Raw genomic sequence first — 72,089 nt, 5'->3', positions numbered from 1 at the left:
ATGGTAAATAATTTTATCTTTGACTTAAGAGTGAGAGAATGCCACCTAAGAGCTTTAAACCAAGTTGTCCATATCTTTAAAAAATGACCATTCTATTCAGTGGAGGATGGATTATAGGTAGGCAAGAATTCACCTAGAGTTCAAAATATTACCTTAGGACAGGTGAGAGGCAATGTTGCTTGGACTAGTATGGCGGCCATAGAGTTGGAAAAAATAGATGGATTCAAGATACACATGGTTTTATGTGAGGGGTGAGAAGAAAAAGTTTTAAGAATAATTACCAGTGTCCTGGCTTGTCATGGTGGTGGTTGGATATGACATTATAGAAATAGAAGAAGACTAACGAGTTGCAGCTTTATGGAAGTAGTTTAGAGCTGAATAGATATAGCAAGAGTTTGGGACATGCTAAGTTTGACTTATTTATGAAACACAAAATAGATCCCTCAAGTAGACAGCTACATATGAAGTGTAAAGTTCAGATGGGAGTCTGGGTTGGATGGATGTAGGGCGCGGTCAGCCAACTGCCACGCAGCAGGAAGCTGAAGTAAGCTGAATCATCCTTCCTGTGGCCACTGCGCTTGCGCTAAGTATACTAATGAGGTTTTAAAGTAGCGACCTATCCGATGCTGGCTCACAAGTCGCACCATCGGCGAAAGCCAATCACAGAGCGACACATGTTCTTAATCCCTATATAAGCAGACTGCTATAGGATTGCGGTGTCTTCCTTCCATCTTTTCTTTAACCAAGCTGTGCTCCAATAAAGTGTGATACGAGAAGAATCTTGCGTGTGGCGACTCGTCATTCTGCTGGTCGGAGGCGGCTCGCCGCAGATGGATACAAAAACTTGTGAGTTTTCTTATATGGATGGTGATGATGATGATGACAATGATAGCAAACGCAAAGCATGCTTTTTGCCAATGACATTTGAAGCACTTCCTCTATACTATCTCATTTAATGCTCAAAATGACTTTATGAAGTACTTACTATTATCCTCCTTTTAAAGGTAGAAAAACTGAGGCTCAAAGATCACCAGCTAGTAAGTGCAAAACCAGCATTAGAAGCATGGCACCCTGGATCCAGATTCCATGCTCCCATTTACTACCATTTGCTGTTCTAAACAAAACAAAACAAAACAAAACAAAACCTAGATATATATTCACTTTGCCCTTTATACCAAGGATATAGCTTTGATTTTCTCTCAGAGAAAGATTATGTGTTTATCAAATGATAAAAAGTAGAAATTGTTCAGTATCCTCTTCTGATCTTAGAATATGAGTTTAATCGCAATCCTCATGCTCACATGTGATGATAATCAATACGAAATTGATCCCAATAAAGTACATAGCGAGAAGACACCCCAAAACTGATCTTTGGGGAATTCCAAACTACAGTTTGCAAGAGAGGAGAACCTGGCCATGAGATTGAAAAGACAGCCAGAGACATAAGAAGAAAACCAGGAGAATGTGGAATCATACAAGCCAAGAGCCAAAGGAAAAGAGAATTTCAAAAGAATGGTAGAAGTCAACTGTGTCCACAGCTGCTAAGATATCTAAGCAGGTTTATTATAAAATACACATTCCTAAAAAAAGAAAAAAAGAAAAAAAAATACACATTCCTCATAAATCAATACTAATTTGAAGGAAAGAATGTTGGAATAGCTATGGACCGTTAAGATCTTACTCTAATTCTAGCCCTGACTTTACCTAGACGAGTATCACTGGGCAAATTCCCTAATCTCTCCAGATTTCAGATTCCTAATCTACAAAATAAATATGGAAAGATAATTTCCATGGGTTCTTGCATCCCCAGAATGCTGTTTTATTATTTATGGTTTATCAGTGTTTCACGGTAATGATTTTTTGTTGTTGTTGCTGTTGTTAAAATGCCTCTTTCTGAGCAAACAATATATTGTTGCTCACATTCACAAAATGACTTGCAATGGACAGCACATTCCTAATGTGGGAAGGCAGCTTACACACAGATGTCATGCAAAAAGTCTTTTTTTTAATTAGTGGTAGAATTTATGTGAAGATTAGATTATAATAGGATAGTTTCAAATTTCTGCACGGAACATTACTTTCTTTTTATCCTAATATATAGTCTCCACTATCAACACAAAATATATTTGTATCCAACAAATCTTAGAAGGTCCTCAAATCTCTGGCCTTCACCCTTCAAAAGCTGTTCAATTTGGCAAGTTCCTCAGGTACTTGTGTGCTGGACATTGGCATGTGTGTAGACATGTAAACGTTGCATTTGCTGAACAATGTTCACTTATCTGCAATTCCAAATGGCACTCACATTTAATTGTACCCTTCTGTCTTCATGAATCTGCATTTAGTCTTTTATTAATATACTGTAATGATGAAAACAAAAGATCATTACTCTTTACAGGTATGTGGGGGGTTGCTTACCATCTGAGTAAATGAGGACAAATTATATGACCCAATAAAACTGAAGGGTACCATCTTCTTCTGGTGCAGACAATTGTTCTGCCTGAATGATAAGTGAGTTCAATATCTTGAGTTATGAGTAGTGAGTGAGTTTGATATACCCAGTCATGAAGATTCTGACTTAGAGGGCAATACAGTGCTATGCTAGAGGACTAGCTGGATACAATGATAAAGGTAGCCATTAAGGTCTCTGCTGACACATCAAAACAGGTTTGTTAATTTTACCTGCAGATATAAATCAGTGTAGGGATTATGAGTCAGATGGATTTAGGCTTAACTTCCTGGATCTACCAAATGTGGTCTTTGGCAGGTTATTTGGCTTCTTGAATTATCAGTAATGTCATCATTAAAAGGGTAATCACATTGATACCCACCTCATAGACCTGTTGAGAGAACTAAATGGGGCATTGTACATAAAATTCTAAATGTAGTGCTGGGCACATAGTAAGTAGTTTGTTATTGGTAGCTGTTTTCATTATCATTTTACTATTACTATTGTTAGAGTTGTCCCAACATTGTAGAGTGATACTGTGAGGAATGAGCAACTAGAATATGGAAGTGACACAAGAGCAGGGGATGACTGATTGACATCTTGTCACACTGTTCTTTCATTTTCATAAGACTTTTTACTTTGTGAAAGTTATCATATAAAAAAAGATATTTAATGGATTTGTTACTGTATTATGAAAAATAAAGAAAGACTTGTAAAATAAAAATTGTTTTCAATAAATGATAGCCTGAAATCAAGGACAATTTTGTAGAGTTTCCATTGCTTTGGCAACAAGATGTAAGTAGAAATTCAGTTCATAAAACTGCTTGTAGTTCCTATGGTCAACGAACACTTGTTGAGTGATTGACTGCTTCAACGGCATTTAGAATTTTTTCTTTTGTTTTTCAGAAACCTCAAAGCCTTATTTAGAAAAGTTAGACAACAAATTAGATGCTAACATCTCTTTTATCATAAATTGTTATCTTCCATTGTAGTTTATTTATTAATTTATGTCTTTCCTATTTATCATGAACTCTGAATATCAGAAAGAATATTATTAAATCTTTTTTAATCTCTAGAATGTTAAGCATGCTAATTAGTTAATTAATTAACTGGCACATTCATTTATTTATTCATTAAATAAAAGCTTATTGAACACCTACTTATTGCCAGGCATTGAATAAAGCATAGCGGACTTAAGAATTGAAAGATAAAAAAGTCATAGCCTCTACCTGCAAGAATTTCTACATATGTATGCAGTACATATGTTTGTATACAATATGTATGTAGTACATTTGTACTACATGTGCATACAAATCTATATATGTATGCAAACAACACTAGTATCCTCAGCATAAGCAGTAGGTAAGCATACATTGTGGGAGAGGTGACTAAACCTTTCCAACAGAACTGATGAAGCTTTTTCAGAAAAGGTGGCATCCAGCTAGTGCCAGAAAGATGAGAAGGATTTTTTCTAGTTGGAGAAAAGGGAAGAGAAGGGTGGGGTGATAGGAAGGCTATTCCTGAAAGATAAATTCAATACACACACACACACACACACACACACACACACACACACACACACACACACACATACACACCATAAAATAAAGATCATGGAGACAAAGGAGTGAGTGGGAATAAAGAATTTTGACTGCATGGAGGTCATACAGAGTTCTTCCCCAGAATTGCTAGTGATTTACTTAAAGCGATCACAACAGTTACCCAATTTTTAGTTATATAGGTTATTAAGAGCAAATGGGATAGGAAGTCTTCTAAGACACATAACACAAATGAATAATGTTCAGCTTTACAGGAGAAGGGTTTGGGATTTGCTACTAATAAACAACTTACTCTTTAACTTGTCTATAGTTTTAAATCTAGTGCCTCTGGGACCATCTGTTGGCAACATTCATGTCGATTTAATAGTTTCTCCAGGTTAACTCTTCTTGTTTTAAAAATACTGAATATACAAGTATGTGACATCCAGATCTAGGAAATATTTCAGTCTATTTTTCACATTTAAATGCTTCAGATAGGGCTTTTCTCTCTTGGAGTTTGAATTACTTAGATGATGCCATGCTTTTAAATATCCTTATTTTGATGTCTTGTTTTTCAGGGGTGTGGCTATCTAGTATACTTAAATTGTGCTGCCTTTCCGTATTCCCATATGATAAACTAGTAAATATACACTTATCTTTCTCACAGAGATGTTGTGATAATCAAGAAGAATGGGAATGAATGAATGAAGCAGTCCTTGAGTGGCCTGTAAGAAATCCAGGCACAAGTTCAGGCTGTTGTCCATTAGCCTTGTTGATTAAATTTAAAGTGCTAGAATACGTAAACATCCCCAAATGTTGATAATTTGTAGTCTATTATTTTTAAGCTTTTTGGACACTTCCAAGGACAGAAATAACTGAAGTAGCCACTTAAAACCAGTTGTAATTTTTAACCAGTATGTCTGTGGTAATGTCTAGGGAAATTGACTCCTATATCTTAATAATGCTGACCTGGCTCAAAGTGTAATTTTACAAATTATTTCTCATGTAGATAGGTGTATGCTTCACCTTCTTCAGTGTGTTCACCATGATTTATCTCAGTCTGAGTAGTTTAATCTTTGATGTGTATTTGGATCAAAAGTTGTATACTTTTAAAAGCTAAATATCATTTTTAAATTTTTATCTTTTCTTCCTGAATGCCCAACTAATTAAAATAATATTTCCACGGGCTACATATTTTTAGGATGTGACTGTAATCTAATGACACATTTTTCTTTGTGACTTGAGGATTCAATTGCAGTGCTTTATTGTCATTATTGTTATAAAATTTTAGTCAAAACTCAGCTACTTGTGTAACTCACATAAACTTTTTATGGCAAAAGAAAAAAGATCTTCTCCAGGAGTGGTAAAGTGAAGGTGACTGATGCAAATTTTTCTATATTTCTTTCAACTCTAAGAACTTTTAAAATTAAATTTAAATGGTTATTCTGTTTGTAGGGATGTGATAGAATGGAAGTATAGAGTGAACACAAATATCAAAGGACAGAGATTTTAAAGAAAGGAGTGTCAGTGCTGTAACTGTAGGAAGACAAAAAGCAGAGCCATTTATATGAAGGAAAGCAGAGAAATAATCATGTAAAGGGTCAAGGCAGGTGAAGTAAAGGGGTGAAAAGTATTGTAATGAGTGGAAATAGAAAAGAATGTCATCATTAAATTCAATGCAGTCTTATGGTTAGTGATTTTTTTTCTGTGTTGAGGAAGATGAAGCATCCTTTAAACTCACAAGATATAGTTTGAATTAAAGGACTGTTCTTGACATATTTGATTATGTAAAATGCATTTATGGAAAAGAGATTTATTTGCTTTTTGTTCTTATTAACTATTGACAGAAAACAAACAGTGACATTAGACAACTCCATTTAGGGATTAAAAAATACTTCTACACTTCTTGGCACCTTAATTTCCTAACCCTTCAACAGAAGTCTAGATGCACTAGACAATGGGGTAAATGACAGAAAAGAAGAAAGACTGAGTGCTATATTTGTAATACTAACACATAACCTGAACAGTGTTGCAGAGATGTGCCAATCAACTTGAAACCTAGAGTAGCTAAGGTGAGCAAAAATTTTCTAGAAAGAGTGTAAGAGCACGGAGCTGTAGATATGCAATGCTTGGCTAGGAAATGGCAAGTAATCTAATGTAGCATGAAAAGTCCATTAACCAAACAGTTATGTTCATCATATTCTTACACATGTAAAACAAAGAGGGAAATACATTTGAAAGAGTTACTTCAAAAACAATTTTTTTTAAATCTTTGGTATCAAAGGGTGAATCCTTAGCTCTCATGAAAATGATGCTTTGTGTTTTATGAAGCACTTTTACATACTTGTTTTTTGTTATGTTATGCTTTGGTGCATAAAATGGTTCATGTGCTAAAGGTTCAAGATAACTGGAGGTTTGTTCTTTTTGTTTTTTTTTCTGTAAATGAAAACAGAAGACTCTGGATCTGTAGTAAATACTTCGCATTGAATATTTGTTTGATTCCCATACTATCTGTATGGCCGCAGAGGATAGGATACGATAGGCCCGTTTAACATCAGGAAAGACATTTGACGGAACTGCATTACATCATCATATCTCTGCTGTATGTAGTTTGTGATAGCTAACAGAATTTAAATGAAAGAAACTGAATGTTATCATTTTGTTTGGAAGGGTAACTTGCAAGTGCTCTGAGGGAACATGTTAAAAAATTTAAAGGCTTGTTTATTAAAAGGAAATATAGCTTGATTTTAGAAAACCTTTAACATTTAAAAATTGTATTAGTAACATACATACAGTCATATATTTTTGTAGCATTAATATTAATATTGTAATAATATTATACTAACATTAATAATGAAGTGATTTAATATTAAAGAAGGTGTTTCTATTACAATATGTAAAAAGCTTGGCATTCCATGCAAATATGAAAATCGGTGAGAAAAGTCTATTTATAATATCACTCGAATGAATATGAAATAGAAGAGCAATATATTGATTAATAAAATGTATGTTTTCCCTCAAATTTTAAAATATTAATGAGAAAAATATTGCACTCTGCAAAGGGCATATTATCTACTATATTAATGTGATGATCAGAATGTACTATTAAAAAAGTTATTATAACTTGTCCTCTGTTATAACAGCAATGAAGGCAGAAATCTAGTCACATATATATTTGAGAAATTCTTTTGCATTCCTTCTTTAGTATCTTCTTCACAATTAAACACAAGTCCTATGTTACCCACCATTATTATTCTCTTAACCATTAAAACAACTGCTTAAGAGTTTGCTCTGTCTTGCGTATCGCCAGGAAGATGGGGCAGCAAAAATAAATGCCCTGACACAGGAATGAGCTCAGTAGATAGAGAAACAGGAGAAAGGAAAGAGTGAATGTGGGAATGAATGGATGAATAACAGAATGTGTGTATGTTTTGGAAATTCAGGAAAAAACTTAAAAAAAATCAAGACATTTATGTCAAATTGAACATAAAAATCATATAAAATTTGAGCAATCTGCACTCAAACTCTGTCTCACTTTTACACTTTAATCACATTCCCAATATTACCAGCTACATACCTGATACTCAATCTAGCAGATGTTTTAATTCTTATCTAATTTGTTTTCATAGAAGCATTTGATACTGCTGATCCCTCCTCCCTTCTTGAAAAATTCTCTGTCCATGATTCTATTAGTGGTTGTATGGATTTCTCCTTTCTTTTCTGGCTTCTGCTTTGAAGTTCCTTTTTCTTCTCTTGTCAATGTTGATGGTCCTCAGCGTTCTCACCTCAGCTTTCCTCCCTCATGGCACACAGTCCTTGAACACTCTCATACAATCCCACGGACTTAATTACTCTCAATGTGTTGCCCTAAAGACTAAACTCAGACCACTTTCTTGAAATCTAGGTAGATTTACCCAGTTGTCTAGTAAATAGTTCCACTTAAGATATGTAGAAGGCATTTCAGGCTAAACGTACCCAAAATTGTACAAATAACTATCCTCTCAATCAACTAGTTTTTCTCATGTATTTCAGACACCATCATTTTTCCCTTTCTTTGCATCATTCCCCGTATCTAATCAATTATGAATTCCCGTCCCCTACCTACAAAATCTATCCTTTATTTAGTCTCTCTAACCCCATTCTTAACATCCTAGCTCAGGTGATTATCATCAAGTCCGGTGTTACGAACTGAACGTTTGTGTCCCCTTCACAATTAATATGTTGAAGCCTTAACTCCAATGTGACGTTATTAGGAAGTGTGGCATTTGGGAGGTAATTACGTAATTAGGTTCAGATGAGGTTATAAGGTTGAGGCCTCCATGATAGGATTAGTGCCCTTGTAAAATGAGGAAGAGACACCAGAGCTTTTGATCTCTCTGTCATGCGAGGACACAGCAATAAACTGGGTATCATTTGTGAGCCAGGAAGTGGCTCCTCACCAGAATCCAAACATGCAGGTGCCCTGATCTTGGACTTCCCAGCCTCCTGAACTTTGAGAAATAAATGTCTATAGTTTAAGTTATCCAGTCTATGGTATTTTGTTATAGCAGCCTAAGCAGACTAAGATATCTTGGATTCTTGCAAAAATCATCTAACTGCTTTACATTTAAATACAAAATGATACTTAAAAGTGCTTAACTGATTTTTAACTCTTCTGTCTAAAACCTCAATGGGTTTCTATTGTCCTTGTAAGAAAACTACAATTCAATTCTTTCAACTGGCCCTGGCCTTTTCATTTGCCATTGTCATCTTTGCATTTTTATAGTTCTGTCAGTAGAGGCAATATATTTTTAAGGTTTAATAAAAAGAAAACAATAGCAAACACTTTCATTGTGCTTATATGTACCACATATTATTTTAAGCACCTTCAATATATTAACTCATTTAATCCTCACAACAATCCTACAGGCAGGTGCTATTACAAATGCTGTTTACTAATGGGAAAAATTGAGACATGTAGAGACTGAGAAATTCGTCCAAGGTCATGCAGTGAAAAATTCGCTCAGGCAGTGTCTCCACATTTGTGCTTTAAACCACTTCTGAGCTTTGAAGTCACCCAGACCAAGTTTAAATGCCAAATCATCCTCTTTACTAGATGGCAACATTGGGAAAATTATTAATAACTCGTCTCCATTTTCCTCAACTGAGAAATCAGTATAATAATCTTCTTCAGAGGGCTGTTGTGAGGAGAACTTGAGATAATGCTCTTTAAGTACAAACCACAGGACTTAGCACTTAATGAATATTCATAAATACTAAGTATCATTATTACTGTTATTAGGATAGTAACTATCACTATCCTTTTCATTACCCTGGTTGAGTATGCTATATAATATCTATCGAATTTACAACAGTTATTCCCCTTGCCAATAATATTTTATCTTTCAATTTCTCTTCTTTTGCTTGGATAACTCCTTCAGGTCTCAGTGTGGATACCACTACTTCCATAAAACTGTCCATGATTCCTTACGTCAGGAATAGGAACCCTCTTAAGTTAATAGAATCCTATATTATTCACATTGACTCTCCTTTACTATAATTATATATATATATATATATTTGGCCTGAGTCCCCAATAACTAAAAAGTTTGTAATAGGTTTGCTTCTTGTTCATTGTTGGTATCTCCAGTTTCTGAACACTGGTTGAAATATAGTAGGTCTGGTAAATATTTACTTGTGGTATAAATGGGGAATGTGGAATAAATGAATGATCTGGAAAGATATACCTTAGAGACTATATTTATACACTCCTGCATTTTATATTAGGGCTACAAATAGTCTAATAGAATCTAATAGAATCTAAAATGGATCTGAGAAATTTCAGAGAAAGTTAGCAATAAATTAAAAAACACACTCTTTGACTTTTATATCATTGTTTCCACAGGTGATCAGAGAGCACAGACAAGCTGACCGTTAGCCATCAGGAAAATTTGATTAATCTACATGAAGAAAGAAAAATGAAATGGAGGTCAGCTAAGAAATGAAAAAGAAGAAAGAGATAACAGTATCAAAAAGTCACTCTATTTTTATAAAAAGAAGACATACTTTCAAAGAAGTTATATTTCCCAAACACAGATACTACCATGGCCCACATACTTGCAAGCTTTTAGTTCAGTATCTTTGGTGTTTTCTTCTAATCTCACTGATTAAACTTAGTAAATTCGAATGTGCAATAGAATATTTAAGAAGCACATTTTAAATGTCACAATTTATTTTTCAGTTCCTTAGGCCCTCATTAGTTTTGGTTTCCAAAACCTTGTTCTTTGTTCACAAGCTATAAAATTTCCTTTAAGACTCGTTTAATGGTCGCGTCAAATGAATTCACCATTTAATGGGATTGCCTGTTCTCCTAAGTGCAAAGGACTTCCTTCCACCCTCTCATCCAGCTGCCTGGCCTTGTGCAGTTCTCATTTCCACTGTCTATTGCCTCAGTTCCTCAAGGGAAAAAATATCTGCCTACCTCCTAGAGGTGTTGCAAGGATTAATAAATTGCAAAGCACACTGAAAAATTTGGATAAAATATACTCTGACAGACTGAAGTATTACCATGACCACAAGTATCATTTCCAGATGCTGTAGATCCAAGGACAAGAGAGCAGGTCTGGGAATCTCATCCAAGCCTCCCACATGGAGGGTTATTGCTAGGCCAAAGAGTTATATTTTGATATTTAAATATCAGTGGTTTTATATCAAAGCCATTTGCTGAGAGAGATTTTGTCTGGACACATAAAGCGCCTGAATTGGCACAAGAAGGCAATGGCCCTGAATCATTGAGCCTTTAAAACCACAAGCAACACTATTCCCAGGAAAGAGTTTATCTCTATTAGAAATCAAAGACAACTTCCCTTTCCGTTTAAACAGATAACTCAAAATTATAAATGGCCTGCTTCAGTAGACTGGCCCTTTATGTAGTCAAGAGGGTCACAAATTCCTTGAAATTTGAGAAGTCTCACTGAAAGGGAGATTGAAGTTGGGTTAGTGTTCCCAAGTGAAGCTTAGCAGTGTTTTTGTCTGGAAATCTTGATTTTAGATGTGAGCAGACATATTGTTTCAAGGAGTTCAATTTAAGTCAAAAACAGAAATGTGTAGGGTAAATGACTGAAATATCAGTGAAACTGGTGGATACCCAAAGTATGTGGTTCACTTATATTTGTATCTGAATGTATGTTAATTGAAAATTGTTGTTGTTTTGGGGGTTTTTTTGGACCACAGGTGTAGAGCGTTGGGTCAATCAGACTTTATAGTTCCTGGCACCGTATATCATCGGTAGTGTGAAGCCCATCTTTTGTTTGGCTTATTTGTTCATTTCTTGCTTTCTATTCCCACTCCCCATTCCCCACTGTCCTGTCCCTCCCCTCACTTAGGCTGTTATTCAAACGTTTTTGATGGGTATCCTTTTATTTTAATGTGTCCTTATAAAATATTGAGATTTGTGTGCATGTCTTTTTAAAAAAAAATGACATTTGCTATAGATGCTTTTCCTTATTCTTTTTGACTCAGCATTGTATCTTAAGGATCTATTCCTATTGCTGTAGGAATATCTAGTATGTTGCCTTTAAGTCTTGTGTGGTACTTAGTAGTGTATAGCCTGCATCCTTTCCTTACACATTCCCCAGGGATAGGTACCTACATTGCCTCCAACTCCTTGCTAATACAAATAACACTGTCAAGAACTTTCCTATGTGTGTCCTGTAACAGCCTGTATGAGGATTTCTCCAGGCTATGTTTTGTGGTGGGGTTGTGGGGCTATAGTAGGTATGTGAACTTAATTGGATTAAAACTACCTCAGATTACTTTTCTGGATGGCTGCATAGTTCCACATTCTGTGCAGGAGGTTTCCTATTTCCTGCTACTCCTTCCAACACTTGGCATTATCCAGCTTTCTAAATTTTGCTAATCTCTTGGGTGTAAAGTGATATGTTATTGTTGTTTTAATTAGCGTGTCTCTAATTCCCAATGGATTGGAGCATACTTCAAGTTTGTTAGCTTTTGGGTTTCCTACATTGCAAGTTGTTTTTTTTATAACTTCACCCATATTTTTCTTGTGGTTCCTGCCCTTTTTTCTTTCTCTTTTTTTGACTTGGAGAAATTACTTTTATATTCTAGTTATAAATCCCTTGTGGGTTTTTGACTTTCTAAGTATGTCTTCCCGCAGTCTTTCATCTGTCTCTTAACTTCTCCCATGGGCTCCTTCCTTGAACAGAATCTTTAGGCCACACTAATTGCTTTCAAACAGCAAATAGAATCATTAGCTAAAAGAATACAAGGACTGATGTTTGCAGATAACTCTTCTCTGGAACATACATACAAGAGGGAATATATTATTTTAAGAGATAAAGGAAGTATGACAGATTGACAGATTAGCCTAAAGATGGGTGAGAGGATGATTTTGTCATTTTTTGTAACAAATAAAACAAAAGTTAGTGCCAAATTATGCCGTCACTTACTAGCTAGAACATTTAATTGAAGTACAAAATAACTTAGTTAAATACAAATATATTTGTCTTTACAGTTTGGTTCTCATATTATGAGAATATTATGAAATAATTTCATAATTAATTAAATATCTTCATTAATTGATTAATGAAGAACTAAAATATTTTCATAAATGTTTTCAGTATGAACTCCCTTCTTTACATATTCAAAATGAAGTAAAATGGTAAGCACACATATACACACTCACAATCAGTATGACAGTCAAAAGAGATGTCATTTTGAAATTTTACATTCAGAGAATGTGTGATAATTAACGTTTTACACTCCCCGCAGAAATCCAGCTTGAGCACATTAATTTTGTGCTCTTTCTTTTACCTAATCAAAAAACATTTAGAGAACAAAACTTTATAGGAAAAAATTCGGATGCGAATGTAGAATCATATTTTCGTGAGGAAAACTATTATTCTGTTCTTCACACTCAGTAGGCTTGGATGTAACCTAAAAGTCAAGTTTTCCATAATAGATTCAGCAGGTGAATGTGTTGCTATGAATCTGTTGCCTAAAAGGAAGGTGACTTTTGAGTTTACTTGCTGACATAAATTTCAGTTAAAATTTTCATTGTGTGAGGGAGTGGTTCAATTGTTCTCTTCAAGTCCGATGATTGTAGGTGAATATGGATCACAGAAAAGCAGGCACTTCCTTCAGCTTTTGGACTGTCACAGACCATGTACCATCTTACCAGGCGCCAACATTTTGTGAGCATTCCTAAACCTGGCCCTACTCTCCCTAAAAGCCCTGCTTGCTTAATTTATTTTTACTTTTAATTTTTTTAACATCTTTATTGGAGTATAATTGCTTTGCAATGGTGTGTTAGTTTCTGCTTTCTAACAAAGTGAATCAGCTATACGTGCACATATATCCCCATATCTCCTCCCTCTTGCGTCTCCCTCCCACCCTTCCTATCCCACCCCTCTAGGGGGACACAAAGCACAGAGCTGATCTCCCTGTGTTATGCGGTTGCTTCCCACTCCCTGCTTGCTTAATTTATACATCACTGTGAGAACAATATACTCTCAGTCTTTCAAATTTTTCTGTTTTATGTTTCCCCAAATCCAGCATAGTATAGAAAGGCTTTTTATCCTTAATATTTTTCAGATCACTGTATCACCATGGCCATAGAGTCTGTAATCTGTGTTAAAGTATATTGGTGAGGAACAGGATTTTTGGAAATAAAAGAACCAATGTCCTTGTTAGTAGCTGCAAGTCAGAGTTTCACCTCGTTCCTTTATTTTTAAAAAAGTTTCTAATCTGCCGTTACCTCCTCGCATCTTTGTCTAGTTACTCCACCCACTAGAGAAACACCTTTGATCAACTGTTCACTTGCTCAGACCCCTATATTCTATGGGTTGTGGGTAAAGTTATGAATCTGACCCTGACCCCGATCCAAGTGACATGAATCATTAGTCTAACCAGTTCTGTTACGCTCACCAGCTAGATCACACATCCAATTGGTCTTATTCTGATTCTACTTTCATCCTATAGCCTTCAGGTTATCAATTGTCATTCTCGAAATATCATAGGGAAGAATGATATATAAGACGCCATGGTGCCATTTTCTTGATATTCTGGCAGTTAGAATTCTTGCTATAAATTAAAACATCAGTTATTTTTTTCTTAATGAATTTCTTTATTTTCTCAAGATGACATTTGGGTCCAATGAAAATTGAAGACTCAGTATTGAAATATGAAGACATCAATTTACTAACACCTGTAGGCTTGCACCAGTAGCTGATTGGCTTCCACATATGATGCTTTTATTGTGATAGGATAGAAATATCAGAACCTACTCTTACGCTGACTTTAGGGGTAAGCAAAGTGAAGACACACAGAACATGCTTATTTTACATAAGGAAGTTTTATACTGCATATCTATTTGCCAAAGCTCTTTACACTTCTCCATGCAAATGCTGATGCTACACACAGGAAGGCTTGACTAGCTTTCCTTGGGGGAATCAGGAAAGACTGCACAGTAATGTATTATTCTTCATCATTCCTTTGAAAGACCAGAAGGAGTTGGCCAAAAAGGAGAACTCAGGAAGAATGGGAAATTTAAAAACATGGGGAGTTTGGGAAATAGCAAAAAGTTCAATGTGAGTGAGGATTTAGAGAGAAGGGGAATAATATGGTTTTGAATTGCATGTTGTGTTCAGATGAAAGCATTTGTATATCAAGCTAAGGAGTCTAAACTTAATCCAAAAATCAACAGGAAGAAGTAGAAGGAACAGAAGAATATCATCACATTTTTTTTGTTTTGTTTTGTTTTTTTGCGGTACGCGGGCCTCTCACCGTTGTGGCCTCTCCCGCTGCGGAGCACAGGCTCCGGACGCGCAGGCTCAGCGGCCATGGCTCACGGGCCCAGCCGCTCCGCGGCATGTGGGATCTTCCCGGACCGGGGCACGAATCCGTGTCCCCTGCATGGGCAGGCGGACCCTCAACCACTGCGCTACTAGGGAAGCCCTATCATCACATCTGTTACTGCACAATATCACACAACCATGGTGAGGTTGAGTTGGAGGAGAAAAGCTTGAGGCAGCATGATTAAGTAAAAACATGCTGCAGAGATTAGGGTCAAAGATGCTAAGTGCCTAGATTACAGTTTGGCAGTAAGGCTGAAAAGCATGGTCAGAATTCAGTCATTTCTTTGGTAGGAGCAACTGTTTATTTATAATCATAGATTCATCAGATTTTCAACATGGAAAGCCAGTTAGACATCATCAGGACCAGCCTCTCCTTTTTGGACGTGAGAGTAAGTGATTTGATTAGGGAACTGTGGAGGTAGGACCGACCCAAAGCCTAGTAATTTCACTTATAAACTACAAGATCATGGGTTAGATGATCAATTTATCCACGTGGCTATCTCATCACCTATATAGCATGTAGATAATAATGTCTGACTTTTGCCAATGTAAGGGAAATGCCTAATATTGGGCCTAAGTAAGACAGGGCTAAATAAATATTAATTTTCATTGTTAAATGATTATATCATTAGTCAATACTGTAGTAGGCCATTCTCCTTATTTCTTTTTACAACCCTAAATTTGTTTGAACAACTAGAACTCTTTCATTCTCTGGGAATGTATTTGCCAGGGCACCATTTGCTCAAGAGTGTAATTTACGGCTTACAGGCAAAAGAAATCAGTAATCTCCAAGGCATAGTGATTGATTCAGAGTTTAGTAAAAGACCCATTTTAGACCATGTGAAATCTACAAGACTCAATTCAGGGACACTGCTTGGTGCTATCAGGGAAGTGGATGTAAAAATGGGGTGTAGCTGCCATCCTCCCAAAAAGAAATGATAGCTTTTTGGAGAAAGTGGAAAGAAGGATTGGGTCCTTGTGACAAGTTTGAGGCCAATGCAGACCCCAACCTGAAGCCAGACATAATGATTTCTGGCTATATGAACTAATAAGTACACTTTTTAGATTATGCTGATTTAGCTTTTGTTTTCTGTTAGTTGCAACTGAAAGAGGCCCAAGTAAAGCAATATCAAAAGGAAAACATTTGTAACATTTAACTGCCACTAAGAAATAGTTAAAATAACTTAGATTCTCTAGTAAAAAAAAAAAAATGACAATGGAGATAAATTACCAGGATCCCTCTCAGAAAAATCAGTCTTTCCAGGAGGGTTGAATAAATGGATTCGTTTTGAGGAAATAACTTAATTTTAACTGTGTTATAAAACTATTTTAGAGATAATTCCATTAGCTGCGTAGTAAAGAATACTTGATTCATAAAATATGTTACAATCTGGAGCCATAAAAAATCAAGCAATTATACTGACATCCCTTCATGAGCTCAATTTACAAAAACATATAAAGGTTTCAAGTACATTTACGTAAACTGCATTGGCATGGTGATATTCAGTAAGATTGAATCGAAGACACTTTTAACTTTACACTATTGCATTACATTTAAATCTCATTTAAAGCAAATGAACCACAAGAAAAAATGTTAATTTACTGTAAGTATAGAATCTTGAGCCAGAGTGTGGGAAGTGCGGGAAACACTGAGCAAATAGCTAATTTAATTAGAAGAAATAAGCTGTCTTTCACATACCACTTGAAAAGGAAAAAAAAAATTTTTTTTCCAAAATCATTAGTAAAAGAGCTTTACAGTCTCATATAACAGAATTTCTTATTATTTGTCAACCTCTTTTGAAGGTTCATGGCCATCTGTTCCATAAATTTTTCCACAATAATCTGTACCAGAAAGGAGAGCATTATATTTATTCTTCAACATCACATCATCAGCAATTCTCATCTACTTTCTGGCCATAACTGATTAAACTGATGCAAGGTGCATTGCCTAAATTGGGTGGTTCAGATTCTTTCATCCAAAAATTTGGAATTTCGATGAGAGGCCAATCTGTCAGATGATAGTAAGTGCTTACTTTTCTAGTTGAATAAAGTCTAGTCTGGTGTTAGGCACACGGAAAGCCAATACTTCCTCTCTCTCTTTCTCTCTCGTTTGATAAACATTATTTAATTGAGCTAGTTGAATTGTTTTGAGTTTCTTGCAACCAGGAAATCCATGACTAAGGCTTCCTAAGAATCCCCATAACTTCTTTTACATCAAGACTCAGATAAAGTGAATTGTTGTCTTTTAAAACTGAAAAAAAGAAGCCATTGACTTCCATTCATAACTACTTTTTAGTGTATAAATCATTTGAAATCTGATATAATTTGTTGTGCTTACGGCATACTGAGACTTGAACATACCACAAGACATCAAATAATTTAATTAGATATGTCATCCACTATTCCCTTAACTATTCAAGAGGAAAAAAAAAAACCTGACGTATTTTTTAGGAACCATCGGTAAGAGAAATTCTCCAACAAAAAAATGTATTTGTAAAAAATTAAACTACCCTAATGTCAGACAATAATTGATGATAAGTAATCTAAGCTCTCCAACTCAAATCAAGTAATCATTCTAGAATTTGAACATGATTATCCATGATACTTAGAAGAGTTTTCCAAGCCTCTGAAAACTGCCTGTGCCATCTCTCAGCTTTCTTCTCTCTAGTAACTTCCATTTGTGGGCATAGTTTAAGACTAGGTTACCTGTCCTCTCCACTCTTAAGTTTTATTTTGATTTCTTGTCTTGCTTGAGACTAACTGACAGCTAGATTCCATTTTGCCCTTCTGCCTTGTTTCCCTCAATTCTTTTTTTCTTTTTTTTTGCAAAAGTTAATTATTAAATGCTTACTGTGTCCCAACGTATATATGGACACAATGGCAAACAAGCTGCAGGCACTGTCATCAAGAGCTTTTTTTGGCAGAGTCAGATAAATAAAAAGGCATATTCCATTTGGTTGGATAAGGCTTGAAGATATGAAAATTTGTGGCTTATTGGAGGGAGGGAACTCCCTCCCTTACAGGAGGGAGTTGTATGAAGGTTTCCTGTAGATGGAAGTGAACAGTCACCTGGACCTAAAAGAGGGAGGAGAGAAGGATAGCAAAGAGATGCATCTATGCAAGGGGCCAGAAGCAAAAGGGAACACATAAAGCAAGGCTTTGTAAGGAAGTTACTGTGTGTGTGTGTGTGTGTGTGTGTGTGTGTGCGCGTGCGCACACGCGCACGCGTGAGGTTGTAGGAGGGGTTTGGTGTTGATTAGGGAGGGGGCTGAGAGATGTAAGAGATGAGGTTTGAGAATCAAGGCAGAGCCAGCTCACAAATGACTTTGCAAACCTTGCTGAGAATTTTCTGCTGTGCAGAGAAGGCGAGGGGACATCACTAAAGAGTTCTAACCAAGGGAGTTATAACAAAGTCAGTTCACTTTCTGGTTATGTGGGGAGAGATGGGCTTCAAATTGCCATAATCTTTTATGTACTGTTCTTTTAAGGTACCCTAAATCTATAGGTCTTTAAGTCTTCCTGGGTAGTGTAGTTGAAGAAACACGTTTTTCACAGGCGTAATCTCATTGGAGCAATCATTTTTACATATGACAAAAGGAAAACTCAGAGGTTAAATGATATACAGCAGATAACCTACCAAGTTAACATGAAGGACAGGAGTGAAAGTACTACCTTCTAATCCTAGATGAGAATGAATAAATTAAGAATTTTTTTAAGGCTTGTTGTCTGGAAAACAAGAACTACCTATCAGCAAGTTTTTATTATCTCAAAATGTTATATTAGATGACTTATGCAATATAATTGGAAAGGAATTATATTTGTGTATGTACCCATTGGTTTGTAAACATAATATATGAGAAGATAAAGGCAACAGGTCTAAATAAAACAGCTTAATTTTACTTTTATTTTTGGTCACTGTGATTTCACGTAAAAGACTTTTAAAAGCTACCTCTGGAATTAAAACATTCTTTCTTATCTATAAAATGAACATAATATCAATACAGAACACAATATATCAAGATCTATTTTACTGGAGAATCTTTATACGAAAGAAAATTTGAATATCATGTGTAATTATAGAAAATACATGAAAAATGCATTCTGTTAAGGAGGCTGGAATACTAAAAACTAATAATTAAAGATTATTATTTTGTTGCATTGCTTTGTGCAAAAGGAATTTGTTGTTATTTCTGAAAAATATGAGAAAGTCAATCGAGGTATATGAGTCAATTGATACAGGAAAGCCACATCGCTATTTTGTGTGGTTTTTATTTTTCAGCATACTAGAATCAATTTTCAGACTTGAATACATGCAGTTTACTGCGTAGTATATAGTTATATTTTTATATTATAATGAAAATAAGTTTTATATTTAAAAGAAATAAAACTTAAAACATATGTTCTATATAGGGAAGGACGAATCAAAACTCGTCTTCTCTTTTTCTCCTCAGAATTGTGAGAGATGAGCTCTGGAAATGATCCATCTCTTATTCACAGTGTATGGAAAGCTGACTCTAAGCTTGAATAGCAGAGTGGGGAACTTGAGACATTTTCTCTAGGATTCTATTAAGAAGGAAAACATTGTTTCCTTTGTAGACACAATCTGGGCATCAGCTCTCTGAAGGAGGAATGCCCATGGGGCGGAGGTGCCAGGTGAGGAAATAAGATGGAAGGACACTTTTGAAAAATAACTTTCCCAAAGGCATTTTGAACTGTTTCAGAAAGCTCCAGAGCTATTCTATTTGGTTCTAGATCAGTATCAGTTGCTTCCTTTTCTTGTTTGACTGATCAAAAGCACAAAACCCTTAACCTCTCTGCACTGCATCCCATTCATGTTTTTCACTTACGGAAAAGTATAGTACTCTGTATGTATTTAAACACGTATCAGACAATACAGGCTGGAGTTAAGGGGCAATTTGGAAAATGCTTTTCTGCAAATCCAAAATCAAACGGATTAACTTGTTTTGTGTGTGTATGAATCATGAATAAACTGTTGAATATGAAAAATATCCTAAAATGTGGTAGAGAGACTGATGGTGGCTCCAGATGCAGAAGGTTTTCAGTAATAATCTGTGTTTATCAGAATATGCAGAAAAATAAAAACCCAATAATAATATCTATAATATTAGTGACAGCAAATTGATAAAGCCAAACGTTATGTGTTAGTAAATACTACACATGGGATTAAAATATTTTCTAATTAAATTTGAATGACACACAAAAATAATACTTAAATCATTCTACATTTTTTAAAAAGTCATTATTGAGGAAGACATTGTCCACAGGTGTTCAAGAGTCCTTTACGTGGAAATCATGGTGCTCCGTTTATTCCTCATGGAGCTTAGGGGGAAATTTGCCTTTATCTGGTAAGGATGATCATGAAACTGACTCACCAAGTTTACCTTTATAATTGGCTACTCCTAGATTAATTTCACGCTCACAGCCACACCCCCTTAGCCTACATTTCTGGTTCTCATAGCTGCGATTCTCTACATCCTCCTTTCTTTGTATACCCTAACGCTATTTCAGAGCTCCGCTTCGTGTGTGTGTGTGTGTGTGTGTGTGTGTGTGTGTGTGTGTGTGTGTGTGTGTGTGTGTGGTGTGTTTAATGCTCCTATTATATCTGAGGCTTTTATTGTGATTCACTTCAAATTCACTTGGGAAGTAAGTGGGATATTGAAAAGAAAAACATTCTAAACAAATTGAAGTTTCACAATACATATCACAGTATTTCAAAAACCACCCTCATTATGATTCAGCACTTCTTTAAGTCTTTAAAATACTGTACATGTGTGTTGTGAAACTCAGTGCTGAAAAAAAGCAGTCTGGGAAAGTACTACTACCAACATGTTTTATGGAAGTAAAACAGGCCTAGTTCAAGCATGTCTATTAAATTTAACTACACCTAATAAATCTAAGCCTATCTTGAAATTGACAACCAGCTCATAATGTGTGTGCCAAGACATAACAAATTTGAACTCACTTTTATGTTACAAAATAGTTTTAACTTGTAACACAAATGTAAAACACAAATGTAAAGTTTGGCTAGTTTCCTACCTGGAACCATGTATTACTGATCCAGAGCTAATTACACCTTACACCTATCTTCTAGGCTATTATTTTTATTTATTTTATTATATTATATGTATATGTTGGACAGATATATAGAAATATATATGTGTATATACTTTAATATTATAATATATTATCTTGTGTTATATTTTATGTCTTCTTCTGTCCAACAACTTCCTTTCTGTGGTCTCTCAGGGACTTTTTCCCCCTAACATTTCCAACTAATAATAGTATAAGAGCTACTACTTATTCAGAGCTTACTATGTATGAGGAACTGTGCTAAATATTCTACTCACATTTTCACGTTTATTTTCAACAGCACTAAAAAAACTGAGGCTGATATTCTTATTGAATTCACTTTGTAGGTGAATAAGCTGAAGTTTGGAGTGATTTCATAACTTCCCCAAGACCATACAGCTAATCTGTGTGAGATCATAGATCCAAATCTAGGTTTTGCTGACGAGCCCATTCTGGGTCCAGCTCTCAGTATAGACTTTGGTACTTTTCTTACTTGAGGTCTGGCCACCAATGTAATTTCCCTAGTCTTCTTAAATCCTAAATAAAATGATTCCTTAAAGGTGTTTGTTAGGGCTTCCCTGGTGGTGCAGTGGTTGAGAGTCCGCCTGCTGATGCAGGGGACACGGGCTCGTGCCCCGGTCCGGGAAGATCCCACATGCCACGGAGCAGCTGGGCCTGTGAGCCATGGCCGCTGAGCCTGCGCGTCCAGAGCCTGTGCTCCGCAACGGGAGAGGCCACAACAGTGAGAGGCCCGTGTACCGCAAACAAACAAACAAAAAAAACAAAAGATGTTTGTTAAAGCTAAAGTCAACATCAAACCAAGTTGTATCATGACAGATCAGAAAACAAATTCATGAATTATTTTATTTGAACTTAAAATTGTATCTGAGTTGTCAAATACAAATATTAACACATCTTCTATTTTTAGGTTAAACTTTCAACAGGTTTACTGTCAAATTCATGATTCAGTTGTCAAATTAAGTAATTTCCTCTTTTGTTGTTTTACCTCTAATGACCGTTTTCATTGTTTATGTTTAATTTTGTATGCTGTCTCCAATTATTTTGAAGGTAGAAATGATATAAATAGGTCCTAAATAAGTCAAATTATATTAAATTAGTTCAATGAGTTGGCTGCAAAGATATGCCATTGGCGTCAAAGAAAGCTTTACATTTTTCTGATGTCTTGAGAAACTGAGGGGATTCGTTTCATTTCTCGGTGAGAAATCAGGCTCTCTCTCTCTTTCTCTCCAATTTCCTAGATGGCAGTTTCTATAGCAACCATCATCTTAATGTTCCTCCATCCCAACTCCTCTCCCTGAGTGTGAAATATTTGTAAAATTTTTGCCCAGTAAAAGCTTAGTAAGAAATTAAAAAATAATAGCAACCCTCCACTTGTCATATAGTGACAGGGGTTAATTTGAGTTGCTGGGTGGCAAACAAATGGTCAATGGCAAATGGTCATTACTGTGGTAGGAAATTCTTGGTTCAAATATCCTCAATTCATTCACATGTGTACAACAATAGGAATAAAGGAAATTAATAAAGAAAAGGCCAAATGTTAGGCCACGTAACATAGTGGTTAAAATGTGGAATGAACACTCATATGGGTCTGGCTCTCTTTCTTGACTGTGTGACTTTGATCAAGTTACTTAACCTTCTTATGTTAATGGGGACAAGGGAAAAAGTGAAATTACTGACCCTATAAAATTGTAGGAAGAATTCTTCGTGCAAATGCATATTAAGTATTTAGTACAATGCCGGACACACAGGAAGTGCTCAACAAATGTTAACTTTGAAACAAAAATGTAGCAGGTGGTTTATATGTGCCAAGAGGCATTAAGGTCCATCCTGGTGCTTTTATTTTGCCTTCAGTTTCTGTTAGTAACTGCTATGTAATTATTTTTGCAGTTTTGTAGTATACTATTTACTTTGAGATTAATCGTCTCTTCCCTCACCTAACTGCCCTGAACCCCTGCCTCTACCATAAAAGTCCTTTGGTTTAAGAATGTTGTATAAATTTCCTGGTTGTCCAACATAACGATCTCTGAACTGCTGTGCCTCAAATCCTGGTCGTCCAACAGAACGATCTCTGAACTGCTATGTCTCAAATCCCATATCTTAGAAAATGATGACAGTGTCTATAAAAAGCTTTGTCAAATACACATTCCCTGTCCTAAAATCCATGTGCATCTGACTCATGCTGGCCCAGGCAGGTGATAATCTATACGTGGATCATTGGATGCTAATGAATCAGGGCAAAACTGCAGTATCCATGAGCAATCTATGAGTCCTGCTTGGCACAAGGGTGTATTAGCTCTGCAGGTCATACGCACTTATGCCCAAATAGCAATAAGCCTCCATATTAAATCAATTCTCTTTCACTATATGTAGAAATAGATCACGTGCTAACAGTTTCTTTTCTGCTGATGCTCATTTCCCACATGTGGGGGAATATATATCCTCCATTTTTATTTTTCCCCTATACCACTCATTTGCTGAGGACACACCCCACATGAAAGTAGACATCATAAAATAATCTGGGGAAGCAGTTTGTAATATATCTTTCCTCTCTGCCCCACCCCCCAACAAACAATTTATATGTAAATACACAGAGCTAAGGCAGACACTAACTTGTCCAAATTAAATGACAGTCAGTCCCTGAGGACTAGCGAACATTCTCCAGTACATCAAGGATTACGGTTTTTTCCCTCGGTCTCCTGACAGGACAAAGGACTGTTTGCATAATAGACATACGGTCTCAGTCCACCCATTTACATACAGAGAAATTAAAGAGAGCATGTGTGCATGATCACTGTATGTACAGAGGACTCATTCTTCCTTCCTGTTTTGGCAACACTTATTAAAGTATTTCCCCTCTTGGACAACTTGATTTTCATTAACTCTGCAACTTAAATGCCATAAATGGCAGACATTAATGATTCTTATATCTTTATTTATGCCATATATGCACATACAAGAACATTACATTAAGGAAATGAAATCCTCATGCTTTTTAAGAAGAAAAGTGCTATTTCGGATGTTAATGGAAAAATAAAATCCAGACTAATACATCGTTAGAAATTCAGGGGAAATATTTAGTACCGGCACACATCCTTGGAAAGTAAATAGTAACTTAAATTTTTGCTGATTTTTCTCTTTCCCTACACCTCATCAGGCAGAGAGGATCATAAATCCTCTCTTAGGTGTTTGTTAATTTTATGATTTTTTATTAATGAAATAAGCATTGATAATAAGAGTCCATATTACGAGCTTTTTTTTTTTTTTAGATTTTCATCAAATAGATTTTTTAAAGCAACTTGTATTTTAAAACCTTAGACAACTCATTCTAGAAAGCTAATTAGAATGCTAATTACCAGAATGGAAATGATTCATATCTGTCTGGGGGCAATTTAGGTCACAGATATGCTTCAAGGCCAGGAAGAGGGACATTATCTTTTAAGTTTTTTAAAATTTCTGATTCTATACTCAAAAATCACTTAGAGTAATATGAATTATGCATACATGATTTATTCCTGGATTTCCATAAAAATTTGAGGTGACTTTTTATATGTTTTGTTTAAAGAAGTGATGTCTACAGTGAAATTAAACATATTACCTTTCTGCAGGACAACTGATTCTAATGCTATGGAATGTTACATAGATTTTTCAAATCCATTTGACTAGGAATCTTTGTTCTTCCCTGTGGGCTATCTCTGAAGCATAGTATTTTATAGAGTCTGTTAATATATCCACTCTATTAACTGGAATTTTTTATTCATTATATTGAGTGATAACACTCTGCTACTTTTGTTGAAGTCTCACTAAGACTCCTTTCTCAAGAGGTCCCTGCATTCAAAACAATTTTTCACTACTTTAATATTAATAGTTAGAAAGAAGAAAGAATTGAAAAGCAACACACCATTATATTCAGTTGGACTAAGGTGAAAAATATGGGGACATTTTAAGCAACCTCTTTTCCCTTTCTGAAAGAGGACCACCGATAGAAACCCACCTTGGAGATGAAAAAGCTACAGGAAAGATGATTTCAGAGGGAGCTGTGTCTAATAGTTTCACCCTGGATATTTTGAGAAATCATTAAAATAAGTCAATACTAACCACATTAACTAGTAATAATCACAAATTTTAGCTAATAAATTATTAATGTAATGTAGACCATTTGTCAGCAGAAAACACTTTATCCAGTCTTCTCATTTTCTTCATTTCCACTCTGAACAGTCTGATGAACTGTCAGTTACATACATAATTCTTGTTACAGTTTGTTTATTGCTTTTTAGCAACCCAGTAATCCTAGTGGATGAAAATATTTTTCATTTGTCACAGTGACACGTGCTATGAAGTGAAAATATGAACAGCTGCAAGATCTCCTAAGCTGATATAAGATAACATATGTATTTTTTAAGATTCCACCTGATTTTTTAAACATCCTACTTAACTAAAATTAACCACAGAATTAGACTTTGGTTTCAGATATGGCCTTATTGTGACAGAACTACAATTTCAGAAAAAAATTCAGCAAAGACTTTGACCGTCATACCTCAAACTCAACATTTTAAAAAATTCCTTCTAAGGAATTTATCCTCCAAAACATTTTTAGATTAGACTTGCCTAACTCATGACTCTTAAAGAGTTCTTAATTATTCTCTGTTTAGTCCAGCACATGCACTATTTTCATCAGCCTCCTCTGTGCTGGCGTCTTGGGTGGTAGATTACATTGCTTTACCCTTAGAATGTTTCTGCATTTCTACATTCTTGCCTGAGCCATGGATCATTACTATAGAAGTAGCCTCATGGATAAAATATAACCATATAAAGTACATTTAAAAAGATGGGCATTTTGGCGGGGGGTGGGGACAAGGCAGGGGATCTTGATTTTATTTGTGTTGAAAAATTTAGAGTTTAAAATAAACATTTGTACTATTTTAGGTTGTTTGTAGTTATGTATTTAAAGAAAAGTTATCTCACATAAATATCTTATTAAACAATCATATTGGATGGGATTCCAAATAAAATCAGCTCTAAAAAATGGTAAATAATCTATGGATCTATTTGTAGAAATGCATGCTCTGGCAGTAATAAAAATTATTTAAAATATGTTCTAGAATAATTCTTCTGATACATGAGATAGTTAAAAAAGCTGCAGATGGGAAACAGCAGGAAATATCTTTTCTGAAAGATTATATAAACAAAAGATAATAGCACAAGCAGAAAAAATGTTCATCAGACACTGAAATCTTCTAATACAGACAATTTGTTTCATACTGTGAATCTTTCTCCTGTGAATGTACACTGGGATTTTGCATGTTGCATATAATCCTCAAGTATGTGTATTTGTTCTGCATGGAGAATAATATAATCCAATATTTACAAATTAGGAAATTTAAAATATAAATCTTATTTACTATTGTCCTTTGAGAAACTGGAAGTTCTGTTAACAAAGGCCTGGAATTCCCATATGAAAAGAACTGGTTTAGGGAGTAGATGCTCCCTACACCATCCCACCATTTCCTATTTTCTTATATCCAGGCCATTTCATGACTCTCTGGACCCTGTAGGCATTGGTGTTTGAAACTCTTTGTATCAACTATATAAATAAATTCTTTTGGACAGAGTCCAAGTTACATCTCTCTTACACTGAGTACTATTTTATTGCAAAGAGGGATGTGATAAATTTATAGTACATGATTAAATATCCATGTTCTACCATATATAAAAATAAACTCAAAATGGATTAAAGACCTAAATGTAAGGTCAGACACTATAAAACTCTCAGAGGAAAACATAGGCAGAACACTCTATGACATAAATCACAGCAAGATCCTTTTTGACCCACCTCCTAGAGAAATGGAAATAAAAACAAAAATAAACAAATGTGACCTAATGAAACCTAAAAGCTTTTGCACAGCAAAGGAAACCATAAACAAGATGAAAAGACAACGCTCAGAATGGGAGAAAATATTTTCAAACAAAGCAACTGACAAAGGATTAATATCGAAAATATACAAGCAGCTCATGGAGCTTAATATCTGAAAAACAAAAACCCAATCAAAAAATGGGCAGAAGACCTAAATAGACATTTCTCCAAAGAAGACATACAGATTGTCAACAAACACAGGAAAGGATGCTCAACACCACTAATCATTAGAGAAATGCAAATCAAAACTACAATGAGGTATCACCTCACACTGGTCAGAATGGCCATTATTAAATTATCTACAAACAATAAATACTGCGGAGGGTGTGGAGAAAAGGGAACCCTCTTGCACTGTTGGTGGGAATGTCAATTGATACAGCCACTATGGAGAACAGTATGGAGGTTCCTTAAAAAACTAAAAATAGAACTACCATATGACCCAGCAATCCCACTACTGGGCATATACCCTGAGAAAATCATAATTCAAAAAGAGTCATGTACCAAAATGTTCACTGCAGCTCTATTTACAATAGCCAGGACATGGAAGCAACCTAAATGTCCATCAACGGATGAATGGATAAAAAAGATGTGGCACATATATACAATGGAATATTACTCAGCCATAAAAAGAAATGAAATTGAGTTATTTGTAGTGAGATGGATGGACCTGGTGTCTGTCATACAGAGTGAAGTAAGTCAGAAAGAGAAAAACAAATACCATATGCTAACACATATATATGGAATCTTAAAAAAAAAAAAAAAGGCTCTGAAGAAACTAGGGGCAGGTTAGGAATAAAGACACAGACATAGAGAATGGACTTGAGGACATGGGGAGGGGGAAGGGTAAGCTGGGATGAAGTGAGAGAGTGGCATGGACTTATATACACTACCAAATGTAAAATAGATAGCTAGTGGGAAGCAGCCACACAGCACAAGGAGATCAGCTCCGTGCTTTGTGACCACCTAGAGGGGTGGGATAGGGAGGGTGGGAGGGAGATGCAAGAGGGAAGAGATATGGGGATATATGTATATGTATAGCTGATTCACTTTGTTATACAGCAGAAACTAACACACCATTGTAAAGCAATTATACTCCAATAAAGATGTTTAAAAAAAAGTAAATTTAATCTTATCAAAAAAAAAATATCCATGTTCTAACATGATTGCAAATAAATTATTCACAAGACTATTCCAGAATATCAGGATAAAACTAACTACATTATATTAGTATTTTAAGTGTTACAGTAAAAGGAATTTCTAAATAATAATGAATCTTTTATTTTCAGACTGTAACAAACAAAGCGACTCCTTTCACCTTGAGGTGCTACTGTCTTGATTTTGCTAAAATAAAATTATTATTGACCAGTACAAATATACACAGATACTACTACTTATTTCTGTGGGTAGTAAGGCTGAGGTTCATTTCATATAGCTATCAGGAAATAGATAAGTAAAGGAATATTTGTCATTTATAGATAAAAGAGCATCCAACTCTGTAAGATATTTGAGATAGCATAATGTCTTAAGTATTCCAAATAAAGACTAGCCCAATCTATAATATGTAAATTATATTTATTCAGCAAGTTTTCTGAGAATATTCTTTGACAGAAGCAGGCTTGGTTGTTTCTCCCCAGGCCATTTAATTTTTCTTAGTCTAATAATCCAGTAGTCCCACTACAATTATTCAGTTGGTTCATTGGTGTTTTTTTTTTTTTTTTTTTTTTGCGGTAAGCGGGCCTCTCACTGTTGTGGCCTCTCACATTGCGGAGCACAGGCTTCCGGACGCGCAGGCTCAGCAGCCATGGCTCACGGGCCCAGCCACTCTGCGGCATGTGGGATCTTCCCGGACCGGGAGTGTCCCCTGCATCGGCAGGCAGACTCTCAACTACTGCGCCACCAAGGAAGCCCTATTGGTGGTTTTAATGATCGATTTTTGTGCTGCTGTACAGAAAGTCTGTGACTCAGATCAGAAATAATTATTAAGTAGCTTGTATCAGGGCCAAATTGTGGTTCAATACAAAATGCCTTAGAGGTTAAAAGACCTGAGGGTCATTCCACATGCTACCACTGAATATCTGTGTAATCTTCTGAAAATTGCTTAACCTCTCTGGACCTCTGTTTTCTAACTTGAAAACAAAGATTGCTGCAATAAATAATATTCCATAGTTTTTTTTAATCTTCAATTTTTTGATCATTAACTCATTTCTAAAACTGAATTTAGTTAAGATTAAATTAGAAATGAAAAAGGGGAAGTAATAACTGACACTGCAGAAATACAAAAGATCATGAGAGATTACTACAAGCAACTCTATGCCAATAAAATGGACAACCTGAAAGAAATGGACAAATTCTTAGAAATGCACAACCTTCCGAGACTGAACCAGAAAGAAATAGAAAATATAAACAGACCAATCACAAGCACTGAAATTGAAACTGTGATTAAAAATCTTCCAACAAACAAAAGCCCAGGACCAGATGGCTTCACAGGAGAATTCTATCAAACATTTCGAGAAGAGCTAACACCTCTCCTTCTCAAACTCTTCCAAAATATAGCATAGGGAGGAACACTCCCAAACTCATTCTATGAGGCCACCATCACCCTGATACCAAAACCAGACAAAGATGTCACAAAGAAAGAAAACTACAGGCCAATATCACTGATGAACATAGATGCAAAATCCTCAACAAAATACTAGCAAACAGAATCCAACAGCACATTAAAAGGATCATACTCCATGACCAAGTGGGGTTTATTCCAGGAATGCAAGGATCCTTTAATATATGCAAATCAATCAATGTGATACACTGTATTAACAAATTGAAGGAGAAAAACCATATGATCATCTCAATAGATGCCGAGAAAGCTTTTGAAAAAAATTCCACACCCATTTATGATAAAAGCCCTGCAGAAAGTAGGGGTGGGGGGAACTTTCCTCAACATATAAAGGCCATATATGACAAACCCACAGCCAACATCGTCCTCAGTGATGAAAAACTGAAACCATTTCCACTAAGATCAGGAAGAAGACAAGGTTACCCACTCTCACCACTCTTATTCAACATAGTTCTGGAAGTTTTAGTCACAGCAATTAGAGAAGAAAAAGAAATAAAAGGAATCCAAATTGGAAAAGAAGTAAAGGTGTCACTGTTTGCAGATGACATGATACTATACATAGAGAATCCTAAAGATGCTATCAGAAAACTACTAGAGCTAATCAATGAATTTGGTAAAGTAGCAGGATACAAAATTAATACACAGAAATCTCTTGCATTCCTATACACAAATGATGAAAAATCTGAAATGAAATGAAGAAAACACTCCCATTTACCATTGCAACAAAAAGAATAAAATACCTAGGAATAAACCTACCTAAGGAGACAAAAGACCTGTATGCAGAAAATTATAAGACACTGATGAAAGAAATTAAAGATGATACAAACAGATGGAGAAATATACCATGTTCTTGGATTGGAAGAATCAAGAGTGTGAAAATGACTCTACTACCCAAAGCAATCTACAGATTCAATGCAATCCATATCAAATTACCAATGACATTTTTCACAGAACTAGGACAAAAAATTTCACAATTTGTGTGGAAACACAAAAGACCCCGAATAGCCAAAGCAATCTTCAGAAAGAAAAACGGAGCTGGAGGAATCAGGATCCCAGACTTCAGACTATAACACAAAGCTATAGTCATCAAGACAGTATAGTACTGGCACAAAAACAGAAATATAGATCAATGGAACAGGATAAAAAGCCCAGAGATAAACCCACGCACATATGGTCACCTTATCTTTGATAAAGGAGGCAAGAATATACAATGGAGAAAAGACAGCCTGTTCAATAAGTGGTGCTGGGAAAATGGGACAGCTACATGTAAAAGAATGAAATTAGAACACTCCCTAACACTACACAAAAAAATAAACTCAAAATGGATTAAAGACCTAAATTTAAGTCCAGACACTATAAAACTCTTAGAGGAAAACATAGGCAGAACACTCTATGACATAAATCTCAGCAAGATCCTTTTTGACCCACCTCCTAGAGAAATGGAAATAAAACCAAAACAAAACAAATGGGACCTAATGAAACTGAAAAGCTTTTGCAGAGCAAAGGAAACCATAAACAAGACGAGAAGACAACCCTCAGAATGGGAGAAAATATTTGCAAATGAAGCAACTGACAAAGGATTAATCTCCAAAATATACAAGCAGCTCATGCAGCTTAATATCAAAAAAACAAACAACCCAATCCAAAAATGGGCAGGAGACCTAAATAGACATTTCTCCAAGGAAGATATATAGAGTGCCAAGAAACACATGAAAGGATGTTCAGCATCACTAATCATTAGAGAAATGCAAATCAAAACTGCAATGAGGTATCACCTCACACCGGTCAGAATGGCCATCATTAAAATATCTACAAACAATAAATGCTGGGGAAGGTGTGGAGAAAAGGGAACCCTCTTGCACTGTTGGTGGGAATGTAAATTGATACAGCCACTATGGAGAACAGTATGGAGGTTCCTTAAAAACTAAAAATAGAACTACCATACGACCCAGGATCCCACTACTGAGCATATACCCTGAGAAAACCATAATTCAAAAAGAGTCATGTACCAAAATGTTCATTGCAGCTCTATTTACAATAGCCAGGACGTGGAAGCAACCTAAGTGTCCATTGACAGATGAATGAATAAATAAGATGTGACACATATATACAATGGAATATTACTCAGCCATAAAAAGAAACGAAATTGAGTTATTTGTAGTGAGGTCAACGGACCTAGAGTCTGTCATACAGAGTGAAGTAAGTCTGAAAGAGAAAAACAAATACCGTATGCTAATACATATATATGGAATCTGAAAAAAAAAATGGTCATGAAGAACCTAGGAGCAAGAGGGCAATAAAGACGCAGACCCATTAGAGAATGGACTTGAGTATATGGGGAGGGGGAAGGGTAAGCTGGGACAAAGTGAGAGAGTGGCATGGAGATACATACACTACCAAACGTAAGTTAGATAGCTAGTGGGAAGCAGCTGTATAGCACAGGGAGATCAGCTCAGTGTTTTGTGACCACCTAGAGGGGTGGGATAGGGAGGGTGGGAGGTAGGGAGATGCAAGAGGAAAGAGATAATGGGAACATATGTATATGTATAACTGATTCACTTTGTTATAAAGCAGAAACTAACACACCATTGTAAAGCAATTATATTCCAATAAGGACGTTAAAAAAAAAAAAGAAAAACAAATACCGTATGCTAGCACATATATATGGAATCTAAGAAAAAAAATAAAAGGTCATGAAGAACCTAGGGGCAAGACGGGAATAAAGACACAGACCTACTAGAGAATGGACTTGAGGACACGGGGAGGGGGAAGGGTAACCTGGGACAAAGTGAGAGGGTGGCATGGACATATATACACTACCAAATGTAAGATAGATAGCTAGTGAGAAGCAGTCGCATAGCACAGGGAGATCAGCTCGGTGCTTTGTGACCACCTAGAGGGGTGGGATAGGGAGGGTGGGAGGGAGGGAGACGTAAGAGGGAAGAGATATGGGGATATATGTATATGTATAAGTGATTCACTTTGTTATAAAGCAGAAACTAACACACCATTGTAAAGCAATTATACTCCAATAAAAACGTAAAAAAACCCAGAATTTTCTATACTTTATAGAAAATAAAGATAGGGAAGCTTTTTCTGTGTGTGTTTGTTTACTGCTGTTTTGAAAGCATTTAATAAATAAAAATTATGCTCTAAAGTAATAAAGATACAATACATATTATATGGTCAACAAAAAGTATTCATTTAAACTACTAAAGATCTTCTGATTGATATGGGTATTGTATTTCCCTTAAATTAGTTTTTAAAAAAATTTTCAATGTTTACTTAATATACTATATTTAAAGATGACTAGGAATTTCAGCATTAAGGGACAAATCAATATCTACCCTTATTTTTCAATTGCTTGTTTTTTTTTTCGGGGGAAAGGTGCTAAGTTTTATCTGTGCAATTGATTATTGGGTATACAAAGTTACATAAAGATCAAGTGAAGTTGATGGCATCATAAACATTCATAGAAAAATATACCCAGTGAAATCTAATATAATTATTATATTATAATGGCCTACCAAAAAAGTAGATGAAAGCATGCAAGGCCTCTTTAATGGGCATGTTAACTTGTACCAGTAAATGTGAATCTTTAGCTATCTCTTATCCCATTGTGTATGCTAACAGGATTAGCTAGTATTAGTCCCTCATCCACAAGAAATGTGATATGCAGTGTGACCTGCAAATCTCTCCTGGGATTGAAAAGGGCTAAGTTGAACCATGCATGATTTCAAAGCAATTCTCAGCACAATTATCTGCTTGACCTGTAAGATGAACAAGCATATCATTTAATTAATTGAACAGTGCTGTTCATTTTTCTAGTAATCGCATGATGATATGCTCTTGCTGATTCTGATGGGAATGACCAGAATTGCACATTAACTGGTCTGATGGCCACTTTCCACATTGTTATGAAACACTACTTTTAATCTTGACACGAATAATTCTTTTATAGGAGTCCCATAAAAGCATCCAAAAGACAGCATTAACAGCAGCTATTCCCTTACTGCAGTGATAATTTTTTTTTTGATCACCTAAAGTCATAATACAAAACATTTCCTCCCCCACTTATTTATGCGGTACAAATGTAAGCCATATCTTTAAAACTGTAAAGGTATTTAGCAATGTAAAAGCTAGTCATATCTATGGTATGGGGAAGACGAATGCAGAAAGAACAGAATTGATGAAACAAATGTATTCGTTTATTCAGCTAGAATATAGGTGAAAGATTTCAATTTCATGTGGGTGTGTGGTGAGTGAAGGGAAAAGGGATGTATGCTTTTCTCTTATGAGAGAAAAGAGTACAGATTTTGTATTGAAATTATTCTGATGTAAAAATTCCAATTTGTTATTATATATATTTATTCTGCGTGCTCAATTAGGAATTTATTTTATGAACAAACAAATGGAGGAGCAATAGACAGGCAGAGCAAGAAGAAAAAATACTCCCAAAAGATTTGGCCACAGACTTTGTCTACTAGATCTAGATTCTCCTCTCTCCTCTCTCTTTCTTTCCTTATCTCCTTATCTCTGAACCTCTCTGTCTCTTCCATTTTCTTAGTGCTTATGTGTCTGTTTCCCAGCTTGAGTTTCTGTTGTGTTTTCAACAATGAGATCAGATTCTAAAGTATAATAAATAAACAAACAAAAAAATCAATGAGTTAAACAGTTGAAATATCCTTTTCTATTTCCAATTCATTGTGCTTGTTAATTATTTATCACCTGAATTCCCTGATACAGCATAAAGCCATGAAGTCAATGACACTGTGTGATGAGGGTCCAACTTTGTGTCACGGAGTAAGATTAGGCTATGATACACTTTTAGAGGAAAAACAGAATGAATCTTTTACTAAATAAATAATGACAAAAAGTAGATTTTCCTTTGCCTCCTTGTGTGAATTTTTTCAGGTCAAACCAGGTGGTTGGCAAATATTTTAAAATGGTTCCCTCAGAATTTCTATGCTGTAGATCAAGATTTCTTTTTATTTATTTATCTATTAAAATGTTCTGAGCTATAATGAATGTACAATATTATATCAGTCCCAGGTATACAACATCATAGTTCGATATGTGTACACATTATGAAATGATCACCACAGTAAGTCCAGTTACCTGTTTGTCACCATACAAAGTTGTTACAATATTACTGGCTATATTCCCTATGTGTACATTACATCCTCTTATTTATTTTGTAGCTGGAAGTCTGTACCTCTTAATTTCTTAATCTCAACAGTATTGATATTTTGTGTTGGATAATTCTTTGTTGTAGGGACATGGTCTGTGAATTGTAGGGGCCTCTACTCCCTAAATGCCAGTAGTAATGTCCTCCAGACAAGGAGGAGACAATCAGTAAAAAAAAAAAAAAGAAAGTAATATACGGCTCCAAGTACATTATTTGCATCATCATTTTAAATCATTCCCAGAATGTGGGTACTCCTGGGATGAGAAAAAAGAGGGAACCTGCATCAGTAATTGTAGAAAATACACTTTTATAGAAAATTATATGATATATTGACACTGATGAGAAGCAGACCCAGTTTAATTTTCAAGTTTCACTCAGAACGAGTCCATCCTAAAGGGACATACTGTCACATTTAATGCATCTGTTTAACATACTCACATAGCTCGCCTAACTATTCTAAATTAGTCAATTATTTTTCCTAAGTTCCCATAGTTTTCTGGATCCTAGTTCAAAGCTTAGTGTCAGGGTGAATTCATCTAATTTTTAAAAGGTATGGAATTAAACTCAAAAATGGCTTTTTCAGTTCCAAATAATTGCAAATAATTTACCACCATACCATTTTACATATCATGCAAAAGTTTATATCTAACTCAAAGTTTGAGTGAAGAGAGGAAAAAATAATTTTTTTTCTCTTTAATAATTTTTGAAGCAACATTTTCTAAGCTGAAGTGAAAACCTAGAAGGACTCATTAAAAATTCAAGTAAACATTAATAGATCTTACAATTATTCTAATTAGGTTAATTTAATTATCTATTTTTGTGGAAATAAGATGATATCTCTCTGAGATTCAGACACTGGTTAGAAAATGTTCTTAGGTTTGTACACTAATACTGTTCAAATACAGAGAATTTTATACATTAATTTCAGTTCTATTACATTAAAAACATCTTGTTTATAAAATGGAAGTTGTAAAATATTTACAAATTTTCTGGGGCCCTCAATAGCATGGGAAGTAGTTCTTAAATAGAGAGTTGGAGTTTACACTGAATGTCTTGTACCTTGCCTTCTTATCTATTTCTCTTTGGATCTCTTTTTTCCTGTAATAATCATCATCTTATTTTCCAGTTGTTATTATTGCTTTTCACCTCTGTTTTCCCAGGCAAAACCACAGAAATACTGCACATGGGATATAAATTCAAATAACACAATTTCTATAATCAAATATGTGAACCTGGCCAATTTATTAACTCCCTGAAGTCTCAGTGTTTTCATGTGTAAAATGATAAAGTGAAATTATGTTATATGATTAGTATAAGACTAGTATAATAATTACTATTAATTCATGTATATACTAACATATTTTTGGTCAGAGAGTAGACTCTTCATAAAGAGTAAACATTATCCTTCTTCACTAGGTTGAAAATTCAAGACCGTTTTCCCCCTTTGGGAAAAGGGTATTATATATTATAGTACATATAAAATAAAATGTTGCAGAAATCTAATATAACATGAAATGTCTTTCATACAAATTTAGGGTCAGGCATAATTTACTATGGGTCTTAGTTTTCTCCTTTCTATCACTTTTGTCTCTTAAATTGATAGCATCTGTGGATTGTAAAAGACCTCAAAAAAAAGACCATAAGGACCTTTTCCCATTTGTTTATTACCAATAAAATTTCCAGATTTTCTAAAAATTTGTTGAGCACTAAGACTTATGTTTCTAAACACAATACGATTATATTCCATATTTGAATGGAATTACTCTAATATGTGTTACAAAAATACTGCAAATGTCTGGTGAGTAATTTAAAATATTTAAGCTAAATCATTTATTTTGTTTAAAAAAATGAGAAGTCTTTTTAGATCAGATAGGATTTTCTAAGGTTTGGAAGCTAGTGCTGTTAGCTTGATTTTCCTTCTGGTAGCCAGTATGTCACAATTATTATCTATCAACAGACCATTATAGGAATTAGTGATGAAACCATTCAGAGATATTTTTTACAAATGGTATAAATTGAGCCTAAGTTCTCCTGTGGGACTGAAAGAAAGAGGGACAAAGAAACTTGGAAGCAAAATTGTCTGTTTCATACGTGTCTTCTGACCTTCCTGCTCAATTTTGTTCAATAGCTAAGCTTCCTTAAACTTTAAATCCAATTCCCTTGGAGAGCACACACTTAGAAACCTGGAAGCAAGGGACACAAAAGGAACAGTGAATATCAGAGGATCAGAGAACATTTACCAGAACAATGGAAAAATGTATTTCTGAAACATCTGAATTGTATCTGAAAAATCTAGATTTTCCTCCTCTTTTTTTTAAACATTTCCTTTAACCCTGTAGTCACTGTTGATGAACAATATCTATCGTATTCCAGTAAAAGCCAGAAGGACACTGTCCAGCTGTATTCTCAGGCTCTCCATATGCAAATATAAAGAATCTGATCTATCTCCTGATACTTGAGACCCAAAGGCAGCAATAGGATTATTCTGGGACTAATTCCCTCTCCTGAAAGACTTCAATGAGTCCGAATATGCATTAACATCAGCAGGCCAAATGACTGATGGCATGGGACTCATCCTTATTTATCTTCCCAGGATTGGACAGATACCCTATTGATTCGTAGGTCATTACACAACATGTTAACAATCCAGTACCATCCAGTTCAAAAGGAAATTTGAAATTAGTGATGGATCTTCTTGCAGGTCTATGCCGAGGGCACAAGATGGGTAGTCAAGCATTACTCTATCTTGAAATTACTACATTCTCCCTTCACTTAATGTCAGTTGGACTTACGCAGAAGACTCTAAAAGATGGAAAATACAGAGCTTTTTAACCAACAGAGAGTTTTAAAAATACTAAAATATGTCTTACATTCAGTCAAGTGGAATCTTAACTGTTTTCTGAGAGGAATGCTGAGAAGTTTATAGGAGTGAAACAGAGCCCTACTTTCTTCAGCCATTCTCATGCTTTCGAAGTTCGTGGAACTTGATTTTAAACTGGCAGTTAATCTAAGTCCAGGCCTTGACATGCCCGGAGGCGCTCAGCTGCAAAATCAGCCTCACGCAGGGTAACAGCACTTTGCTTTATTTGGTTTTGAAAATTAAACCAAAAGGCGACTATTCTGTGGGCTATTTGATAGGGAATTAAGTTCTCAAATGACATTGAAATCATCCTGTAATCCGGAGGTAACTTTGAAATAAAGAGCTCACTTTAAAAAGCTCACAGCACAATTTATGCATCCACATCTGTGCTGTACCCTATAACCCTGGAGGGTCCCACATTTATTCCAACAATGTATTCATTGATCCAAATATTTGTGTAGCTTCTCTTTTGGAATTGTCCTCAGATCCCATTGCATTTCTATGCCTATTATTATTTCATGTAACTAATTCATTCAGCAATGATTTCTTGAACCTCACTATAATACAGGTACAGCTCTAGCTGCTGGTGATAGAGCAGTGAACGAAAGAGATGGATGAAAACCTGCCCTCCAGGACTTTGCATCTTAGTGTGAGAAGAGAGGCAAAAATAAGCGAGTAGATCAAGGACCTGCCAGAGGAGAGAAACTGCTAAGGAGAAAATGAAGCTAGGAAGGAGGATATGAAAGGCTTGGATGGGAAGAAGGGCTTTCTGAAAAAGCTCCACGGTAAGGGTGTCATTTGAGCAAAGACCTAAAGATGGTGAGGAAGGGAACCAGATCTGTAGCTTAGGAAAGAATATTCCAGGCAGAAAGAACAGCACATGCCAAATTGTCTTTTATGGCATTTTTCTGAGGTAAATTTGAATGTGGAAATAGAAACAAAGTTTAGAAATTTGGGGATGGTAATAAAAAAAAAAATCCTTGTGGTCCAATCATTATGCTGTACACCTTAAACTTGTACAGTGCTGTATGTCAATTACATCTCAATAAAACTGGAAAAATGTTTCTCCGACTATGCACATATAACCATACATGTATACACACAGAGACACATATAACATACAACAGAGTTTTGTTATAAGGAAGTTGCCAATTGCCGGGCTTGAGTTTTTCTTTATTGCCTGGAAGTTCTCCTTCACACCAGTCCTATGATTCTCCCCACTTTCATATTTTGTTGCATGTTTAGAAGCAATACTCCTGACTTAGCAATTCCAATTTACTGTCAACTTCCTGGACTTTCCTCTCCACCTCTTCGCCTTAACTGCAACTTGGCTCACCTCTGGAGACACCACTAAGCCAGCAGCATTCTCAAGAGCTTTGTATTTATTTTCTAATACTTTAGATGTGTCATGGGCTGGTTCTTCCACATTCTCCTTTACCACTTCCAAAACCATTACTTCCCTGTCCTCTTGTTAAAACCAAACCAAACCAAAACAAATCAAAACCTTTCCTCCTGCTTCTTATAGATCATGGTCTCCTTCTCTTTCTGGCTGCCATCTCCAGCCTCTCTGTTGCCTCCCTTTATATAAATATAATTAAAATCTCTGTCAATGGCTCCCAGACTTCCATGAATCACCGATGACCCTCCGCCATTCAGGCCGCTTTCATCATCCATGCACCTTGATCTCTCAGACCCTTGATCTCCCCATTGAGGGATCATTTCTCCCGTCCTATCTCTCAGCTACAATCTCCCACTGTCACATGAAGGTACTTAGCATTATCTGAGATTTCCGCGCATCTAAAATCACAAATTCAAGCACAAGCACCTCTTAGAGTTTGTTTGTAAGATAACCGATATATTAACCTCATCAAAACCTACAGAACATAGCCTCTTTTACCTCATTCAGACCGTCATTCCTACCTTTCATTCACTTCTCTTAATATTATCATAGATTCCCTGAGCCTTCATTTCAATAATTGTATTAGCACATCCAAATTCGTTGGTCTCTTTATTAAACTTGCCTTGCAAAAACCCAATTTTACATAAACTACCTACTTTCTCCAGACTGCTCAGGAATAGCCATCTCACGCTGAGAAATGTCCCACAACAGGGCAGACACTCAAAATAAATGTATGATCTCCAAACTCGAGAGGCCCTGAACACTGGCCATTGGACAGAGAAATCCTATCCCACACTTCTGAATAACATGCAAGTCTTCTTTGAGCTCCTGAAAACTTCCACTTCCATTTGGATCCTCACTTTCTATAGATGACCCCAATTCCTACCTCCTAATGAAAAGTGAATTTTTCACAGGGATTCTTTTGGCTTTCTTCTTCCAAACAACTCCCCCTACATTTCTACTTCTCCTTGTCTTTTTCCCTCCTGTTACAGCAAAAGGGCTGCTTTTACATCTAAGGCCAATCTGACGTCCTCTGCTCTGAATCATGATCCTTCCCCACCTTCTCAAAGAACTTAATCCTTTCAATTAACTTCTCATGCTTCTATACATTCAAACATACCTTCTCAGTGTGATTCTTTCCAATGACAGTTACACTTGCTCCAACAGCTAATTTTTTTTAAGGAAAAGCAGTGCTCAAACCTCTCTCAACTTTACAAATCCCTCCAGCTACCACTGATCCTGTTCCCTCACAGTCACTATTTAAAACATTTGTCTGTGGATTCATTCTCTGCACTATCATTTTCCCATGACCACTCAGTCCAGTCTGGCTTCTGCACTCATCACTCCTCAGTGAAAGTTCTGAATAAAGTTACCAGAGCCACAGTGATTCCAAAGTCAAAGGTCGTTTTTCAACGCTTAACTTCTTTGCCCTCTCGGCCACTTTGACCATGGTGAATATTTCTTAATTGCTTCAAGCACTCTTCTTCCAGTCCCTGTGACATCCTCTCTCTGGTTTTGCTATTACTCTGCTGCTGTTTTCCTCCAAGCTCCTTGGCAGTCTAATCACCCTGCACCAGACCCCTTAATGTGGGAGTTATTCACGACTATGTCATGGGTGGACTTTCCTTCCTTTGTTCTCTCTAGGGTATTCCTAGGCAATTTCTTCCATGGTCAACTTTTCTACCATCACCTATAGGCAGGTGACTCCAGAATTATTTTTCTACCTCAACCCTCCTTGTTGAGCTTCGGATCTGTATATAAATGAATATAATGCAGAATCACTATCCAAATATCTAAGAAGAGACTACGTCCCAACTGCACTTTTGACCTTCTCTCCCATAGCCCAGTCCTCAACCTTCTTTGGCTGGCTCAGCGAATGAAATCATTGAGTCAGAGATGCAAACCTGGACGTCAGGAGTCATACTGATCCTGACCTCCAGGTCACCTCCCAAGTTTAATTCATCACTGAATCTTGTCAATTTCATTACACTCAAATTCATCCACTTCTATCTCCACTACCAGTAGTTTAATCTAAGCTACCATTATCGTGATGAACTATTTGATCTTGCAGGGTGAATTCTATATGCTCAATCACCACCAGCCTCTCAATTAATCACTTGTTTGTACAAAAGACCTCAGCCTCATTATATTCCTCCAAAATATCAGTGTCATAAAAGGCAAAGACATTCAAAGAGACTAAGTAGACATGATAACTTAATGCAATACCTGATCCAGGACTGGATCCTGGACTGTTGGTAAAAAATACTACAGAGGACACTATTGGGTCAGTTGAAAAAATTGAAATATGGATTCCATAAAAGTGGTTGTATTCATGTTAAGTTTACTAAGGTTGAGAACTCTCCTGTGGTTACATAAGAGAATATTCCTATTCTTGGAAATACAAATCAAGATGTTGTAAGAAGAAAGGAAAATTAGGTAAAATGTTAAATAGATGAATAAGGTTATGGATGGTCTTTGCAATGTACTTATACTTTGTACTATTCTAATACTATTCTATACTTTTAGCAATGTATAAAAACTCTTCAGTCCCATAGGTAATTATACTAACTGTGAATCAGAGAAAAAAACAAAACCACAAACCAAGAAAAAAAAAAAAAAAAAAAACCTAAAAAACAACCAAACAAAAAGCGGCTCTACCACTTTACTGTGCTTTAGTTTCCTCAACTATAGAATGAACCCTTGTTCATGGAGCAGTTTTGCAGATTAAATGCATTGATGATGATGATGTAGTGTGTTTAGAATAGATCTTGATACAGAATAAACATACATATACACTAAATGGTAGTTGTTAGTGGTGTTATTATTAATTATTTTCATACCTTAAAGGAAATAAGAATAGTAAGACCTATCAAAATTCTTTCTTGATATGATAACTCCATCTGTATGGGATTCCTTTAATTTGATATTGCAGATTAATTTCAAAGAAAGTTTGCTACTGAAGATGTTTTACACAAGGGTCTTTGTTATGTAGACAAAAATCATGATTGATGGTGCAAGGCTGGTTTACAGATTAAAAAAAAATTGAAATAGGTTTCTGTAGCATTTTGTTTTAACATTCACTTCTACTGAAATGACAGAGGGGAAAAAATCAGTGTTGTTAACTCATAGAAATTCCATACATCCCTATTTGTTTATATGTGCAAAAGAGTTTGTTTGCAAGGGGTGGGAACAGGAAAAGGAGGAGGAGGGAGAGGAAGAGAAAAAGGAGGAAAAGAAAAAAGTAGAAAATAAGAAAATGAAGAGACAATACTGATGGTGGTGTACAAAGAGAGAGAAATAGCTTAACTCAGCTGCAAAAATAGACAATATTTACATATAGTTATAGTTATTTCTATCTTGTGAAGGGTCAATCAAGGTTCTCCAAATGGAGAAAAAGATTAAGGGCCACTCAAAATCATGTGAAACATCAATACCCTCTGACAGTTTTGTAATTAATGTGAATGCAAAGTATCCTGCACCTTGCGATAAGGACAATAAACAAGGTGAGAAGCCATTTGAGGGTATATTTGGAACAATCAGACAATGAGATTTGACTTTGATATACTTAAAATGTAGTGCAAGAGATCAGTATTATTTCTAGTGGTCATGGTGATTTCTTTTTTTTATACCTGTTTATGTGCAAAGGCCAATGCTTCCATTGGCATGAATGGCTACAAATATTTCTCCAAATTAGGAGAGGGATTAGGTTCATGTCTACAGATGGATTATATTATATGGTCATGAAATTTGTATGGTTTACTAATGCATAGAGCTCTAGCTAAATATGGAGAGATTCTTTAACCTTGAATTACTTATGCCACACATCCTTTCAAAACTGAATTTTGGCAAACAGCAAATGATAAAACTTGTAAGGCACTGACACTTGTAATAGAGATTAGACTAATTATCAATGACCCCAACTAATTTCACTTTCAGGAAGATAAAAATCTGTTAGTAAAATTACCTTTTTAAAGATTCATCACACTGAACCCTAAAGCCAATGCAATCCTTTGCTTTCTTAAAGTATTTTAATATAAATAAGGATAGTCTAATTAGCATGATATTATATATATATATATATACATATATTTTCAATAATGTTATTTAAAATGAAGATACCCAAATAGCCATAAAAGAAAAATGTTTATAATTTACTATAATAAAATATATATTTGCCATGTAAAAGTGAAACATATTTAACATTCTTTCTACAAACAGGCCCTGATTTACTGCATTATAGGGAATTAAGTATATGATTTAAATAATTCCAAATGCATTATTTTATTTTAATAATCTTTGGTAGACAACTCTAAGTACTTTTTTTTTTTTTTGCTTCAGTGAACAATAATTCTTTGGCTAAAAATCCTAAGTAAGCTGGATTAACTAGGAGAAGCATCAGTCATATTACAAGCATCAAGAAAGGCTAAAATTGTGTCAACTGCAGAAAAGGGTTACTTGGGTTTCACAAGTGCTTTCAAAAATTAGGGTTCTGTTCTATGTTTATAATAAGCTAAATAGCTTAGTGCTCATCGTTGAAAGATATCTTCCAATGTGCTAAAAATAAGATAAATATAAAAGTAAATTTTAGTCTCTTTTATTCCTGTATAAGTCTTAGATTATATTTATTCAAAATATCTAATGTCCTTAATTCTCAAGTCATAATTTTCCTTATGAAAGGTGTCTGTAAAAATGATTGAGAATTTTTTTTTTTTTTTAACTTCAAAAGTATATTTTTGCCAGCAGGGACTTTTTCTTTCCTTTTATCTACCATTAAAATGTCATCAACAAGAGGGTTTTCCAATCAGCCATTTGTGGCCTTCTGACAACCAACCTTAATTTGAATATCTACTATCATTTCTAGTCTTTCACCGAGGAAATCCTCAAATACGGTGAAATTAACCAGTTCCCTCCCACTGTCCTTTGGTCTCCCACACCCTCAATCTGCCCACGAGACTGCAAGTCACTTTGGCCCGTCCAAATTCCTCCACTTTAGTAACCCGGTAAAGCCTAACCCCTCTATCAAGTTTTTCTAGGGATTTAAAGCTCTATTTTTCTTTTGCTGAATGCTTATGGCATATATCATATTGTAACATTAAAATTATGTTTTTTAATTTTATATCTTTTTAGAGTGTTTCAAAATTGTCCTGTCTTCTATTTCTGGTCTTATATTTTATCTCTGGTAGCTTGCTGTAGTGAAAGAGGCTAAGAAGCAGAGGTCCAGAGTACAGCTTTATGAAGGGGGAAGAAAAAAGAAGGATAATTTTCTATTATAAGGGACAGAAAGAGAAAAGGATGGGTTGGAGAAAGTCAGGCAGCTGGCTATATTTTTAATTTTACCATAGTTATTTTCTACACTTCATCCGTAGTTTGTATCTAAAAGTTAAAACCATTAAGTAGAGATTAAATTATTATTATTGGTAAATACTGTTTACAGCAGAGTCTATTGATATGCTGTGATTTTTTGTCTATGGTTGCCTGAATAGTCTCCTAGAGCATTAAATCTTCCTAATTTCCAACACTTTGAAAAATTAGCCCTTACTATCTACTCTTGCTGCCACTACCCTAGTCCAAACCCTTAGCCATTCAAGCCTGGACTTCTTTTTGACAGTTTCTTAGCTTTTCTTTCCAATATATACTTTCTTACAGGTATACAGGGGCTGAGGGGGATTGAGGGTAATTATCTCTTTTTTAAAATTTAAATTGTTTAAAAAAGTAGATAATTATTTATTTAGCTTATTGACTATAATAACCCCGGGCAGTTCACTTCCATTTTATTCATAATGGCTATTTCCAATACTACCTATTCACCTTTAACCTCTAATATACCACTACCACTACTTCTGTTTATCTTACAGCTGAGGACAGACCCTCTGATTCACAGAGAAAACAGATGGTATCCCAACAATTCCTGACTTCAAACCTACAGGCATGGCCTGACTTTTTCCAACTTACCCTTTTTTCCCCTTCGTAAAGCTGTGCTCTGGGCCTCTGCTTCTTGGCCTCTGTGGTCACTTGACTATCTACACCCTCTTTCAATACTAGGTCCTTTCTAGTAGCATATGAACACACCCAAGGCATTTCTATCCTTGAAAAATAAACAAATTAAAACAAACCACATGAATTATCTTTACTTGCCCTTTCTACTTATCCTCTCCACTTCCTTATCTCCTTTACAAATCACTGCATTCCGGCTTCAATCCCAACATCTTCACAACACAATGTTTGCCAGTCACTAATGGCTTCCTGTTGTTAAATCCCAAATGGACAGGGGTTCTTTTTAGTTTTCATTTTCCTTCTGGATATAACCCCAACTCTCACTGGCTTCAACTGACATGTGCAAATTAAAATCTTCCAAGAACAACCTTTTCTGGGGCTGCCAACAAGTTAAAATCCATTTGGACTAGGAATGTTTGAATGAGTAAGTGATTTTACTATTGGTCTATATTAGATATTTAACGAAATTAGTCTTCAGAATCACAACTGGAATGTGCCTTCTAAACAATGAATCACCACAGTTGGGGTGTTTGCAGAAACATACCTAAAAGAAAAAGAAAGCATAGGCTCTCTAGCATACACAGACTCAATCTTTAACATTTTTTTTTAATTTAGTAGTAACAAGGAGAGACTAGAAGTACATGTTAAACATATTTGAAATCAGAGTTATTGAATATAAAGATAATAAGCAGCACAGATCCAAGTTACTGGCATTTACTTACATTGCAAGTTAAATGAAAACAACTGAAGAAAGAATATCGAATAGGTATTGAAATTTTACTACAGTACGAATGAGATTTCATGACTTAAACTTATTAAAATTATGAGTTTGAGCACTCTCAAAGAATGGTAGAAATGAACAAGAGGGTACAAAACATCTCAGATCACTATACCATAATTGCCCTCAACAGGAAGAGGCAAGAAGAGAAGCAAGCGAGTAGGACAAATGAAATATAAGGATTTTTATCAAACTCAACGTTATTTATTAGTAATAATGTTCTTGAAATGTGCTAAAGATTCAGAGACATCCTTGAGGAAATAGAAGTCATTGAGAATCAAAATACCCAGGGGCAAAGAGAGTATTATGCTTGATGAGAATGACCTGCAGGAATTGCTGAAAATTCTAGAGTAAATTTCTTCAACTGCAGGAATTGCTGAAAATTCTAGAGTAAATTTCTTCAGTAATCATTCTATCTGAATCACACACTTCGGTCTTGTCGAATGCTCTGTGCCAAATGATGCAGAGAAACAACTGTTCTTGAGCAGTCTGTTGCTGCTTTTAAGTACAGGAGAAATAAAAGTGAAAAATCTTACTGAAATAATTTAATCGACCAAAGTGTTTGGATCCAAATTCCAGTAATAGCAGCACCATGATCAAATTTATTTGATTACGACAAAAGCAGCCCACTCCGGGGCTTCCCTAGTGGCGCAGTGGTTGAGGGTCCGCCTGCCGATGCAGGGGACACGGGTTCGTGCCCCGGTCCGGGAAGATCCCACATGCCGCGGAGCGACTGGGCCCGTGAGCCATGGCCGCTGAGCCTGCGCGTCCGGAGCCTGTGCTCCACAATGGGAGAGGCCACAACAGTGAGAGGCCCGCGTACCGGAAAAAAAAAAAAAAAAAAAAAAAAAGCAACCTACTCCGGAGGTGATATTGTAAAGACACCACCACATACTGTAAAACAGAGAACACTCTCAAGAGCTTGTACCAAGAATGTGGTGTGGCATGACCTGCCAAGCGTGGCCTGCAGCACTCATGCCAAGCATGGCCTGCAGGACTCATGCCATTCAGTGCTGGCACACAACACTCTGATTCCTCTTGTTTTCTACCTTGCTGAGGCCTCCCTGTTATTTCAGGGAATAAAATTTTGTCTATATCTGAAAACAGTCACAACAAGCAAAGAAACAAACTATGAAGCCATGTAAAAATAAATTTAATTAGTAAATCTTCAATTATCTTTGAGTGTTATCTAATTTTTAAATGGAATATAACAAACAATTTCTGAACTAAGCAAGTTATAGAGGGTAATGAAAACATGACGTGTATTCCAGCCTGCCTCAACATCACCTATACTCCACCCTGTCTCCAAGGTTCCAGATTTTTAAATGAAAAATTCATATATTCGAAATTTCTAGAAATTTACAACCTTTCATATGACTGCCAAAGTAGCATTTATTTCTAAAGTCCTGTTTTCGTGAGGTCTCTCTAGCCTGGCTCCCCTATCTCTTCTAAGGCAAGGTGGACAACTCTTTGCTATGGGTTCAATATTCTCTGACACTCTGGCTTTATGACCTAGGAAATTGCTTAATGTCTTTACATTCCACTTTCCTAATTATAAAGAGGGCAGAATAGTTTTTATTTGTGCATTAAATAAAGTAACAAATATGAAGAGTTCAGCCAACCACTGACATAGCCTAAGTACTCAATCCAGGTGAGCTATTATGATGCTACATGATGGCAGATGCAAAAACCTAGGGATCACTCTTGACTCCCCCCTTTTTCAGGTCCTGATGGATGTATGTGGTGTCCAAGTCTCACTCATTTTTAACTCCTTAATATCTTTCAAATCTATATCCTCATTCCCTGTCCAGTATCTCTGCTTCACTTTAGATTCTGTTGTCTGTTGCATACACTTGTCTCCTGGTCTCTAGTTTCAAGGCCTCTGCTCCAAACCTAATTTCCATATAGTAGTTTAATCCTATAGAACAATTTAGTCATATAGAAATCAGTTCACATCACTTCCCTTAAAGATAAAGTGCAAAATCACTAACATAGCACAAGAGCCCTTTGGGATCAAGCTATTGCATGGTTTCCAGCCTCATTCTTGCCACTCTGTTTTCAGTGCTATACAAACTGATTGGATTGACTTATGATCAAATCTCAGTCGACAAAGAATATGTTAAACATTTAAACATATTTGGCCTTTCAGTTTATTCATGCTAAGTTTTTGCTTTCTTCTTGACCTTATCATTTTTGAACTGCAGGAGAGAACTATGAAACCAAACTTTTTACTGTATACACACACGCCAAATAATGTCTTTGCCTCTGAAAATACTTGTATTGCTACCACTTATATGGACATATTTTATTTTTACTTTAAAAATATATACATTTAGTCTCACCTTTAACCCAAATATATTAGAATTACACAGAAATAATCAATTTATCTGCCAAATGAGAGAAACATTCTCATTAATGTATAAGGACACTTCATTTTTGACTGAAATTGGTTTCTGCTGGCTTAATCTTCCAACAGACTTTTCCTAAATGACCTCATTGTTTTCAAACATAAAGTGAAATCAGAATCATCCTCTAAGGACCCTCTCTCCCTCATCATTATACATTTCCAAAAGATTATGCCACTAAATTTCTAGACAGCTTCATAACTGGAAAGCCAAGAATGTTTTGATCACTAGAAATGCCGCTAGAGAAGATGGTTCCTTCCAAGGGGATATAATCATTTGAATATTTATGTTCCTGTATGTGGGTTTTGGCTTGCCATTCATCCACTTATTTATTCACACATGCAACACCTCATACGTCAAGAAAATGCAAGTACTGAGTTTTCTTAGCATTTATATTCCAAAGGGAAAATACATTTTTCCTCAAAAAAAATTTTTTTTTAAATCTGTAAAGCTGGGATAAAAATAGTAACCTACCTTAAAGAGATATGGTGAAATTAAATGAGTTAATAGATTACTATGTTTAAAACAGTGCCTGGCAAATAACCAATTCTCATGAACTGTTAGCTATTATAGGCTATTATTTCATAAATAACAATAGAATTTTGATATATGTTTAGCCTTCAGTATTGGATTTTTGAACTCACTTTAGATAAATAGTAATAATCAATACTCATGTAGTATATAAGATTCATGGTTCACATGTATTTTCCCTGAAAAGTTAGCATGATTGTGCTTTGGGGTAATTTGAAAGGCAAGAATGAGAGTAGTGATGCAAATCCCATACAAAATCCCTCTTGACTTAAACTCTTGTAACAGGGATTGCTAGCTGTCTCCTAATATCCAATTTTTCCTTCATCCTTTTGGTAATAAGTCCTATGAGTTTTAGCTTTTTTTTTTTTTCCCAACAAAAGATACATTTTCTAGACTCCCTTGCAGCTAGGTATGAAATGTAAATACATTTGGGCATTGGCATATGAAATGAAACAGGATGCAAACTCTGTATGGTAGTCTTGAAGGGAGAATTCCCCTGCCTTCTTCTTCGCCTTTATGTGACTGGAATATGAACATGATGGCAGGAGTTGGAGCAGCCATTTTGAAGTAAGGTGTGAAAGCTCTGTGTTGAGAATGGCAGAGGACCAAGAAAAAAGAAGCTTGTGTCTTTTGACCCCATACTTAGATTGTAATATGAAAAAATAAATTTCTCACTTATTTAAGACACTATATCAGGTATTTGCTACAGTAGCTATGCCTGTATTCTCTACTTAAAAACCCCATATTTAAAGATCTGGCTTGCCTACCTATAAAATTTGCATTCTATCCACATAAACATGGTAGAATAAATACTGTTTTTGTATTTTAAATTTAGTGTTTTAAAATGATATCCATTAATGTCTATTTAATTATTTTTTCATTTTATTTTAAAGACACAGCTTCAAGAGTATGCTTGTGTCTTGAGTGTGATATTAATTTAGCTTCAATGAGAAAAAATATTCTTATGACTATTGATCTCAAATTTTAATATGCAAATTAATGATAGATGTAATTTTAAAAACAGATGAAAATATATATAATTTCAAAACACAAGTTAAAAATCTGATGTTTAGAAATGCAGATATTTTATGAATTAAGAATACTTTTATTGTTACCTTCCCTAAGTGGGAAGTGCTGGGTGTATTTAAATGACAGTTCCAAAGGGGCTTGAAATTTCATGAGTGGTAGAATGTGGGTTTGATGATTAAGAAATTCACAACATTTCTTTTTAGAATGGCTCTTTTTAGAGTAACAAATACAGATGTCATTAGGTACCTGCTATGAAACAAATTGTGCTTACACGGAATGAATGGATAGTATGTGTTTCTTCCTCTGATGAAACATGAGCTCAAGAAAGTTACCACCAGATGCAGGAATTTCCACATATAGGAAAACAGCTACAAAGAAAGGCACACACAAGATGCAGTAATGGCAACATAAAGAGAGCAATGGATTATTTAAACCTCAGCAAATAAAAATGGATTATTTAAACCTTGCATTGCTTATCACATTCACCATATATACACTTCAGTTTTTTACTAATTATCCAATGCTGCTTGACAAGTAAGAAGTCTTTTTTATCAAAAGGAAAAAATATGTTCACTCCGTCTAATGCTCTCATAATATGGGTGATAATAGTTACAGTTTAATTATTAATCTATGTTGATATTGTTAAATTATTGGTATTTTATATTTTTTCCAGTTAGTTTTTGATGCTCTATTCAATTCTATTTAATACAGTTTTTTTTTGAAACCACTGTAAAAAAAATAGTTGATAATAGTTACTATGCATTGAGTGACTATGATGTCCCAGGTACTTAACCCTCACTATTTCTTTTGGTTCCGCCAAAAACCCTGTGAGGCAGGCGTTACTATTATTGACCCTTTATGGATGAGAAGTATCCAAGTAGGGATTTGAGCCTATGTTCATCAGACTCCATTGTCCACATTCTTTCCATTATGTAATCTTCATCCTTGATTCACTTCCTTATTACACCACTGGTCCTATTGCATAACAAGAATTCATGTTGGTTAACTGTTCCCTCTTCTCCCTCTGACTGTTAGCTCCTTAATGCTTGGAGCACTCGATGAATTTTATGTAATGAAAGACATGTGCTGAAGAAAATTTCACTCAGACAGTCCTTGAAAGGAAAGGATGCCTCTTTAAGGCAAATACAATCCATCTTTAAGCTGTGTACTTAAACATAAATACAGCCTGGATGGTCTTTTAAATATTGCCTTTCCAAACCACAGTCAGCAAGCAGAAGGTCTCCTGCAAAATTCTCCATTTGTCCCTAAATTTATCACGCTTTGCTTTCGTGACAGAGTTGCCAAATACGTTCTTGATAAAACATGTTCTGTGATGGCATCACGTAACGACACCCACAGGCTGTACACCTGTGGTCAAAACAGATAGGAGAATGGCATATTTAGATCAGACAATAAAAAGAATTGAATATCTGTGCTCTGGTTCTACATATGAAATTAAGCAGTATCAAGCCCGAGCTTAAAAATGATTCCCTTACTATATTTCTTTATTTGAATAAAATATTACATATACATATACATACATACATACATATATATATATATATATATAGAGAGAGAGAGAGAGAGAGAGAGAGAGAGAGAGAGAAGGTCTTCAAGATAATGAGTTGTTTTCAGTTTTTTTCTTTGTTTGCTTACACCTTGTTTCATTCCCCCCACCCCCATCCTTCTTTAAAGACATAAGGGCATTCTGAAAATAGAATGCTAACAGCTGTAACAGTCTGGTTACAAGAAGTCAGAAGTGGCATGAAAGGATATCAAGAGATTTGCCCATCAAGCAAATTTTAAATTAACTACCGTACATGATTAAAATGTCTAAATATTGGTTCATTGCTTAAATGTTTCAATTCCAAGAAAATTCATCTAGTCATAACATACACATTTTTTAAACCACTGGATCTATTTAACATTGCTTCCAAAAGATCATATAGTCTGTTATTCTTCAGTAAGAAAATTGGGTTTTAAATTCATTCATCAGGACAGAATAAGATTTTTCTTTTTATGAACTCCAGATACTCTTTAATACTGAATTTCAAACAAAATATTTTCACATGGAAAACTACTGGGAGACATCTACATATTCTTTTGAATTTATACTTCATATAGGACTTGTAATGGATCCTTTAAAATTACACGAGAATGTGGCCAGAAACTGCAAAGTCAGATATTTGCATCCTTCCTAACGTTCATTTACACATTCATCCACCTGAGTATTGGAGATTTTCAGCTATCCTAGAATCTGATTTGATTAGGCAACCAGCTGGCTAGCTTTGAGGTCTTTCCAGATACGGGAGTGGGGGAGGTAGGGAGTGAACCTTGAAAAGGAGAGTCCACAGAAACATGAAGTAAAAAAAAATTAGGTCATGACTACAGCAAAGAAAAAAGTGTAAAGAGAAAAAGGCAAAGGTACAGTGTGCAAGGTAAAATGAAACAAAGGAAGAGTAATTAGGAAAACTGCCGGTTCCTTTCACTGGAGACCTTGGGGGAAATGCTTTATCATGCCTAATGACAAGTAACCTGCACAGAGTCAAAACTACATGTGAAAGGTTTGTCCTAAATTGATGAAAACGATAATGAAAAAAAAAATCCTACATTTAATCACTGAGCAATACATTCCCTAAAGAACACACACTGACTCACAGAACTTTAATTCCATTCGGGATCACATCTCAAAAACACGTTTTTCCCTTGAGTGGGGTCTGGCTGTGTCTCTGACTCAGTCTGTTTCTAGTTAAGTGCAGCACAATGATGGGCTGGAAAGAAAATGTTTAATTAAACTGTCTCTCTGGTATCAGATATTTAAAGTATGTACGCTATGCTCTCTAAAAACTGATAATTAAAGCCGTTGACACTAATTTGTGTGTATAGATGTAGTATTTTATTTTGGATGTCTTAGAATTTTAAACTTGTAAAGAAAATCCTTAGGAGTAATAATATAACTAAAACATAACTTACGATGTACCATGCTATCTTCTATGATTCTATGTATGTGTCATTTAATTTTCACAACAACCCTATGAGGTAGGCACTAATTTTATCCCTAGTTTACAGATGAGAAACATGGGGGCAAAGTAACACTTCATGGCTCATGAGTTGTCTAGCTGGTAACTGAATTCAACAGTCTTGCTCTTGTGTCGAAATAATAATATACACGAGTTTTGATATTACACAAGCTTGTTTTTTTGATTATGAATATTGAAGAGAATCTCACCACTTAAAATGCATTATTTGACTGGAAAGCCTTCTCAGAAGTATTTCTACTAATGACTTTGTTGTCCTGATCATACAACAGCTTAATTTCCAAGTCCTTTCCTCACCGCAGTCTGCACCACACAGCTCTGGAACCACCTGGCCTTGCCTCTTATTATCTGTGTGACTCTCACTGTTGCTTATGTCCCTTCTGTCCCATTTCCTCATGTGTAAAATAAGGAGAATAACAGTACCCATATGTAACGAGAACCAAGCGAGTTCTAGTGAAAGTTAAACTAGCTAATCCACATAAAGCACTTACTACAGGGTTTGGCATGAAGTAAGCACTCAGTAAATGCCAGTTTTCATCACTGTCACTGATGTGAGGCAGTCCTCTGCTCATCTCATGCTCCTCTAATGTTATGCAGACCTTACATTTCCTATTATTGCATAAAACTTTGGAGAAAAACAACAAGGCTCTGTTTAGTTTTTGTAAGAGCCAGATAGACACAGTGGGGAAAATCTATAAATGCAGAGAGATCTTTTAAAATACTGTAATATAAATGTGGCATCTTTTTCTCTCTCTAAACAAACCATTACCTAATTCCAAAGTGCACGTACCACAAAATATTCAATTTTAAACAACTTTCTATTTTCCTGATAGCCAAACTCCATACCGGCGTCATCAATAGCAGCTTATGAACTTCATCCTTTTCAGATGGTTTGAAAGGTTTAAACCAGAGAAGAAAAGAAAAGTCAGTTTATTTGGAATAATGAAATTTAGGGTTTGGCAACCATTACTCTTACAAAGGTATCTAAGGAGGTACATTTACTTAAAGAACTCTGTTTAAGCGACACAAAATAAACATTTTTTAAGGCAGTGAGAGAAGGAAAAGCAATAACAATCTCCCCAACTTTCTTTGCTATTTTGAGCTTTGCTGACAACAGAAGCTTTTCAGCTGCTGATCATAAAGAGAAGAAAATCTTATTTTAAGCTTCAGTCCACAACAAGAAAAATTATTCAATATTCTCTGTGACAATGCTCACAGGCACCTTGGAACTTCTGTGAGCTCCAAGACCTACTCCTCAAGTAATATATGGTGGCATGGAATCAATGAGAAAGTAATTTGTACGCCAAATACAAGTGGACACTGTAATGAGGCAGAAGGACTTATTTAAACTGGAAAGCCCCAGACACAGTATAAATAAGCATCTTGGCAGTGGAGACTGGGACAGACATGAGTGCATGTGGATTTGGGAATGTGCTTCCCTGCCGGAAATCATTCAATTATCAAAATTCTTTCCCCCTGAGACTTACAAACAGAAACCTTGGCCAGTGTTCAAATATTAAACATTAATGATGTTCTCCTGATGTTTAAAGAAGAGAGGGAAGGCTGTGGTCTATGTTAGTCGTTAGAGAAACAGTTGTGAGAGAACTCTGGATAGATTTTGGGAAAATTAAAGATATTGCCATCAGCTTCCAGCTTTGTTTTTCTAGTAAGAAGGGAAGCATTTCTGGATGCCCTTAGTTCTTCTCTACTTTGAGATAAGTGATTGTACATTTACTTTTATGATGGTTAGTAGATTTATTCATTCATTTAACACATATTTATCAGATGCCCACTGTGTGCCAGACGTCACGGAAAACTCTGGGGTGCAAGGGTGAAGATGACAAAGTTTATGCCTAAGAGAGGTAAGGTCCTGGGGAGGGGAGTCAGACAAAAGGGGGTAAACAAGGAAGATAATTGCAATGTTTAGTAAGGAACATGGAAAAATCAAACGAAAGGCTGACAGAAAGGATAAGAGAATAATGTTTTATGTAGAACGAATGAACACATGGTGAGGAGTTTGGATTTTATTTGAGGTCTGAGAGGAAGTCATCAGAAGTTTTTAAAAAGCGAGGACTTCCCTGGTGGCGCAGTGGTTAAGAATCCTCCTGCTAATGCAGGGGACACGGGTTCGAGCCCTGGTCTGGGAAGATCCCACATGCTGCAGAGCAACTAAGCCCGTGCGCCACAACTACTGAGCCTGTGTGCTGCAACTACTGAAGCCCACGTGCCTAGAGCCCGTGCTCCGCAACAAGAGAAGCCACCGCAATGAGAAGCCGGCGCACAGCAACAGAGTAGCCCCTGCTCACCGCAACTAGAGAAAGCCCACGTGTAGCAACGAAGACCCAACGCAGACAAAAATAGAGAAAGAAAGAAATTTAAAAAGCAAAATATTGTGATCCAATAAATAAAGATCACTTCTGCTACTGAGTGAAGATGTGTAGTAGGGTTTGGGAGCAGGGGTGGAAGTGGGGAAGTTAAGATTTTGTGGCAATGATCTAGGCCAAGAAAGGAGGTGGCTTGCTCAAAGAGATGTCAGAATAGAATGCGACAAAACCTCAAATTAAAGCAATACTTTGGAAAGTCAGTAGGACTTGCTGCAGAGGAACGGGGGGTGGGGATTGACTGTAAGGTAAGAATCCTAGGGGGCTCATAGATATCTAGCTTGTAATTAGATCTATAGCATTTTGTTTTGTTTCCAGGTTAGAACCTCAGACCTTATTCACCTTATAACTGAAACATCTGTAGCATTATTTTGTTTACTAAAGATTTTACTGGGGGTCAGGTTTGGGAGAAGGGGGAAGAGAAAGGGCTCCCTTTTAAACATACTGCAACTCAGACTCTTAGGAGGAGTGCAGAAAATAAATGTTTTTATGTGTATCAAATACTATTAGGAATCTACCTGTTACTCAGTTTTATTTTCTTTCTATCAGAACTTATTTTGCTCTGGTTGAAATGATTTCAACTTTTAAAGAAGTACCCATCTTAAAATAAATACTGCTACTGCTCTTAAAGTGTATTTATTTATGTACATATTTATTTATGTATTTGTTTCTTCAAAAAGAAATTCCGAAATACGCCTATTGAATCATGTAGGCCAGAAAGTTTGTCAATAACATTTTGTGTTAAAAATTCACTTGACCAAAGAATTCAGATTTTCTTGACAAAACTCTTGAGATAAGTGTAAAGAAAAACTTTGTTGTTCTTTCACAACAAGTATTTTGTTTGGTGGTGACTATATTGTATCTCAAGATGTATACTTGGATGAATAATGCATGTTAGGATTTTGAATTTTATTGGCTAACCATTATTTCATTAATTTATGGTCGCATCGTTGAAATCATTGAACATTAAACAATTATTCAACTTAGTATATGTACTGGGTTGAATAGTATCCCCCCAGAATTGATGTTCACCTGGGACTTGTGACTATGCTCTTATTTCGATAGAGGGTCTTGCACATGAAATCCAGTTAAGATGAGAGCACACTGAACTAAGGAAGATGTCTTTATGATGGGTGTTCTTATGAGAAGGGGGACATTTGGACTCATACACAAAGATACACAGGGGAGAAGTCCATGTGAAGATGAAGACAGAGACTGGACTTATGCTGTCACAAACCAAGGGATGTCAAGCATTGCCAGCAACCCTCAGAAACTAGAAAGGCAAGGAAGGATCCTTTGCTAGAGCCTTTGGAGGGAGCATAGCCCTGCTGATACTTTAATTTTGAACTTTTTTCCTCCAGAACTGTGAGAGAAAAAAATTTCTGTTGTTTTAAGGCACGCAGTTTGTGGTAATTTGTTATGGCAGCCTTAGGAAATGAATATAACATGCAACAATAACTAGCAGCTAGCATTTATTCAATGATCGTTATGTATCAGGCTTTATGTTAAATGAAAGTTTGGAAAAAAATTTCTTATCAAGATTAATTATAATTTTGCTTATATCCTTAATATAGCAAAAATCGATGTCATTTAAAATTTTTATCATCAGTTTATAAATCAGAAAATACACCCTGCAAAGAAGTACATAGTCATACATACACAAGCATCCCATTAATCTACAACTTTTCACATTTGCTACCCAGGGAGACATCTTACATTAAATTATATTCCTGTTCTATCAAACTTACCAGACCATGAAACTGGCCTACAAGACTCAGCTAACCTTACATGTGTGACCTAACAAATGGCAGGGCACTGGGAATTAAGCATATACTGTAAGCTTTCCAAACTAAAAAATGCATTCACATTTGTTTATACACTGCAGAAATTTGTATAACATTTGTTTCTATCTATGAAGCACCAAAATGACCATTAAATGCAATACATATAGATGATTAGTGTGTAGACCAAAAAGAAATTGGTTAAGTAAATTCTCTAAATTTTTAAAATAATCTGCACTAGTGTCAAAGTACACAGCCATACCGAGTCAGAGAGATGTTTGTATGGTAACAAGGTCAGTAACAGACTCCAGATGTGTCATTAGAAGACCCTGAGGAAAGCTCCCAGTAGCTTGGGCATTAAGAAGGACTCTGCTAAAATAAACCTCATTTGGAATGAAAGAGGCTATCCTTTGCATTCATAATAACATGCTTTAGTTCTTAAAATACTAGCAACCTGTTCCAATTCATCATCAAACATTTTAAAAACAATGACACTGAATGAAGAAGTACAAAAGAACTGTTTTAGACTTAGGTCACTTGCTGGATTTTTGGCTACTTTTGGCTCGGTGACAAAAATAATTATTGCCTACTTATGTTCCTTCAGTTTAAGATGGCCTCCAAGGCTCTCAGAAACTCCTCCACGCCAGTTAGAACAAGGATACACAAAAACAACATTAAAAGTTATAGCCACTTTTTTTTTATAGTTATATAGGGCAAACAAAAGGCAAAACTGATCTGGTCTTGGGGCTACATATTCATAAGATATGAAACTCTTACAAGTGCTAAATCTTAATGAAGAAAGGAAAAAGGAAAGAGCGTAGACAGTGATTATAACTTAGCTTCCAAAACGTACAGCTTCCCCCCACTTCCGTAATTATGAACATTCTGACTAAACTGGGTGACTCTCATGTGTAAGCCATATGGATTTTTTTCAAGTGATTAAAGCAGAGTGTGACTGTATAGTAATTCCAGTTCTGCCACTTTTCTCATTATGTCACTTGGGTTACTCTGTGGTTTAACCTCCCTGCAATTCAATTTTCTGGTGTTCCTTGTAAGGAGTACTTATCCACCTGGCAAGAAAGCTCTGGCAAGACTTCTTTTTGTTTTATTTATTAATTTTCTTGAAATGCTTCCCTTGACTCTAAAACAGCATCCCAACCTGGGAAATCATTCCAATATATGCTCAGAACAGCTATATCTGTAATTAATGAGGAATGGATTATTGTTGAAACATCTGACCATTTAACTGTACCTTCATTCAAGGGTATGAGGCCAATAACATTATTTCTGATACGTGAAATATATATTTTTTTCATTTATACACTTAGTATCAACCCACGTTGGATCAAACAACTACTTTGCATAACAGGAACTTTCCTCTCTGGCCTCTTTGCTTTATTTAAATTAGTTATTTAGACTTTTCAGTGTACTTTGTGCTCTGAATCGTTTATGCTTCCTCCAATCCTTGAATAACATCTTCATTCCCCCAGAGAAAGGACACACGCGCGTGCGCGCGCACACACACACACACACACAATCAGAATATTATTACTGCTCCAGCACAAATTGATGACTGAAATAAGAGAGGAACTAACAGAGATGATATCTGTTCCAGTAAACTTGGGAAATCAGGAGAGTCAAGCATTTTTTTTTGACAGGACCTATAATGCCATGTTATGAAAATAGTTCAATAGTGAACTGGCAGAAAGAAGGCTTAATCTGAAATACCAGCTCTCCCTTTAACTATGTATCCTTAGGAAAGTCTCCGTCATCATCTAAACTTGTCTCATTGGATGAAAGCCTTTCCCATTAAGAAGTAAATTCATATAAGCCAAGGTCGTAATACATTTTCTCTGTGGTGTTCCCCAGTGTTCACAACCATACCTAGGATATTCTAGTAACTTTATGAATCTCTGTAGAATCAGAGAATGAATGAATGAACTTCAGTTTCTTCATCTGCAAATAGACATTATAATGTTTTTATACAGGGATTGTTACAATAATCAAACGGCACATGCAGAAGCATCTAAAACAATAACTGTCACATGGTAAACAAGTAGAATTTCAATATGTTCTTTCTTAAATAGAAAATTGAAAAAGAAAAAAAAAGAACTTCTGCATTTGTTGGGCGATGTTATCATCTATCTTATATACCAAAATAAAGAGAACAGATTAACTGAATGTGTGAGTCCATCACCCACGTAAAGCTGGGTTGGAAAAATGTTTCTGCTCCCTCACTAATCTCTTTCCATATCCCCAAATGCTGCTTAGTCTTAGGATAAAATAGTTTTGTTCTCCCAGTTGATTTTACTGCTGAGCTAAATAATTTTCTGAATCAACATATAATGGTTACATTAGGCAGTCTATTTGCATTGTCAATAAAACAGTATTTATATAAGCAAAAATAATTCTGCATTTTATTCATTAGTGTCTATGTGTTTTCTCACTTTTACAGTAAAAACAAATTACTGCTCTGGAAGTATAGGTACACACACACACACGCACACACACACAGTCTTTTGTCATGGTAGTATATGAAGGGAGATTTCAGTTGTCAGAATTTAGGCTGAGACACTGCAAAATGTCAAATATTAATCATTCATCAGTCCCCCACCTCCACCTTCCACTGACAGCAGGAAGAAGTACATTAAGAGAATTACTTCCCCATTAAGTGAGGTAACATCTGCCTCAAAGCTGGGTGAGGATGGAGTCTGGACCATCTCCTCAGCAAGATCTGTTCATGTGGAATAACATAACAGAGGCATACAGTTTTGCCTGAGGGCTCTTTCACGATTTGGGGTGCACAATTTGGTAGAAATTGTAATAAAGCAAGTATCGTTTGGCACACCAGTAATCTGCATTGAGTAAAGACTTCTGAGTACAAAATTCATACACACGATTTTCATTGTTTTTTTTTTCCTTTTAACTCCATGAATCATGATGATAAAAATCAACCAACCAACCAAACAAACACAACACTGAAGAACAGAGGTTTTTCCATCCACAAGTTTCAATAATGACTTTCTGGATTTCCTTTTGGAACTTTGTGTAAAAGTAAAACAATACTTTCTAATTAGGAAGGGTCACCCTTTCCTCAGAGGCTGCAGACACATGGTACATATGCTCATCGCCAGCCTCACATTTTCAAGCATTTTCAGTAGACAGGGCTTGAGAGTGTAATGAACGGAAACAGCATGACCATGTTAATCCAGTTGTGATTAAAACCAAGGGGAACTAGTCACCGTTTAGAATTAACAAAGTTTGTATGTTATGTGATTGAAAGGAGTAGGTCTTCAATAAATGAGGAATGAGGAAAAATAAAAACTTCAATAATATTTTACTGATGTTTGAGATAGAACTTTCATTAATATGACAGATACATCAGTAAAAATGAAGAAAATAACTTTAGGACCTTGGACTCACACTAAGTTTGTGAACTCATCTAAATTTCTGTCACTGAGACATTTGATGAACTCATAATAAGACTTTAACTTGTAAAATGTCTTACAAGTGAAAAGTAGTGTCTTTACATCTACTCATTTCTCTGACTTTTTATTCTTATGACAACCCTGTGATAAAGATACTGCAGATGTCAGTATCTTAACTTTTAAGAGAGAAAATAGAAGTGTCCCATTTTTATAAAGCATTCCGGGTTATTCTGAAGCAGGAGCTCGAGATGTACCTTCTTCTACTGTTTGGGGAGCTTCTGAGTGTAATTAGAATGTGTGTTGGTCACCCCCAAATCTCTCAATTTTTTTTTTTTTTTTTTTTTTTTGCGGTACACAGGCCTCTCACTGTTGTGGCCTCTCCCGTTGCGGAGCACAGGCTCCGGACGCGCAGGCTCAGCGGCCATGGCTCACGGGCCCAGCCGCTCCACGGCACATGGGATCTTCCCGGACCGGGACACGAACCCGTGTCCCCTGCATCGGCAGGCGGACTCTCAACCACTGTGCCACCAGGGAAGCCCGCAAATCTCTCAATTTTAACTGAAGTTCTGTGCGTGGTATTCAGTAGTTTTGGTTAAATCAATTAATGTACGTAAACACAGTACATTATTTTGTGGGCACTATTGATCTTTTTCATAAATAGGTTATATCCTCACAAAAGGACGTATTCTAAGGCCTATCACATATACCAACAGTCACTTGCCAGAAAATAAGTTTGAGGTTATAAGCCTTTTGTAATAACGTCCCTTAAACCCTGGGCAAAAATAATCCATTAACAAACAAATGCTAAAAACGAGGTAAAATAAACTAGGATAATTTAAGCATATTTTTAGACTGACAGTTTGGGAATTCTGCCAACTGGCGAAGTAGGGTGTAAACGTGATTTTTAGACTCATGATTGATTTCTATTAAATCCAGTACATGACCGAGAAAGAGGAATTTATCATACTTTCAGGGAAAAAAACATCCTTAAAGTCCTTCTCACTTGCTAAAAATATCCAGTAGAACACGAAGTTACAAATTGAACTTGACTCTCTGGGCAGGGTTGGAGTAAATTAGCAGATCTTGAAATAATCATGTAAACTGGAACTGCCACTCTTTGAGGCAGCCTGATAATTGGACTGCAATGAATCCCTGGTTTGTACAACTCCATCAGGGAAGCTCCTCCACCTTCTGGCCCAGTTTCGGTTAGTCTGGCATAGGATAATGCCTTTCAGTTACTGCAGCTCACAGTTTACACAAGTTGTTCACATTCCATTTGCTCATTATATCCCATAATGATCATTTGAAGTAAGCTGAAAAGAGAACATTGCCTTCATTTCATAAACAAAGAAAAGTGGCTCAGAAAGATCAAGTTGACTTCCTCAAGGTCACCTGGCAAGGCAGTGGTTGAACCGACATCAGAACAGTGGTTTTCTATGCTACTGCTACACCATGACATACTCTGATGTTTTGTGTTATTTTTTCCCACCTAGGAATGATGACCACAATCATTCTCCTAAACCACAAATAATGACTGGAATAAGAAATTAGGGCAGGAAAGCAGCCACTATAGATTCAGTCTTGTGCCTTGTTTGGCTTAAAACTTCTGACATAAATTAACATTTTATTTAGCAATAGAGACATCACTGAAACCCCAGCTAGACATTAAATGATGTTCAGTCTTTGGACTGTGTTTCACTCCATCTAAGTTGTGTCTTTTTCTCCCTTTAAATGTGTTGGCCATATTTAAACATTTAGCTAGAACAACTTCAAACAGAGACTAAATTAAATGAAGAAATTTTGGAATTTGGTATCCCTCTCCCACTGCATATCTAATTTCATATCCTTGCTATACTTCTTATACCTACAATTTGATTTCTTTTTGTTCTTGTCTTTGTTATTTTAACCTCTTAATATTTTACCTGTATGGCAACAATTAAATATTTTCTCCTCAAAGATTATAGTGTACATGTGTGAAATATGTTTTAATTCATCAACACACAAGAAATACATATGTACATTTTGAAATTAAGACACAGTATGGAAATATGATATTTATAGGTTTATTCTGTAGTTTCTCCATTTAAAAGTTTAAAATAAAGTTGATTTCCTGTTCTGTTTTCTCCTTCATCCCATGTTAATATGCTCTAGGCATCCTGTACATATCTCAATTTGTTTTTGAATACCAAAGATCACACTAATGGCTTTATTTACTGCCGTCTATGCCAATATTAATATTTTGAGTATAGTGTCACAGCAGCACCAATGAAGAAAGAGCTTCAGAGTGAATTCAGAGTGAATTCCTCTGGAAATACATCAGTACCTTAGCCTGAAGTACAGTTTGGGATTCAATTATTCAACTCCTTTGGCTATTGTTTAATCTTTTAAATATTCTATTTCCATTGGGAGACACCAAGCTCAGATGACCACAAACTTTGTCATTTCAAAATGTCGACGACCCCAAACTCAAACTCTTTTTCAAAGACTGTAATTGTTAAGAATGATAATTATAACGTTGGACAATCACCTAAAAATCCATTTAAAAAAATGGTATTCGCCATGGGCAACACATTTGAATACCACATGCTATAATATTTATGCTAGTATGTGCCATTTTCAAAATGTGATGTCATGTAGAGATGTTTTTCTTGAATAGTAGAGAAAAAAAGTGTGTAGCTAAGAATTTGTGAACTTTGTATCTTGGCCCTAAACTTTAATATTCAAAGCACAGGGCTTCCCTGGTGGAGCAGTGGTTAAGAATCCCCCTGCCAATGCAGGGAACACGGGTTCGAGCCCTGGCTCAGGAAGATCCCACATGCCACGGAATAACTAAGCCCGTGTGCCACAACTACTGAGCCTGCACTCTAGACCCTGAGAGCCACAACTACTGAGCCTGCGTGCCACAGCTACTGAAGCCCACGTGCCTAGAGCCCGTGCTCTACAACAAGAGAAGCCGCCACAATGAGAAGCCCGCGAACTGCAATGAAGAGTAGCCCTCGCTTGCTGCAACTAGAGAATTTTTTTTTTTACATTTTATCAAAATGTAAAATGCATTTTGTAATTCTTAGGTATTTTATCAACAGGTATTTTTTTGTTATCAACAGGTATTTTTAGGCTTCCAAGGCCAGATACAAACTTCACTTTCTTTTCACCAGTTTATCAAGTTGTAAAGGAATGGTAAAAATACACAGTAAGAAAGAATGAACAGAAAACTTAACATAACATTAATGCACTGTACTCATCCTTAGATATCTATATCTTTATATCTATATATCTATATAGATCTATATCTACATCTCTATCTGTCTGTCATCTATCTATCTACTTATCTATCTATCTATCTAGGCTCTTGGAATTTTATTGAAAAAGTCAGGTGATTTAGTTGAAATTAACTTAACGCTATCCTAGTTATAAAACCAAAGAATTCTTGAAAATTATACTTAAAATCGCTCCAGTTTCTTTATCATAAATATGCAATTTCAAATGTGTTGGGAATACTCTACTTGCTATTTTGTGATAGAGCTCAGAATCATTCTTTTAGATATATAAAAATCTTGTTTTTGTTATTTTTAATATACATTAAATATAAATGCATACACTATATGTCGTGTGTATGTGTATGTATGTATGAATATTGTCTGGGACCCAAGTATGCATGGAAAATGAATTTTCTAATAACATGGAATTATGCAAACTTAGAATTCAATTGTTAGTTATAGAAGTACACAAACTGATTTATAAAAAATCATCTTGTGACAAGTTTTAACTAAGTTTGGCTTAAAACTTACATAAGGAAATTTAGTTATTGTAGTGTCATTTTTTTCTTGTCTTTACAAGGAGTTTTACAGAAAGTCTAACAATGTTGAATCAGAGAACAGAGATATTACAATGACTGAGTTTGTTACCTGAGCAGAATTGAGGCCAATGATTCCTTCTGCTCTATTGTGAATGGTATTAATGAAAAGTTACAGAGAACTGCAAATTCTGATAGTAACAATCACAATTTCACTGAAATGGCATACTGAATTATCTGGGACCCCAAGTCATCATATCTGACCTCAAAAACCATCAAAATTTTCAATATAACAATTTAACTAAAACATATTCATAATTGTTTATACATAGTCTACCAAATTAAAAATGAACCCTGAGCAACTCTATGCTTAATACCAATTTTCTCTCACAGAAAAGAGAAACAAAAGAAAGCAAGCTATTCACAATACCTGTAAATCTCATCCCCAGAAATTACCTTTTTATTCCTTTTTACCATCACATGCAAGTGATATTTAAAGAATAACTTTTCTCTATAGATAAGACCCTGATAAATCTTGAACCAATTTGTTTGCCTTACATTTGATTTTAAGGATTATCTTTCTTTCAAGGAACATAGTATATTTTATACTATAAAAATGTATAGTATATGTTACCTTACTAATTTGGCTACATTTCAAACCAAAGGAAATCAAAATGTGAATATCTCTTTGCAGATTCCCATTTTCATGTCATGTAGAAGAGTTGCAAAAACTTTCATTCTATTTTGCTTTTATTTTCAGGACTAAACATCTAGCGGATATAAAAACTAAATAGTACCAGATACTGTAAAAATAGGTTGTATATATTCAGTATCATGATTTTCAAACATATTGTGAGTAAAAGAAGAAAGAAAATGTTTTTCTTCCATCATGCATTTTTATGGCCATCTTCTTGGGAGCTGGTATTAAATCTACTCTTTTGCAACATTCTCCATCTCTACCCCCATCCCCACCCAATGTATTTTCTGGCTGTCTGACCTAAGTTGCTTATATGATTGGTCAGGCTGTCCTGGCATTAAAAAAATTTAATTTACTTGCAAAAGATATTTCTAAATCTCTTTTGTAAAAGACACAAAGGATAATGTATCAGACCTGAAAAGGAATTCAATATAAGTCAATCGGAGAACTACATAATGTCATCACTATCTAACCAAATGAAGAAGAAATGCTTTCTACCTAGTTTGAAAATAGTCAGGAATCAACTGCTATTTCCTAGAGTTGTTCCACATTTTAGCAGACTTAATGAGATTAAGACTATGGTTTACTCAAGATTAGAAAAGAGCTTTCTGGACAAATGTGAAATTTGTACTTTATATGAGGTACTCATCTGGGGCAAAATTAAGGGTCTTCTTTGATTATGTGGGTTTGTGCAGATCTAACAGAATGTTTTCTTGGTTGAAAGGCCAGGTGCGCGGGCCTCTCACTGTCGCGGCCTCTCTTGTTGCGGAGCTCAAGCTCCAGACGCGCAGGCTCAGTAGTTGTGGCTCACGGGCCTAGTTGCTCCATGGCATGTGGGATCTTCCCAGACCAGGGCTGGAACCCGTGTCCCCTGCATTGGCAGGCAGATTCTCAACCACTGCGCCACCAGGGAAGCCCCAAATAGCTTTTTTTTTAAAGTATCCTACATGAAAACTCTTTTCCTCCTTTTTTTTTTTCTTTTGCGGTACGCGGGCCTCTCACTTTTGTGGCCTCTCCCGCTGCGGAGCACAGGCTCCAGACACGCAGGCTCAGCGGCCATGGCTCACGGGCCCAGCCGCTCCGCCTCACGTGGGATCCTCCTGGACCGGGGCACGAACCCGCGTCCCCTGCCTCGGCAGGCAGACGCTCAACCTTTCCTCCTTTTTATAAAAGGAAACAATATACTATATATACTTTACATATAAATGATAAAATGAAGAAGTATTTACAGAATATAGTATAATAAGGCGTTAAGTTGTTTGCTAAATTGGGATTTCCAGAGTGTGCTCTTACAAATTTCATTTATTTTATTTCAAAGAGGCCAGACAACTCCTGAGCCTTCCTGAGATGTTTGAAATGTAAGACTCTCTATTACTGGATGAAATTAGCCATCCTTGATGCCCAAACTTCAACCAGAAATGTTCACTGGCAATAGAAAAGATAATAAGATTATACAGTTTTAGTGATTGGCTTTAATTAAAATCCAAGATTTCAAATAGGTACTCAACATTGAGAGCAGTCTTAATTTATTTTTTTCCAAAAGAACTGCTTTTATACACTTTAATATCATCTATTTCATATTTTCTCTTTTTTCAATTTTCCTACAGATACTTCTAATCTGCACTCTCAGTTTAGAACACAGTGTTTCAAGAAAATGGAAGCTATCAATTAGAGAACACCTTTATTTTCTTGCAACCAAATCCACTAAACTATATAAGCCAACTTCGTCATCTTTCTTCCCATTACAACAAAACAAAGTACCTCCTGATGACAAAGACCAATCCCTCCATACATGCACTGGATTCCATTCTTGCTTTTTTCCAGGACTTTGCTCTTCTGGCATTTCACTCTGTCTCCTTCATCATCAGTTGTCCCACTGTGCATCTCCCTCCTTGATTGTCTTGTTTCTTCTTTTTCTTCCCTTCCTCTTCTCCCTCCCATGTAAATCGTTACAAATAATGTACAAACATTCTCTAGATCTCAAGGCAAATAATAGCCAATTGTATCACCATCCACTCAGTTACTAAAGCCAAAAACCTGTTGATCATCTTTAACTACTCCACTTCTCTGACTCATATACTATTCAGCATCAACTTATTTCATTTCTACCTCCAAAGTCTATTTCAAACGCATGTACCTCTCCCCATGCTCATACCATCTTTGCTCAAACAACAACTATAAACACTTAAATGGTCTCTAAACTTCTGCCCATGCCCAATTAGCAATAATGATTTTAAATTCAACAACAAACATAAGAACAAATTACTCCAAGGTTTGTATCATGGCCATATTTCGAATATGCAGGACCCACTCAACTAGCTTTTTCAGCCCACTATGTTCTGATCATCCAACACTAATGGAGAAAGTTTAACATGCCAAATACTTCCCACCACAGTTCCTTTGTTCATATGGTTCTTTCTAAATGAAACAGTGTTCTCTTCTCCCTCAGTCTCTCTCATGGCTAGTCTTTCTCAGCCTAAATATATAATTGCTCAAGAACCTCTTCTTCTAGTTTAAGTTGATCTCATTATCATCTATTATTTAATTTTTTTATCAAAATTTATCTCTGTCCCACCTCTCTCTTTCTCTCTGCACCCATTCATCCATTCTATTATCTATCCTTTTTATTATTTTTCCCTTCACCACATTATAAGGTCCTCAAAAGGCAGGAACTATGCCTTTTAATTTAGTATTTTATACCCATACTTACTATGATGCTTGGCATCTAGGTATTTCTGAAAGATGTGTTAAAAGAATTACACCTGAAAATATGACCCTCAACCCAGGGATAGAATACTGGACTTAAATCAGAAAGCCTAGGTCTGGCTAAAGTTTTATAAAAACATTTTGAGGCTTCAGACCAAAGGTACTAAGTAACATTACTACTTGCTGACATGTAGGGCTGGAATAAGTAAGGCCTGACATTTATGACTGCACCAAAAATCAGTCTTTAGAGATATTCAGCACTTACTAATAATTTCAGTTGTATTATAAGATAACATGATCATGATTTATTTTATGCCTCTCCCAGGAACTTTATTTTAACATTAGTTTGCTTAAGTTTATTTGAAATTGTTTATGGGTTATACTGGCAACAGAATGGGGAGGCAATGATCTTAGAATCAGAATAACTTGATTTGAATGCTAGTGCCTCTACTTATTTATTTATTTATTTATTTTTTTGCAGTATGCAGGCCTCTCACCGTTGTGGCCTCTCCCATTGCGGAGCACAGGCTCCGGACGCGCAGGCTCAGAGGCCATGGCTCACGGGCCCAGCCACTCCGCGGCATGTGGGATCTTCCCGGACTGGGGCACGAACCCGCGTCCCCAGCATGGACCCTCAACCACTGCGCCACCAGGGAAGCCCTGCCTCTACTTTTTAACCATGAGGATTAGGAAAGTTATTTCTTATTGGAAATAATATCCAAAATCTTATCAAGCCAAAATTTCATCATAGAGTTTTTGAAATTATCAAATCAGAAAATATAAATTCTGTTCTAAACCATGCAAAGCCAATGTAACATCTAATTGTTCCTATTATCTTTCTCATGCGGATAGAGATGAGTATCTCTATTTTCTTGTGGAAAGATTATTAGGGTTTAATTTCCAAACTGGAAAAGTAGATATTTACTGAGGTATCTAGGTCAGAACTTAGCAAATTGTAGTCCTTATTTACTTTAAAATTCCATCCTCATTCATGTATTTAACAAATTCTTTTTGGAAATCTATCATATGTAAAATACTGAGTGAGGCACAGTTATACAATGTGAATAAAGTAAGCAAATTCCTGCCCTAATGGAGTTTAATATCTAGAGGGGAGAGAGAGATTAAACATGTAAGATCACAATTATTTATAAATGTTTTAAGTTAAATGAAGGAAAATAATAAGGTGTTATAAGTGATAAATAGGGAAAAATTTATAGTGGGTAAGAGAAGAGTTTTCAGAGTTAGTTGTTATTTTGTGATAGTAATAATAAAAATATAATAACATTATTTTTCATTTGCGTGTTCTGCTGAAATGGGGAAACCAATATATAACAGCTTTATTATATAGATATTACTATATAGAGCTTTCACTTATTAGATTAATCATTTAATATATTTATTTTTCTATTTGTCATATTAATTAAAATATTTTAAAGTTGTTTGTTTTGTATAACTTTAATGCAGTTACAAAAGTTTTATGACATAATGGTACTTAATATAATAAGTCAGATACATATTTTATGAATGAGAAAACACAATTTGCAACACTAATTCATAACAAAAGAGCAAAGCATCAAAAAGTTGTGAGCAATAAACATTAGTAATGAGTACATAAAATTTTATGTACTTTTCTTTTCTTCCTAAAGTTTAGGATGGATTTGTGAAAGATAATGCCACTGTAAATCACTGCATTCATCTATGAACTGTTGTATGCACGTGTATATAAATAAATCTTTTTTTTTTCCTCTTGGAAGCTTCCCACACACATCTGTTTCTTTCAGCAGATATTCTTTAAGACAATAAATGATTTCAGTTGCATGTCAATCAGAATGAAATCCAGTGAGAGTTCACATGTAATTCCTATCTGTATTATTTTGGTTAAGATATTTAATTGTATAAAGACTAAAAGAGCAGCAAAGAGAAAGTAAGGTCTAGTCAAAATCTATTTGGTAATGTGAAAATTATGAATAATCATAGTTTTAAGCCTCCAAAATTGAGAAAAACCTGCAGGAGATAGAAAATATCCTTCTTAGCTACTGGACACTGACACGTGGATGCATTTTCTTCTCTGTGGGTGGTGATTGCTATAGCTGCTTTAAGAATCCCAAACATTTCGTGGTATATGAGAACATAAATGATGCATGTAAGGATGGATTTCACATCCTAGCCCAAAGATCATTTTTCTTTTTTCCAAAGATCATTTTTCTATCAATGATATTGACTTTTAACAGAAATCTTAAGCACATTGTTATGATATAAAATAAATTGATGCCCAAACTCTAAGTAGATGGGTTTGGTTTGTGTCCAATGAGAATGAATGGTAACATACAGCTGCAAGAAGTCATAACCAACTGGTTTCATAGCCTTCTGTTTGAAAAGGTGCCCAATCCATTTTATACTAATCAAAGTGGATATAAACTTTGCACTTATTTGGCTCAACATTTAAAAATCTTTTCCAAACACTGACACAATGAATAACTATTTAGAAGTTGGCTCCCCCATATTGTATAGGAAAAATTTCTTTTAATGTATTTTGAAGTTTCTCCCATCATTCTCCTTCTCATTTATGTTTTTTGTTTGCTTATTTAGTTCTTCTTTGTGTTGTTAGAGAAAGATGTGAACTCTATATAATCAAAGAGCACTATCTGATACGGCAGTATGTGGTTATTTAACTTTAAATTTATGAAAATAAAATAAAACTTACAAATCAGTTTCTCAGTTGCACCAGCCATATTTCAAGTGCTTGAAAGCTACATTAACATATCTCCATCATCATAAAGTTTCATAGCATTCTGCTGTTCAAAAAGGCTAAATATAAAATAGAGAAATATGTAATAAAAATATATTCTCTCTTACTTATAGCCCTAAATCCAGTTTGAGTGACACTCCATTCTTGGAAGTGCTCTGAACTGATCTTGCCACTCCATTCTCAGAGTAGAGCCCATTCTAGAACAGAACACCAGAAGTGGCTTCCAAAAATAATGTGACTTCCATCCAGACAAGATGATCCTCTAGGTTTTCAGAAGTTTTTAAACTGTCACAAATCTTGCAACACTTTGCGGCCTTACTTGGTGGCCGCTGTGCTACAAAGGTTGTGAAACCGTAAGCAGTGACTCAAGTGGTCTCGGCTGGTAAGGGAGAATGATGATGGAAATCTTATGCTTTATCTTTCTTTTTGTTTTTCACCACTCCACTGTTAAACTGCTAAAAACTTTCCTCAAAAAGTTTTTAGCAGTTGAACACTTAAAAACATGCAGGGAAATCAATCTATCTCAAGCTTTCATTTCTCTTTATAGTCATGATACAGAACATCAGGTATGACTTTAAAAGGTTTCTGTCATTGGTCTGCTTTGCAATTACCTTAAGTCTTGTTCCTAACTCATAGAAACTGAAAATAAAGGGAGCTCTTATGCACGCATGTTATCACTCACAGCAGCTTACAGACCCCAGCAGGGATTTCCTTCTGACCCGGTAACAACAATCTGCCCACTGCCTGCAGCCAATGAAGCATCACCACAGCCCTCCCCAATTTCCTCTTAACACTTAATAAAAGCTCACTTTCCCTTTGTCTCCTTGGACTTGCCAATGGTTCACCATGGTTTGCATGTCCTGAATTGCAATACCTCTGCCATTCCCAAATAAACTCTTTTTGCTGGTTAAATAACCGGCTCTTTTGTTTTTTAAGGTCAACATTACATGGCGACCACAAAGGGACCTAAAGGAGATAAACCCATATAGAACTAACAACCTCTAGGACAGTTCAAGGTACCTACTTGAACCCCTTGTGCTCTCTGCTGGTGAGTTGTCTTTTCCTTTTTGTTCTGTAAGTGTCCTCTCAGATTCCAACTCTCTCCTTTTGGTTGAGCTCTTCGACTTTATTCAGGATTGTTTTTTTTTTTTATGAAGGCACCGTCCTTCCTGGTGAATATTTTCCTGTTTTCTGAACTTCTGGTTTTGAGTCATGGGCTCCCAATCTGCTAAATTCTCTTAGGAGGGTCCTCCTTCTGGAAAGTCAGGTGGTCTTATGTTTAAATACTACGATCCCTCCTCATGTGCAATTTTATTGAAATGGACCAACTTAAAAATAATTCAGAGGCCATTATGGAGGACTTTCATTATCCCCAAACTTTTCTTAGAACCAAAAATAGAAGACCACGGCTCCAAAAGAAAACCAACTGAAAGGATGCCTATTTCAATTGATATCTTGTGGCTTCCAAGAATATTGAGGACTCTAAAAGTGCCTCTTTACAAAATACTGAGGCATACAAACAATTGGAAGAAGACGAAAACACTTCTGATGTCTCTTTCTCCCCTTCCTCATTCTCTCACTGAACATCCCTTTTTCTTTGAACCTCTCCCCAGTCTCCCCTCCTCTGAACCCATTAGAACCTGCCCCTTTAAAATCAGACCCTCTGAGGATCCTGATGCCTAGCCCCTAATTTCCTATGTGTCCTGGACTAAGGCTGAACTACAAGCCATAGTCAAGGATTTTCCAAGAGTTACTGAAGATGCTCATAAATTTTCCAAGGAATTTAATATAGTCATCCAGACTTAGCAGTTTTTTCACATGAATACCAGCTAGTTCACATGCTTATTGGAAAAGGCCAG

This window comes from Stenella coeruleoalba (genome assembly GCF_951394435.1).
Source record: "Stenella coeruleoalba genome assembly, chromosome: 5".
In the NCBI taxonomy this organism is placed as follows: domain Eukaryota; kingdom Metazoa; phylum Chordata; class Mammalia; order Artiodactyla; family Delphinidae; genus Stenella; species Stenella coeruleoalba.
This window is presented reverse-complemented; position numbering follows the sequence as displayed.